Source organism: Adiantum capillus-veneris, chromosome 24 (genome assembly GCF_014529385.1).
Source record: "Adiantum capillus-veneris isolate H3 chromosome 24, ASM1452938v2, whole genome shotgun sequence".
NCBI lineage: Eukaryota > Viridiplantae > Streptophyta > Polypodiopsida > Polypodiales > Pteridaceae > Adiantum > Adiantum capillus-veneris.
Genome location: NC_140954.1, coordinates 45,048,665 through 45,115,724, shown reverse-complemented (window position 1 = coordinate 45,115,724; position 67,060 = coordinate 45,048,665). Strand labels below are relative to the sequence as shown.

Below are 67,060 nucleotides of genomic sequence, written 5' to 3'. Positions count from 1 at the left end.
TTTCTTTGAGCACTCAGGTACACAATGCTTTTTTCAAAATTTTGGAAAAACTACCTATTGGAATTTTTAGAGGCAAATTTATTGTATTTGATGGTTTTAACACTAAATTTTTCTAGACTTTGTAGGAGTTCTTACCTTCAAATCTATTATTTAGAGGTAAATCTCAAAATTTGTAGGTTAGATTAGACTGAATGTAGGTTTTTTTAGCATTGAGATACACAATACTTTCTCCCAAAAACTTGGAAAACCTATATATGAGAATTTTTAGAGGCAAATTTATTATATTTGTAGGTTAGATTACACTGAATGTAGGCTTTTTTTCAACAGTGAGATACACAATACTTTCTCCCAAAAACTTGGAAAACCTACGTATAAGAAATTTTAGAGTCAAATTTACTATATTTGAAGGTTTTATTTTGCAGGTTGGATCACATTAAACGTAGGTTTCTTTTTAGCACTTAAATACACAATATTTTTCCCAAAAAACTTGGAAAACCTACATATGATTACAGTAAGCGTACACTCACATACATTTCTAGGTGGGATTGCACTAAACCTAGCCCTTTTTAGATTTTTAGTAGGGAGAGGAAGGTGTTTCAATGTCTTATGCATTATTTGTTGAAGGTGTCATTGATCCAACATCTAATGATGATGGTGAAGAGGGAGAGGGAGATTATCCCTCATCTATACCTTGCAAGATGTCTAACACATTAATGCTTTCTTGAAGTGTTGGTTTGCGTGAATGTGGGATGTGTATGGAGATGATCCATTGAAGGCTAGCGGCCCAGCAACATGCTTTGATGTCCATAAACCATTCTTCATCTCTTTCTACATCAAGTTAGGGGCCAATCCCATGGACTCGAGAATGTCGAGTCTAATGTATAAGTCATCCAATGAGCAAACATGAGCTATGCTTCTTTTCACCTCTTCTAAAGGCTTGGAACCATCCATCTTTAGCATACCAGCTCGATGTGAGTGCAACCAAGTGGTGATGGTGCTCCTCACAAGATGGGCTCATTGGGTGGCAATGACACTACACATCTTCTTCACTTCCATGGCCAGCTGCATCTCTCAGACGTGGTACACATAGGTATGATCATCTTCCATCTTGACCAAAAATGTGCAGCAGCTCCTTTGAGCTAATTAAGGTTAAATTCTCCGTCATCATGGAGATAGCAGGCCTTCTCTAGCTCTCTTTTTTCTTAGACAACTATACTCTCTCTCTCTCTCTCTCTCTCTCTCTCTCTCTCTCTCTCTCTCTCTCTCTCTCTCTCTCTGTGTGTGTGTGTGTGTGTGTGTGTGTGTGTGTAGCATGCTGCTTAACAAGAAGCGACTTCTATTGTATGACGAACACAAAAAGTTGGAGACTTCATGAATTGGGAGAAAAGCTCAAGCAAAAAGTGTAATGGCACCTACAAATTTTGAAACGTTACCTCTAAAATTTAAATTAGAAAGTAAGAAAACCTTCAAAATATGAACGAATTTAGTATTTAAAGTTTTTTTGGGCACTGGGGAGGGAGAGAAAATTAAACAACTACCACCAACCCAAAGAACTATCCAATTAAACAAAGAGAAGGGAGTTGGAGGAGGAGGAGAATAGAAATATTAATCTTTGTGTGTGTGTGTGTGTGTGTGTGTGTGTGTGTGTGTGTGTTCTCTTCAATAGCAACAAAGAACTTAAATCCATTGAATAAGGGCTAGAAAATCCTATGTAATGTGTGAGAACCTACCAAGCTTGGTATTAAAGGAATATTTGTTGCCTCTTGCATGTATACTTTTATTTGAGAATCCATAGAGAGATGTTGTGAATCATTTTTTTTAAAATTAAAGAGAGTGTATACATGTATATATATATATAATTTTTCACCTTTGTAGTTGTAAGAATAGAAGATATGCATTTTCTAGCCGCGGCAACGCGCGGGTCACATACTAGTACTATTTAAACTGGAAAATAGGAAGGAAGCTTAAGAAGTAGACTTTTAGGAAGGCTTAATATAGATCACATTGAGGTCCAATACGATTGCCTTGTAAACAACCACCGATATGATTTTACCACAAACCCAAAGGCCTTAGCCACATTAGTCTTTCACATATTGAGCATACCCAGTCACTAGGGTAAGCTTAAAAAAAGGCACAAGCCCTTAAAAGGGAAAGTCCAAGATATTGTAAGTACCCAGAACCAAAATTGTGGTCTAAACCACCACCATCAGAGAAACCATTACACCTATCTCAATAAAAGAAGTGTTATATCAAAGCCCTTTTTCAAGAAAAGATATGTCAGCTTATCAAGAGAATAACCATGTATGTCAAGAAACCAATCCAAACCCAGATGGTTCGCTTTTCCTAGCTACCTTACCAATTATGTGCCTTGTGACTAATACACAAGGACCGATCCTATTACTTGTGAGCTCAAAACCAAATAAGCTCTCAATACACACTTAAAAGAAAATGTAACGAGGAAAGTAGTGAGGATATCTTAAGTAGCTTCTTTCAATAGCAATGCCTAAGGCATGGTTTAGAGCATGATGGGGGGGCTGGGGTTGTTGGGGGGGGGGGGGGGGGGCTCCCTCTGGAGTCTAGGTCACACTACAAAAAGGAGTGAATATAGAGCATGATGCTTTATGCACTATGATTAAAAAGAGGGGGTCTCTACTAATAATATATCTCTACTCAAGTATTTGGAATTTTATCCAATCAAGCACCCGCTCCTTTTTTTTTTTTTTGAAGGAAGTTTTTTTTGTTAGAGTTCTTCTTGTTAAGAATATTGCATAATATCCAAAGCAAACGAGCTTTCTCGCCAAGGTCTTTTCCCATTGACAAAGGGCTTGGTCCCTATAGTGATTTTCCTATTTGTACAGATATACATGCATTATTCATTCATATTTATATAAAATAGCAACGCCTCCTCATGAGCATAAGGATTCACTGGCCATTTTTCACCATGCTCAACATAAATTAAATCTCATTCACATGTGTAAGAACCATAGTTGTTGCATCATCTACATCAAGTTCATAGTTCCAACCATACCATAACATCTTCCTTTTTCTTTGGTTATTTAGACCCATCTCCCTAGCGTGACTCACATACATATACGACAAATATACATCAGGACATTTTACATCACATTATTTTCTCTTTCTCGAGAAAATCCACAATACCATTTTACATTGGGGAGCTCCATGCATTAATCTTTTCATTTCTTTCTTTGTTTTGCAATCTAAATTAGCTAGTCTATAGGATTGCACCCACACATGCATGCTGCATGGGGTTGAACCATAACAGGCATGCTTAAACCCCCTTGACACTCCACATCTTGAAAACATTGTAATGGATAAGAACCTTTTTGCTTCCATGTCTACACTAGCATGCTGAAGCACTTTAATTTTTTGCTTCAAGTTGCAAAACCTCCAATAGTGCGCATGACCAAATCGTTGAAGTTGAGAAGTTGTAGCTTTTTCATGTCATCATTCAACATAATAATTGTATAATATCATTGATCTAAACCATGATTCCATGGACATTTAACTATCAAATAGAAGGTAATGATATGTTTAAGCAAAAGCCTCCTCAATGATGTCATCAAAAACTAACAAGGGGAGCAAGGAGTGGGTCATCGTCATCTCTATATCCAAGCCGATGTATTGCTTGAGGACTCCATGCTATACAGACAAATCCTTGGCCAAGCACATAAGGTAGTTCCCTTTCTTCCAAGTCAAGCCTTGCCTTTTGGGATTTACAAGCACACACCAACAAAGCCAAACAAAGGCACCTAAACAACACCATTTACCAAGCAAAGAAAACCAAATCTTACATCCTCCCAAAACTCATCTCCTTCTGTTTCTCCTCCCTAGGCCACCAAACGATAAAAGATAGCTCCACTTTGCCTTGCAATAATCTCTTCGACTAAAAAACTCCACAAATGAATTCATCATGACACCTTTAGCTCTATAAATTGATAAAAGAAACGCTAAATTCAACCCTCAATACACCCTAAAACAAGAAGAGAGAAGGGAAAGTATGCACATTATCACCTTCATGAGGAAAATGTTTAGTATGCGCAATCTCACCTACGAGCAAATCTATACATAGCCAAGTGTATAGTCATTGAAAAGGCAGTAAAGTAAATCTTTCGATACTTGATTGGCACTGTATATTTTGGGTTGTTTTATTCGAGGGAATGAGTCATTGCTTCTAGATTTACAAGTTTTTTTGGTCTAGATTTGGGTTGATTGCTACAACATTAGTGGTCTTCGTTTCATGCTAAGCATCTCATGCATATCTTGGTTGAGATGTAGTCTTCAATTGCCATTTATAGTACATGATATCTCAACAATTAAATGTGTTTGGCTCGCATGCCTTATGACTAACGGGTGACTACTTACTTGAATATTGGATAGCAATCTATCAATCATTATCTTCATTGACATCCATAATTTTTGGAAAGTGTGAGAGAACCCAGTGTTCCATGGTTGCAAAAAGCACATTAAGTGCATTACCATTATTTCAAGGAGAGACTCTTTGCTAAAGAGGTTAGCTTGGCTTATGTACCTACGAAAAACAACCCTATTGATCTTTTCACAAAAACTTTACCATGTAGGAAGTCTGGAATGTTTTGTAAAGCATTGGGCTTGGCACTTTTCTATACATGAGTGTGAGCTCGTGCTCACCATATCACTTCCAGGGCATATTATGGTAGCAATGTGTATGAACACGCCTAGGGCCATAGGGAGACTTTTTTCTTTGCTTTTATATACACCCATCATTCGAGGAAAAGCCTCATCTTTGTATTAGCACACTCAAATATACTACTTGTGAGGATACTCATTTGAAAATGGCAATGTGTAACCCCACTTAAATTGCAATTGTCTTCTTAAGTGCAAGTAGGCCAACACACCTCATTATAATAATACTAGCAAAACTATCTTATGAATATCAGAGTGGTAGGCAATGAGTCAATTTATAGGGCTTGAAACACAAAAAGAGAGTACCCAGGCTAACTAATAAAAGTCCTCCCTTCAAGCTAGTACATATGAGAAACATCGAAGATGTCCAAGACCATGTACAAAAAGCATTGACCTTGCAATTGCCTCAACCACAATGAATGTAGTGTATGTCTTGTCTCTTACAATCTCAAGTGGAATTATGCTCCTCATGATCCTAGAGATAATGGTCTTCATGGGTTTCTCAAAATCGCATATCTCCATAACTTTGGCCAAAATTACTAAAGTGATCAAGGTTAGCTCTCTAATAGTTGAAGCCTCTAATAGTGGACCAATGTGAATGGACATCCTAGGTACGTCGTGGTTCCCGTCCAAAGTTTTTCCATCATTGTGGCCTATTTAAAAGTACATCCATAGTCCGTGTGTGTGTGTGTGTGTGTGTGTGTGTGTGTGTGTGTGTGTGTGTGTGTGAGAGAGAGAGAGAGAGAGAGAGAGAGAGAGAGAGAGAGAGAGAGATTAATGTCTACACTTTTAATGTGTCAAGAAGCAAGTCTTTCACATTTCCTAACAATAGCTTCAATTTGCTTGTAATGTATGCCTTGCTCGCATGGTCCTCAAGGTCAAGGTCTTCATGCTCGCTGGATTACAATGCCTCTGTCCAGGGCATGGTCTCTGTATGGATGATGGAGTAGCTCTACTCTTGTTGGCATTGCCTGCTTGCACGGAGTGATATAGATATGGTGCCTATCAAATGTTGTACACATTTTTAAGGCGCTATCTTCAGATGCTGCTTTTCAGCATTCCTAATTTCAAAGATGCTTGTAATAAAAATAGTGTTGGCGTAAATAAAGATTTGTGATAGCAGTTGTGCAAGGAGACTTAAGCAAGAAGGAGCTATAGAAGGCTCTCTCTCTCTCTCTCTCTCTCTCTCTCTCTCTCTCTCTCTCTCCTGAGCTTCAAGGCTCGGTCTGCTCTTTGCCATGTAAATCAATCAAGGGTCTCTCTCTCTCTCTCTCTCTCTCTCTCTCTCTCTCTCTCTCTCTCTCTCTCTCTCTCCAAGCAGTGCCGCTGTTAGCGTGGTAGTGACGGCCCTTGTTAAAATATGATTGTCTATTGAGCCTAATCCAAAAAAAAAAAGTGTCATTTCTTTATGTATCGAATCTTCGAAGAGGACCGTTCTCTTATCTTCATACTCCATGAATATATATATATATATATATATAGAGAGAGAGAGAGAGAGAGAGAGAGAGTGTTAGGTGCAACGGGATGAATTCTGTGCTCAAGATGAGTGCTCCAAACTGTGCTCAAGGTTCCTTTTGTTCTTATGGAAGGTAGAGCCTTCCGTTTTTAATGAGAGAGTGCAATGATCATAAACAAAGTGAATGGACATTGTGCGTACAAACGTATGAGACTGAGAGATAGAGAGAGAAGAGAATACGACACCAGAGACATTGTAAAACCCTCCTCCAAAGGCCCCACTCTCATCGGCGAGAGTGGTCTACTATTGATTGCACAAACTGGTGCAAACTGAATGCATGTGACTAATGCAAGTCTAGGGTAGAATGATGACGACGACGGGGATGGCGAGACCGATATAAGGGCTGAAAACTGTTGTCCTTCTACTGCTGTCCAAAAACGCTAATGGTTGAATTCTGCTGCAGTTGAAAACGCAAGAGAAAACGCTGCCTTTGCTGGTCTTTATGGCTGAAAATCTGCGGGTCCTTGGGGCTGAAATCTGATGGTCTTTAGGGCTGAAAACTACAGGTCTTTGTTTGCTAAAAACGCTAGGGTTGAGGACGATCCTGTCATGCTGAAAACGCTAAGGCTGAGGGCGATCCTGTCATGCTGAAAACGCTAAGGCTGGGAGCTGTTGGCGATCTTTGCTTGAAGGAAAACGCTAGCAGAAGGGGTATCTTGGCGATGAACTTCTTGTTGAAAACGCCAATGATTGGGGGGTCTATGGCGAGGCTTACTTGATGATGATGATGGGGGTCTTTGCTTGGAGGGAAAACCACCAAGGGGATTCTTCCTGACAAGTTGCCTGTTGAGCGCTGGTGCTCCTGCTGCCTCTTCTGCCAATTAGTGCTAGTCTAGGTTTGCTTATATACAAACTTACTCAATTTGCCCTACCTACTTTCCAACAAAAGTCACTTAAAAATAATAATTGAAAAATGTCAAAAATAGGTAAAATGGGCTAAATGCATTGAAAAATTCCCCTGAAGGATTCTGACGGATTCTGATGGGAATGCTTAATGATCATGCTGTGTGCAACCAAAGGATATGCATTTACACGAAGTGCCTGGGCATGCACGGTCTGCGAATAGACTCACAAAAGTGCCAGAACACTTCTAAATCTAGACTGACTGAACCCTTGTCGTGCCGTAGCTTGTCCACGGACACATGGGGTTGGATGTGTCGAGAGAGAGAGAGAGAGAGAGAGAGAGAGAGAGAGAGAGAGAGAGAGAGAGAGAGTACATGCACCGTTCGTCGTTCACTAGTGAACGGCTCCTTGTCGACTACAAGCTTGCGCACATGCAAAGTGTTCGTTGAAGGAGGACCTCGCTATTTTCCTACTGATGTTGACATTGCAGGTGTTACGAGATTGGGCACCCTCATGTTGTATGTGGTTAACTACAATTGGGAATTGCATCGATCATTGGAGAGCTTCGTCAATGTCTGCCTCTATAAATAGTCGTATTGGGCGTCTCCCATGTCGTGCTAAAATAGTCATGATCCTCTGATGGAGCCTCCGTCAATGTCGTGGTCGCCCTTGTAGACGTGGGCATCTAGCTCGTCCGAGCTCAATGGCTCTGTCAACTAATACACCTCTAGTATGGGTGGGCTCTGAAGTTTTTTGTGAAGGATGCTCGTTTGGCAGCTGAGTCTCTGCTCTAAAGAAGTCAGTGATCTCCCTCTGTCAATGTCTCCCACTGCCTGATCTCCTCAAGAGACTCTCCCTGTGTCTGCACAGCTCACAAAAACAACCCGAGGCATCCCTGATCCTTATATCTCATGACTCTAGGCAACGGTCCAAAGCCCTCTCTGAGTAGACCATGAAAGCGGCCTCGTATCTCATAGTATACCGGACAATGACAAATGTGGTGTAACTTTGTCTCTGGCTCTATATGACACAACTGGCATATCCTGGCCTCTGTTGGTACTCTCCTAAATCTGACAGTTTTTATCTCTAGCTGATGCGATGATGTCCGCATCTGACCAATAGCACATCGTATCCCATACGATAAATGAGTGTCCATATAGGCCGGTCTGATCACATATCCATCCTCTGTTAGTTGGAGGAGACGCTCTCTATAGAAAGCCATCTTCGTGCCCAACTCTCGTACCAACTGTATCCATGTGCTTCTGGTATCTAGTTGAATCAAATCATGACGTATAAGTCTAGTGGTCTCCATCCATGGGAGAGAAAGGGGAAGGTGCATCCAAGGAGTACTGGAATGGAGGCAGTCTATCCATGCTAAAACCATGTGACTGAAACCATGATGTCATCTTCCCATACCCCTGTAGCGCTAGCTGTCGGGATGACTCAAGGGCTAGTCGAGCATATCTGTCTCAGGGGAGGTTCCATAAACTATACATGAAGGATATTGATCTAGTAAGTGCCTCGACCACAAGAGGGGGGGGCAGCTAGCTCGGCTCCAATAATCTCATGTGGCACCAAGGCCTTAGCCTAAATCATCCAAGAGATCATAGAGACTAAAGGCCTCTCCATACATCTCCATCCATCGATGCTACCGGATCTGCCATGGTGGTCCACCGAGGGTCCTCAAACCTGAACTCTGTAAAGCATAGCTGGAGCCACTAGAGTGTCAAAATGCCAGAGCTTTGTTCGAGGTTTTTGAAACTGAACCTACTAACACATCTTCTCCAATCCTCCCAAGGCTGCATAAGCTCTCATCAATCTAGTCTCTGTTGCTCTCCTTAGTGAAAACACCGATCCACTGAAGACTATTCCAAGATAGGTGTATGCATCTGTATACTCCACCGTCTCTTGGCCATATGTAAATGTGGGTGTGAGGCTCAAAAACAACTGGTATAAATCCTGCTCTAAACGAGCTAAAAACACCCTCTTCTTCCACCGCACCAAATGCCGAGAAGCAATCCGTGACTCCTTGTGAGTGATGACTCCTAGAAGTACCTCCCTCTGAAGTCGGGCTCTGGACTCTCTACACTCATCATTATACCAGCTAATCTGGGGTATGCTCCTCGAATGTTGTCGCTGCCCATGCTCTGTGTGCGGGTATACCTCTGCTACATCCTGCAATGTGTCTGTCAATATATAAGTGAGCTCCTCTAGAGGTCTCCCTAGATCCTCTGTGCATAAGCGTCTGTAGATACCCATCTATGTAGACAGAATCAGTCTCCGAAGTAAAAGTGTATCGAGTATGCGTAGATGTCTCTGCCAGTCGGGTTGAGAGAGAGAGAGAGAGAGATGAAATGATATATTAACGTCTACAAAAGGCCAAAATAACCTATGAGACCAAACTGATTACAATGGTGAGTCTAGTACCAAGTCTGGGTACAAACAAAGAAAACTACAAACTAGAAACTGAGATAGAAGTGCTACCGACTCCTATGGGTGGCTGGTAAGCTGATCAATGGTATAATGCCACAAAGGTACAAAATGGGGATAAGTGTCACCATGATACAATATAGCAGTAGCATGAGGTCTATCCTGATCGACACTTCGGGTGTCTTGCTAGAATCCTGTGGATCCTCTGCCGCAATCTCCGTCGGTGCTACGTAGCTCCCCTCCTCAGTCGTGGTCGTCTCGATCGCCCCAACTCTATAGCTCGGTCAATGAGAGTACCATTGGTGTGTGTATGGGTGGGAACCGAGCCCTGTGGTGGTGGTGGCACCTTTGCCTCTGTGGTACTCGGACTGAAGAAATCTGAGATACGTCTCTGGGTCTGTCTCTGTCTATGCCCTCTCAATAGAGAGTCTCTATGTCTCTGTATCTCAAGTAGAAATAATCCGAGACATCTCCGATCGTGATATCTCATGATTCTATCTAACGAGTCAAAACCATCTCTGAATAAACAGTGAAAGCGTCCCTGTATCTCATAGTAGACTGTGCAGTGACATATGTAGTGAAACTCTGTCTCTGGCTCTGCATGGCATAACTGACATATCCTACTGTCTGTTGGTATGCCTCTGAATCTACCTGTCTCAATCCCAAGCTGGTGGAAAGATGTGCGTATCTGGCCTATGGCACATCGTAACCCATGAGATAGATGTGTGTCCATGTAGCTGGGCCGTGTGACAAATTCGTCTATCGTGAGTTGGAGAAGATGCTCTCTATAGAAAGCACTCTTCGTACCCAACTCCCGTGATGGCTCTATCCATGTCCTCCTAGTATCAAGCTGGATAAGATCCTGCCGAATGAGTCTAGTAATCTCCATCCGTGTAAGAGCCAAAGATGGTGCATCAAGAGAATACTGGAAAGGGAGCAGCCTGTCCATGCTGAAACCATGCCTCTGAAACCATGAGCTCATCTGTGCATACCAACATGATGTATCTCCCTGTAATGCCAGCTGTCTGGATGACTCAAGAGCAAGCCTAGCAAATCTGTCCCTGGTGGAGTACCATAAGCTGTGTACAAATGATACTGATCTGGTAAATGCCTCAATCTCCATAGGTGGGGCAGCCAGCTCCACTCGTATGATGTCATGTGGAACTGAGGCCTTGGTCTAATCAGCCTAGAAATTATAGATACCAAGGGCCTCTCCATATTACTCCATCCAGCACTCTCAACAAATGGTCCCCAAGCCTAAACCCCGTAGTGCATAACTGAAGCGATCAAAGTGTCAAAGAGCCAGAGCTTTGTTCGAGGTTCCTGGAACTGAACCTGCGAACAAATCCTCTCTAAACCACCTAGGGCTGCATAGGCACGAGTCAATCTCGTGTCTACTGCCACTTTCAGTGTGAACCTCGGTCCACTAAAGACCACCCCAAGATATGTATATGCATCAGTGTACTCCATACTGTCCTGATCATATGTGAATGTGGGTGTTGATCTCCTGACCCACTGTGGCGTGGTATTAAATACCATGACCTTGGTTTTACCAAGGTTGATAGACAATCCACTATCCCCTGCAAAACTATGCATTGCGTCCAAATGTCTCTGCATACCCTCTTGTGAGTCTGATATCAACACGATATCGTCAACATACAATAAAAGAGGGATCCATGTCCCTGCAAGCTGAGCACCTCTATCTCCTCCTCTGTCAATATAATCAGACCTCATCAACATACATACCAAAGAAAGTAGAGGACAATGGGCATCCCTGTTTCACTCCGATAGTGGAGTGAACTATGTCAAATATCCCCTCTGGAGTGCGTACATGCCCATCACTGAACTGTACAATGCCATAATCCCCCATATCAGCTCTGTGGGTACCCCCAATTCCATAAGTCGGCACATCAATCTGGCCCTCGGTACTGTGTCAAAAGATTTGCAGAAGTTCACAAAGCTGCAATATATCCGTCTACCATGTGCCCGACTCTCCTCAATGATAGCTCTGAGTGTAAAGACATGATCCAGTGTGGAGAAACCCCTCCTGGAACCAGCCCGTATGCCCATAGTCTCTGCCCAACTGCTCAGCCTATGCTCACAGAGAGAGAGAGAGAGAGAGAGAGAGAGAGAGAGAGAGAGAGAGAGAGAGAGAGAAATGAAATGTTATATTAACATCTTCAAAAGGCCAGAGTGACCTATGAGACCAAACTGATACAAAAGTGGTGAATCTGTTACAATGTCTGAAAAGTGTGAAAGTGTGAAAATAAATGCGAAAAGCTAAATACAAAGTATTAGATAAACTTCTTAGGAGCATTCTGGGTGTCTGGCTAGAATCCTTCTAATCCTTTGTTGTAGTCTCCTCCGGTGAAGTGTGCTTCTGCATCTCGATCGTGGTCGTCTCGATTTCCTAAGCTCAATCGCCCTGTCAATGAGGGTGCCTTTGGTATGAATGTGGGTACTCCTTTGTGCTCGTTGCTGGCCTCTTGCTTCTCCTTCCATTCTTGCTTCTCTCAATCCGAAGAAATCTGTGATCTGCCTCTCAGGCTGTAGTGCTCTTTGTCTTCTCATTAGATTATCCATGTGCCGATGTAGTTCTAGTAGGTAAAGGCCTAAGCACCTTTGATCTTGGTATTGCATGACTCTATCTAGAGGTCCAAAGCCTTCTTTAAATAGGCAATGGAAACGCCCACGTATCTCATAGTATACGGTGCAATGGCATATGTAGTGTAATTCTGTCTCCGGCTCCATTCCGCATAACTTGCAAATTCTGCTCTCAGGTGGGATTCCCCTAAATCTGCCAAATTCAATTTCCAGCTGGTGTGAGGATGTACGAATCTGACCAATAGCACATCTCAAACCATGAGACAGGTGGGTATCCATGTAGCTCGGGCGAATCACAAAACCATCTTCAAATAGCTGTAGGAAGTTTTCTTTGTAGTCGGCCATCTTCGTGCCCAATTCTTGTGTAGGGTCTACCCATGTCCTCTTAGTATCCAACTGTATAAGATCCTGGCGGATGATTTTATTAATCTCCGTTCGTGTGATTGCCAGTGATGGAGCCTCAAGAGAGTATTGGAAGGGGGGTAATCTTTCCATATTGAACCCGTGTCTCTAGAACCACGAGGACAGTTGCGCATACCAGCATGATGTATCTCCTTTCATTGCTAACTGTCGAGAGGATTCGAGGGCCAATCTAGTCTATCGGCAATTATTTGTATCCCACAAACCATGTATAAAGGACACTGATCTGGTAAGAGCTTCAATTTCTATCGGAGGGGCAGCTAGTTCCTCTCGGGTAATCGCGTGTGGTACGGAGGCCTTGGCTCTAATCATTCGGGAAATCATAGATACCAACGGTCTCTCCATTGACTTCCAATTATCCTGATCCACAGATGGTCCCCAAATCTGGACCCCATAAAGCATAGCCGAAGCCACCACAATATCAAAGAGCCAAAGTTTTGTTCATGGTTCCTGAAACTGCACTTGTGAACACATCCTCTCCAACCCTCCCAAGGCCGCAAAGGCTCTGGACAATCTAGCATCCGCTGCTTTCTTAAGAGTAAACTTTGGTCCTGTAAATACCACACCAAAATGATATATTGACATCTTCAAAAGGCCAAAATGACCTATGAGACCAAGCTATTACAACATAGTGAATCTGATACCATGTCCGGAATAAAAAAGAACTGAAAAAAAAAAATATAACTACTACAAGCTTGGATTGTATGGATGTGACGCTAATACAAAAGTGCCCAGTACAATGTGTAGTACAATGAGAGAAGGGGAGGGGGGGGGGGGGGGGAGGTATGGTAGAGATCAATCCTCATCTGCACTCTGGACATCGAGAAAGTATGGCTCGAATCCTCTACTGTAGTCTTCGTCGATACTATGTAGCTCCTCTCCTCAATCGCGGTCGTCTAGATCTCCCTAGCTCCAATGCTCGGTCTGTGAGAATGCCAGTAGTGGTAGTATGAGTGCAGGCAGAGCTTTGCAATGGTGGCTGCTTCTCTGGGTGTCCAATATCTAGTGTAAAGAAATCTGTAATCTGTCTTTGGGATTCTCTCTCTCCAACTCTCCTCAGTAAAGTGTCTCTATGCCTGTGTAACTCAAGTAGATACAGTCCAAGACATCTCTGATCCTCATAACTCATGACCCTAGATAGAGGCCCAAAACCCTCTCTGAATAGACAATGAAAACGGCCTCGTATCTCATAGTACACTGTGCAATGAGATATGTAATGTAACTCTGTCTCTGGCTCTAGATGACATAAGCAGCATATCTTGCTATCTGCTGGTATCCCTCTGAATCTGTCAATCTCAATCTCGAGCTGATGTGAGGATGTGCGTATCTAGCCAATGGCACAACGCAAACCATGAGAAAGATGAGTGTCCATATAGCTAGGTAGAATCACAAACCCATTCCTTGTGAGGTGGAGAAGATGCTCTCTATAGAAAGCCATCTTCGTGCCCAACTCCTGTACCAGCTCTATCCATGTCCTCCTCGTGTCCAGCTGAATCAGATCCTGACGGATGAGTCTAGTAATCTCCACCCGTGTCAGAAACATCAAGGGTGCCTGTAGGGAGTACTAAAAAGGAGGCAGCCTATCCATGGTGAAGCCATGTGTCTGAAACCATGATCTCATATGTGCATACCAGCATGATGTATCCCCCTGTAGAGCTAACTGTCCGGAGGACTCTAGGGCCAACCTGGCATATCTATCTTTGGTAGTATCCCATAGGCTGTGTACAAAAGAGACTAATCTGGTAAGCGCCTCAATCTCCATAAGGAGGGCAACTAACTCCGCTCGAATGATATCAGGCGGTACGGAGGCCTTGGCTCTAATCAGCAGAGAGATCATAGATACCAAGGGCCTCTCCATACATCTCCAACCATCCTGGCCTACAGAAGGTCCCCAAACCTGCACCCCATATAGCATAGTAGAGGCAACCAAAGTATCAAAGAGCCATAACTTTGTCCTAGGTTCCTGGAACTGAACCTGCGAACACATCCTCTCCAATCCTCCCAAAGTCGCATAAGCTCTTGTCAGTCTAGTCTCTGCTGCTCTTCTGAAAGAAAATATCGGCCCAGTAAAGACTACCCCCAGGTAAGTGTAGGCATCTGTATACTCCACAATCTCCTGACCATATGTGAAAGTAGGTGCTGATCTCCTGATCCACTGTGGTGTGGTGTTAAACACCATAGCCTTGGTTTTACCAAGGTTTACAATCCACTATCCTTTGCAAAACTGTGTAGTGCATCCAAAGTCGTTGCATACCCTCTGGTGAGTCAAATATCAACACGATATCATCAGCATATAACAACAATGGGATCCACGCCCCTGCCAGCTGGGCACCTCTGTCACCCTCTCTGTCAATGTAACCAGACACCTCATCAACATACATACCAAATAGAGTAGGGGCAGCCCTGTTTCACCCCAGAGAGAAGAAGAAGAAGAAGGAGATTTTATTTAAGTCCTTTAAAAGCCAAAACTGGTCTACATAACCAATCAGATACATCCATAATCACAATCCACTTTCAAGTATCTTTGAAAAATAAGAATAAACATAAACGCAAAAATAACTTCGAAGGCTCTTGTGACTCAGAAGAGCTCACAGAGAGTAAAAATTCCAGAAACAGTTAAAACTTCTCGCACTAGTTAAAGGCTTTTGAACATGATTGATACTGGACAAATGAAATATAAGTTTAAAACACAAAGAAGGAAGAACACACCAGAAATGAAACAAGGAAGAAGTCTTGATCCAGCAAAGAGATGTGGTAATACCTAAAATGAATATACCTCATTCACTAAAATATGAACTTTACAAAGAAGTGATTTCTATTTAATCGATTGGGGATTTTTGGGTGTCACCTGCTGGAGGGAGGTCCACCCACTAAGGACTGCAGAGGAAACCCTACCTGCAGTCTCAGGGCAATGTAAGCTAGGATAGGCTGTAAAAGAAGAGTGTGTGTCAAGGACGATAACCTCATTGCGAACCCCTTTGACACCTATAGAGTTGCCTGCTTTGTATCCAAAGTTGGCATGTAGTCTATTCTTCTAAAACCGATCGGAATCTGTCCGTCGTAGTCACTTTATATACAGGAAAGAGACTTGAACTCAGCTGTCAGCAACAAAGCACCCACCCTTGCTCGTGCTGCTCCAGAACTTCCTCAGCCACATCCAGAAGCAATCTCAATGTATAAAGAGATCTTGTTCATGTATTGAACCATGTTATGTACTAGGAAACATCACCCTCTTTGTACCACATTCTGAACAGTACTTCGAACTCTCGCGCAAATAGCGAGCACCACATTCATCGCAGAATTTTCCTGGCTGAAAACATCGAAATAGTTAGTCTGGGCACTCATGGGCCGTCTTTGAAGCATAGTTTTTTCAAACACCAAACAAATATCAAACACAGAAAAATTTGAAAGTATATGTAACAGGTTTGATTCAAACCCCCTAAGCCAAATCCAACGTGGCTCTATTCTTTTATCACTTTACAAGCATTTGTTTGTAATGATCCACAAGACCATTGATAAAATAAAGCATTTACATGCATTTTAATGGCAATCTGACAGTCAACATAAATTTGAATCTCAAGTCAATGACCATTAGGATAGGAAAAACCTTTTTTAAACACAATTACGGTCAATTTTGAAATGTCATTTCAAACTCCAAACATTTTAAACAAGTTTGAAACGAACTATGCTTTCAAGTTTGCATGTGATGCAGCTAAATCACCAAGTTGTGTGCAGGTAAAAAGCCACTCTAATACTAATGATACAAAGAAGAAAACTACTTTAAGAGCCCTCTCAAGTATTGTAATCATAAGAAACACTTGATCTCTCAATGAAGTGCAGTGCCTACTTCCTAATGCCTATTCTTAAATTCCTTTTAACATAAACGGCATCAATTTCACTAACAACATCAACTGCACTAACCGTGTGTTGAGCAAGTTAAACCATACCATGATGATCATTCGATCGCCTGCATGTAGAGCCGTAGGTAGATGCATCAAGTGTGGGTTGTGTTGTGGTGGCGATGAATGATGGACATGTAATGTCTCTCCTAAATGAGGAACATGAGAATGTGATGCATGGGAAAGGAGGGATATATGCTGCTGCGGGTGTGCAGATGGATGAGACTGATGATCTGGATGGCACTCCATTGGGTGGGGTTGGTGCTGGACTTGGTGTTGCGGCTGCAATAAAAACACAATGTTAGCAAGCATTCCTTACAAGAACAATTACTTTTGCATTCATACACAAGAAGAAAGGACAGAATGCAAGAGTTGCTCAAGGCCTGATCTGTCATGAAACAACATTAGTTTCAGCTTAATGCTCTATGCCCTGTACTGTTATGTGCAATTTTGTTTTGCAAATTGCCACAGACGGGTGCACATGCACAATCTTTCGAGGAAAATTAAGTAATAATGATAAAAATACAATTGCGCTCACCCTTCAACTTGCAATGGTGTGCACACATGTACACGGATGCACACACAAATTACACGGGTGGAGCCATGTAAGAAGGCTAAGAACAATTATAAAGACCTCAAACTGCTGGAGTGAAATATCAGACAATCACAAAGAGACTGAAGGAGCTGAGTTTGAATTGAGCGTTAAGGCAAAATGGACAAATTGCTGCCACCACAGAACGCTTGCTGAAGATGATTGCATGCATACATAGTTAGTCTGGAGTGCCTAGAACTGGCACCCAAGTGAGAAAATCGGGATACACTGGTAATGGTCGCTCCATCCACCGAAAATCTAGAAAAATCCTCCAAAACTGATGCAAGGTAAACAATGTTGCAGCATTTTGCTTGTTCTTCATCTCTAGATTTTGGAGCATGGTAATCAATTTTGGTGTTTACATCATTGGTGGAAATGCAAGCTGCCTCTTAAACAGAGGGTTTTCTTTTGGCATTGCATCACAAGCCCCACTTTTGCTGTTTCCACTAGCACAATGAGACTGTACCGCTCTCATGCTCAGAATTTTCTTTGTGATGATAGGGAGGAAAAATCTAGGGTGTTTATACCTCAAAATCCAGCGAGGAAGAATGAGCAAACAATTGCATTGGAAGCAGTGCAGAAGAAAAAAGCAGTCCAGACGATCAAAACACCAATCCTGCAAGGACTCCGCAGTCTCAATTGGAGGAACCAGCTGAAAAGGCCTATGAAGCTTTGTAACAGCTCTCTATATTGGCCGGTGATGCATACCCAAATGCTATGTCCTACCAGCCACCGCAAGAGAAGAAAGGACCATAACATCTGCACTAACCGCATCGTCAAAATGATGTAAACCAAGCGTAAAGAGATTATATGGGTTCTTGGGATGTTTTTTCTTTTTTCCTGAGAAAAAGATCCTTCCATTAGTTAATAAAACTGCCCGTAGGGCTACAAACCACCTCTACTAGAGAGGGCTACATTAAAAGCATGGGGAGACTCCCAGTGAGTAAACAAAATATGTACAATGAAGGCTAAATCACAAAATGGAACGAGGAAAAAGCCACACTGGTGGCCGGTAATGCCATCTAGGCGCACCCTGGACCATGGTAAAGAAAGGCCCTAGGCGCCAGAGTCGTAGAAAAGCCTCTTTGCGCTCTCGTATGCGGTCTGAGCTGCCTTGCAATCTCTCAAACTGACCCTTGAGAGTGTGAATCAGCTCCAGCCAAAAGTCGCGAACAATCTCTGCCGATGGGACAAGACGAGCCTCGAAGATGCGGAAGCAACGGGCCTACCATATGAACCAGAGTGTCAGGCCACATATGAACTCCCAACACACCTCTCTCATTGCACCACTCCTGGGGGGTAAGCTCTGTGGCAGGTTGGATTGTAGGTCAACGCCCCTAGATCACTATCATCCTACTGGTGGAAGCCAACTCAAAATGGAGCGCAGGGCCCGTGAGAGTGGACCAGGCTGCAACACCCCAAGTATAATGTCGAGTTGTGGAAAGAGCTGGCGGCAACCGAAGAACCTGAAGCCAAACCTGTTGTGCCATGGGACAGTCCCACAGACATTGACGCTAACTCTCCAAAGGATGGCCACAAGTTGCACAAATGTGTACTAGCCAGCTCCCGATTGCGGTAGCTCCGTATGCGACTAGCCACTAAAACATAGTAACTCTCCTCGGCTGTCTGCAATCCCACAACCGCCTGACAAGAACTCAGCTGTGAGACCCTCCTCCTGCCAATGAAGTGCTGCAGTAGCACGAGCCTCTCTCCGTGCTGCCAGTATATGGCACCCCAATCGAACTGTGCATTGGAAAAAGGGGGTCCCAGGTGATCGGCTGAAGAGAAGGAATCTCTCCAAAACCACTCTCCAGGGTCCCACTGTACTCGTGCTAGAGGACAGCTCTCCCAAGCCTAAAGCCGCCAGTGGCCTGTCTCAAGATCTACTGGGTCAATATCTATGACACAAGTCCTCCCATAAATGCCCACAACTCGTATCCTTAGAAAACAACACTCTGCAACTTGTGGAGCCTCTACAGAGACTCTATGAAGGCGACCCTCTCCTTGAACCTCAAAGAACATATGGGAGGGTACGGACTCCGAGCAAGCACGAACTGCAATGTGGACCTCCAGTCGCGCGAAGGCCCCTATCCATCTGGGAGCTACTGCCTCTAGGGGGGTGAGCCAATCAGCTGGTAAAGCCTCTATAATATCCTGACACATGCTCTGCACCCCCCTCATGCCTCGTAAACCTGAAAACTGAAGCCAGCCGCCAAGAGTGCGGGCAAGACCCTCTGCGATGGGACCCCAAGAAACATGAGGCTTGAGGTGGCCTCTCTGAGTGCTAACCATGGGGTTCCAAACAAGGGGCTGCCTCAAGCGCTCCTCCGTGCAAGTGGGTTGATGCTGCTCCACGCCACTCAACTGCTCCCAAGACCTAAGCAGGCTCGCAACGAACCAATCCTCCAATCTCCTGCTCAGACCAACTTTGTGCATCTCTGTAAAAATTCACTTGATGGAAGGGCTCCAAGGGCCTCCTGCATGAGGGACTCGAGCTCAAAGCCGGTGAAGCAACAACTCCTTCCACGGCTCCTAAGGAGGTATCTGCTCTACCGTGCTGGGTCAATGATCGCCAGCCCCCCTGAGAACATGGTAAGGTGATGACCTCCCAGGTCACTTTGACCGGGGCGAACAGAGTGTCGCGCTTTGACCACAGAAAATTCCTGATCAGCCTCTCTAGCTGGCTGATATTAGAGCTCGAAAAGATCCAGCAAGATGTGATGTACCACATAGTAGCCAATAGCACTTGGTTGGCCACTACAACCCTACCTACCAAGGAGAGCCGTGCCGAACTCCGATGAAACAGTTTCCTCCTAATGGACAGGAGGAGGGGAGCAGTTTGCTGCTCTAGGGACAAGTCCAAGCCAACCTGACAACCCAAATAGCGTACTGGAGTCCCTGGGGAAATCCACTTGAAGCCCTCACCTGGCGACCAATCAAGCGTAGGAGCACTGCCAACCCAGAAAGCCATTGTCTTCCTCCAGTTGATCATTGCTCCTGATGCACAATAAAACACCTCAAGAGCCTACTCACACCTATGTAGATTGGCCTCCTGGCCCTCCAAGTACAAGGCTGAGTCGTCGGAAAACTCAGCGTCAAGTAGCTTGTCTCCCCTAATAGGGAGCTCTAAACCACGCAAGCCAACCTGCTGTGAAGTCAAAAATCTACTCATCGCCTCAGCATAGAACAGAAAGAGGAAGGGGGGCGAGAGGGCAACCTTGTCTGACCGAACGTGTGAGAATGAAGTGTTCCCCTCTTCCCCCCTGCCAAGAGCACCTGACTGTGCGCACACCTGTAGAGAGCTGACACACCCCTAATCCAAGCATCTGAGAAACCCATCCTGCGTAAAGTGCCCTCCAAAAAGTCCCAATCAACTCTGTCCTAAGCCTTCTCAAAATCCAAGAGTATCACAAGATCCTCTCCTTGGAGACGTGCGAGGGCAGACGCCTCCCAAAAGGTGAAAATGGGTTCTTGGGATGTTGTCGGGCCAAGATCAGAAAGTGGAATATGGGCAACCACGTACGCGACCAGAAGCACACCCACAAACGAGCATGTGTACACAAAAGGCTGCTAACATCCTAACCCCAAGGCTGTAGTTGATGAAGAAGAGCAGGTAGCAAAGAGGCCTTCCGAGCAAGCATATGATAATGAATATGAAGAAGGTTAAGGGCTGAGGCCTCCATACAATTCTTTTAAGCAAACACAAACCTTTGCGATCAAATTGAGGGTGCCACAAATATTATGGCCTTCGACATGAACCGACCAAAATATTTTGCATTTCAAGGCATCAACGGAGAATGAAATTGTTGTAGGCTATACTATAGAACAATGAAAATGTGGTGGCCAAATGGAAAGCTTCTAAAAATTGACGACTAGTCAAGACCCAGCAGACCTTTGGTACCCAAGATGCCTAACCAACTGGACCATGAGAAGCAAATTGACCTGGCCATAGATGTGAATGCTAGACATATGGACACACATACACACAAATCAATGCAGCGACAAACCCATGCCTAGATCTACAACACCTTACTCTTGGATCTCACTACAATTCTAAAGGAAAAAAGAACTTACAAAAACCTGAGTACTCTGGGGTGAAGCTAGTGTAGATGGAACTCCAGGATAATTCTGCAGAACATCTGACTAGTGAGCTTTCATGAAAGAAAGAAATGGGTAAACTAAGGTAAGGGGGCCAAACTACCGAAAAGGATGGAACACTTGACACAGATTGCTGAGGCCCTCTTCGAAATTTATGCCGAGGTGAAAAGAACTTATAATCTCGCTCAGAAATAGCTGCCTCTTGCCTTCCTGTCAACCTTTTAAACCTACACTGAGCACAGTAGAGAATGAAATTACTAACACCATAAATCACAAGCCTCTGATTCATATAAAAGAGACGTTATGTCAAACTTGTGAAGTTAGGAGTTCCCTCACTCCAAACAACAAGTGCCCAGTTTCTGATGCATGGGCATGTATGGCCTTTGACAAAGAAATATGCAATCCATATGATTTACAGTGGATACTTTTAATACTTTTAACATTCCTAGAAGAAAAATGGGCTCTTCATATCTATATGCACAAAAGAACATACCACTCTGCATCCTCATAACACAGATTGGGGCGTTCAACAAGCTCTAATCCATGAACAACCACAAATCGCACCCGCTTCTCGTCACCTGAAATCAAGTGCGGGAAGCGATTTCTTGCCTCCACAGCAGATGCCATTTCTCTTCTTTTATATGTATGTGTCGACCCTATGAATGCAGAAATAATATACATTCTAATCAGATAAACTTTGTTTTCAACCAGCTACAAAACACAGTTATCTGAAAGAGCTCTTACCAGACTTCGGATATTGCTTTACTAGCTTTCTGTAAAGCCCACCCGCAGCTTCTAATGCCACACCCATGGTTTTTTCATGCACATTATCCAGAGTTGCAAGGCGAATATTTATCTCACTGATGAGGGTCTCATAAAGATTAGCAATATATGCTAAAGGTAACACATACTTAGGGTCTCCTTCAAACTGTACATCTCGAATTTTCCTTTTCTTCTGCTTTTCGTTACCATTTGGACTATTGTAAGCAGGATCTGGTGTCTCCGTGGATGAAATCACGTGGGCGGTTATGAAGTGTATAAGCAACAGATCCAAAAAGCGCGATCGAGCAGCTTCTATGGGAAGAACATCTGCCAGGAATATCGTCATTTTAGGCAAACCTCAAAGCCTCGTTCAAACCCTGTGCAGCCTCTAAAAACACAGCAACTGAGTAGGGAAGCCTCACCAGCATCCGTCAGCGTGCCATATGGCGACCTTGGAGGCTCTTCACCATCAAGTGCCAGCCCATCTTCTACAACGTGATGTGAAGAGTGACTGTAAGGTTGGCTAACACAATCCTGGGAGCACAGAAAACGTTGATTATGCAAGAGAAGAAAGGAAGATCAGAATTAGTATTAATTCCTCAAAGCATGCACACAAGCATGTGTCTAACCTAAAAATATCAACACACAAAGCATACAAACACTACCACAACTAGCAAATCCAAGCTTTTACAAAACTAAACACTAATTTGGTACCAGAATAAGACACTTTAGTGTCCTTTTTGCTACATCTTGAAAAGTAAAACCAAAAATCCTTTTGTAAATATTTTATGCATCAACAAATATTTTTGAAGAGACTGTCTTCTTAGACTTTTGAGCTTGCCTTGAAAAAGTAGTGGACCCTAGGAAAGCCCTCACAAAATAGCACGCGGTGTTTTCCAAAAACAGGTGAAATAAGCTTAGGGAAAAAAAGGACACCTGGAAAAAAAAACATATTGCTATATATTTGTATAAGATTTAGTTCACAAAAAAATGTGATGTAAATTTTTTCTCGTAAAAATTGTTCATCAGAAAATTCAGCTTCCACAGCTTCCGAATCTTAAAAGGATCTATAGAAACGTGCTATTGATAAACTACTCCATGTTTCCAGAAGACAAGTAGCAAAAGGAAATGCAAACAAGGAATTTTAAAATAATATTGAGATGTCAAGAATGACAAAAAGAGAAAACAAATAAACTCCGTATGTTCTAAAAAGTCAGGAGCTTGAAGTGGACAAAAGGCCCTTACCGCAGAATCTGTGTCATCCTCTTGCTCCAAGCTATCAGTTGGATGACCATCTTGGTCAGCATCAACACCGATACCATCAATGTCACCACTTCGGGAATCCACTGTATTCAGATCATGAAGAGGCCCAACAATGATGGTCCCCGCATTGAGGTTGTAAGGGGTTACTGGGGTCAGCCGCCCCCTCATTCTGTCTATCTCTCTCGGACAAAGGAGAGACGTAAAAGAAAAAGGGGCATTGGAAGCCAGAATGCTTGCTCCAAGCAGCCACAATAAGGTGAATTTTTAAACTTTCCTCAAATTCTTGAAAGTAGGCTAGGTGAAGAGATGGAAGCCCCTCAATGTACCTTCAATGCAAGAAACCAATCAATTCTATTGAGAAAGAGAATACCTTCAACATCCAATTGAAAATTTAACTCGCTTTTGTACTAAGTAGGGTTCATAGATCAAGCGGGGTTCATACTTGAGCATGTGCACAAAGTATATGTTGAACCAAACAAAAAAGCCAACACAACAAAGAAAGGGTGTCATCTTCAGACCCCCCTTTTCTACTGCACATGCTCCCATACCAGCTGACAGGCTACCACAACATCACCTATAAGCTACGATGCTACCGCATTCACAATGCCAGGTAGAGATCAATATATTTACAGACTTAAATACTCAAGTAAAACAAGGCTGCATTAGAATCAAAATCATTACCATTGTCCTATTAAGAGCACTAAAAGAGAAAAGTTCGCATGCACACTGCATTACAGAATCTTCTTTGTGTTCATGGGAGATAGTATTTAAGAACTCCTAGCTTCAAAATCTGGTATCTTTCAGCAACTTAACAGAAGTTCACCAGTTTATTGTTATTAGATAAGAACATTCGCTTAAACTCTGAAGCTATCAAATTTAGCCTGATTTGCTTCATTCCAAGGTCAATGCATTCCGTAACACAGCAGGTTTGGATATGATCACTGAGCTCTAGGTCCAAAGCATCAGTCACAAGGCTCAAGAACTAAGCCTCCTTTGACCCTGAACCTAACAGGGTCCCAATGAGGTATACCAGAACCTGTAACTTCGATATGAATCATGATCAGCATTTTCAAGCACAAAGGCATGAGAAGCCATTTCTTAGTCGACACTTGCCTAGCCTTGCTGGCTCTTTACTGGCTCTAAAACTAAAACTCATGATTCTTTGTCAATGGGTACAAAAATGTGCAGACATAGATTGTAGCTTAAGTATAGCATTACATTCATATTGAGAGTCACTTTTCCGGGAAAAAACTGCATAATACTCAAAGAATTATTTGTATGAGAACTATCATTGGCATATTCAACACTTGCAGCCCCCAAGAAAAGAACAAGTCAAAGCTACATTTCATGGCAACCCTTGTTGGAGATTGTGTCTGATGTCATCACCAGAGGTGATGCATAGGTTGCATATCATGGTTATATGGCTCTTTAAACTCTATGTATGCATGTTACCTATTTTTAGCTTTATCGAGGTTTTTGGCTTATTTGGCCATTTTAGCAGTTTGTGAGCACCTTATGTCCAAATATACTTTTTTAAATGTCCAGCCACCCTAATACGTGGTCATCATTTATTTTTGTGTCCAGGCACTCAAGGTTACATCTAGCACCCAATCTAGATCTATCTAGATTTTGCACATGAAAGTCATATATAAGTGCCCCCTAGGCCTTTCATTTTGTATCAGATCTTGCGATTTTGATTGGTGGCTCCCAGAGCTAAAGCTCAACGTAAATATACAAAAGATACAAAAAAAGGCCGATTGCAGAGGTGTAGTCCTTAATCCTCAAAACAAAATCATAGAGAGCAAGACAATTGTCACAAAGTGATGATGTGACTACACCTGAGAGAGACAAACTGATAACATGGCACCCGCCGTACGGGCTGCTTTTTCGGTCCACTTATGAAAACAAGTTGATTTGAGAGCTTTTAAGTATAAATTAGAAGATAAAACCAAAGGCATTTGACAGAGAAGCCGAAGAAGAGGAAGTCAATCATGATGAAGATGATTAAGTTGCAGAAAAGCAGGTCGAGGAAGTTGAATATGACATTCAACCAATTGACACAATCAGAGAAGGTCATCCAATGGTGGACCCGACTTCGGAACTACACCTGGCTAATGCAGATTTTAAGCACCAAGTGGAGGTGCGAGTATTCATGGATCGACTTCTCGGCTTCACCAAGGATCCTGTATATGCCAAACATATACGAAATCGGCCAATGACAAAAGTATACGAGAAGTCGCAAAGTGTAGCCAACCCTAAACTCAAATCGGGGATGTAGTGAAGGCAAATGCCAAAAATGACATCTTCCTTAAGCAAGCGAATTAAAATTCTCGTGTAACAATGGAGGACATCCAGAGGGAGATAGAGCAACAAGTGAGCAGACATATGAAGAGCTTGGGGTGTTCTCCTACTTGAAAGGGACATAAGTCCAGGTCTTTTCCCAGCTACTTGGGCACGAAGCCTACTTTTTCTGACCTTGCGAAAAAAGGGTTTAGAGGTGAAGCTTTTAGAAACACCGTGTTGTTCTCTTTGAGGACGTCTTTCTAAAAGAGGTGAAGCACGTGTTGTTCACTTTGAGGACGAGGATATGGACTCTACAGATGAAGATAAACAGAAACAATTGCAGAAAAGAAAGCATCAAAGATCTGAATCCTGCAGGCACAAAAAGTATTGAGATGAGGAAGACGAGGAGGATGACAGACCTCCTACCTTTGGGTCTACTTTTGGACGCAAATGAAGCCACGTTCTTCAAAAAACTATGTATGAGCCGAGAAAGGCCAAGAAAGAATTCATAGATGGTTGTCAAAGTGTCAATTTTGATACTCTTTCTAGGTTCACAGATACGAACAAGGCGTTGTCTTCCATCTATCAGTTTGATACCCCTTTCTTAGGAGGCAACTTTACAAAAGCTTCCAAAGTGGGGAAAGCTGCTTCTCATCTTTAGGGGAATGCACACACTCGTTAGTCAACTCTCTTGTTGCACGACATAGCACCTCACAATCGGGTGGGGTTTGAGAGACTCTTCTCGTCTCTATGGTTGCACCAAAGAATGAAGCCAAAATTCTGATGGCATGGACATTGGAACTATCTTAGAATGATCAAGGATGATACACTTTCCACTTACACTCAAAGATTTTGAGACACTTTTCATCCCGTAGCTTCTTTCGGAAAGGTCTCTTTGCTAGCAGTGTGCAACAACTTATCAACCATGCTCACGACAGCTACTCACTTTTGTCAGGCTCCTTGACACTTTAGACGGGTACTCTGGTATCCAAATTTTCATACAAAGGGACTTCCCAAGGAAAGAAGAAAAGCAAGAAACTTGTGCAACAAAAGAAATCTACTGTCCCTCAGAACTTTGTTGAGCACAAGGCATAATACTTCAAGCAAGGGAAGTGTTACGGGCATGGAGAAGTGGGACACATTTTGGCCAAGTGTCCTTAGGAGGAGGAAAACTCTGAGGATAAATGAAAACTTTGAAATCCGCCAAATAGCGTTTGGCTAAGAAGGGAAAGACTAAAGCACGTTTTATGTCAGATTTCATGGGGATGCCCATGGATCACGAAGATGAGAGTACCCGAGCTCTGCAGAGCGCAAGGCAAACTACAAGATCAAGAGGCCGACATGGGAGCCATAGACAAATTTATCTCTATAAAGATTGCAACCATCTTGGAGCCAAGCCTCCGGATATGGGATCACAAATGGTTGCAGAGCTTGCGGCACAAGGGCATAAAGTCATCGTAACGCCTCTCTTGGGCAAGTTCCACTTGCATTGTCAGGGTTACATAGGGCATGAAGACTTCCACATCATTCCATCATGCCACTTGAGAGGTGTGATGTACTTTTGGGGATGCCTTGGCATCAAAAGAATAATATAGTGGTTCAATCTAAGGCTAGGAAACTTCCATTGAAAACTAGTAAAGGCAAAGAAGTGGTCATTGATGTCAAATTGAAGGGCAAGTCAGTCCTATTGTATCGGCTTCGGCCATTTCCAAATTGAAGGGCGAGTCAATCCCTATTGTTCAATCTAAGGCTAGGAAACTTCAATCGAAAACTACAAGGGCAAATAAGTGGTCATTAATATCAAATTGAAGGGCGAATTGGTCCCCATTGTTTCGGCTTCGGCAATTTCCAAATTAATGAGATCAAGTCTTTTTACTTATTCAATCTTTTGTAGAACCTATGAGTGAATCTGAGGATTTAAGTTTTTCAGGGTTAGAGTCAGAGCATCAGATTTTCCTTCAAGCTCATGATTGTTTCTCAGAGGGTTTACCTGGAGAGTTACCTCAAGATCACACCATTGAAATGGTTCCACTAAATACCCCTCCAAATTGACCACCTTACAGAGTGAGTAGAGCTCAATATGGAGAGACCATGAGCCAAGTCAATGACCTTTTGGAGAAAGGCTTGATCCAACATAGTCCTTCCCTTTTTATTCACCAATGCTACTTGTGCAAAAGAATGATAGATCTTGGACGATGTGTATAGACTACCGAGCTCTTAATAAGTTTACCATCGAGAACAGGTGTCCAATACTCAAGATCGATGATATACTTGATCGATTACATAGTTCTACTTATTTCAACCCGATCATTCTTAAAAGTGGCTATCATCACACAGTAATCACTCATGGAGATGTATACAAGACTGCATTCACAACATCCTTTGGATAGTACAAGTTGTTGGTCGCCTTTTGGTCTGACAAATGCTCCTGAAACATTCAACAAGATGGTGGATAGGATCTTTCAAGAGAACAGACAGTACATGGATACCTCCTTTGATGATATCATTGTGGATCTTTCAAAAGCACAAGCAATATGTGGGTACCTGCAGCACAAGCAATATGTGGGTACCTGCGTTGATGATATCATTGATGGCACTACTGGTCAAAGCGTTGCGGGAAAAGCTTGTAAATTTGCGGTCTCTATCCAAAACAATAGAGTTAGGCATCCCAAGTAGCCAAAAAATGTGCGAAACAATTAGCTTTGCCATATGATCAGTCTTCAATGTCTTCTTTGATGGTACGAAGTGAGCCTGCTTACTAAGTCTATCCAGACTAGTCCACATACCATCATGCCCCGAGTCCTAGGAAGATCGAAGATGAAATCCATAGCTATATTGTCCCATGGTTGGTGGTCTAGAATAGGTAAAGGTTGTAGGAGTCCTTTTGCTTTGTGCCTGTCATACTTCAATTTTTGACACACTAAGCAAGTGTGCACAAACTCATCCTCATCCTTCTTGAGGTGAGGCAGTAGAAGTAATGCTCAACACCCTTGAGTGTTGCCTCTATTCCCCTATATTCAACAAAAGGACACTTCGTCAACACGTTTTGCCTCAAACCACGTGTCACACACAACATGGTCTTTTGTATCAAATACCATTCCTTGCGATATTTTGAACTGTCTCCCCACTCTGTATTCTATCGAAGATCTCACCAAAATCCGGGTTTGTATCATATTGCTCTCGTACCGTATGAAAATCCTGATGATGCATTGTTGTGACAACGGATATCTGCCGCTTGCGAGACAAGGCATCTGCAACCACGTTCTTCTTTCCCCTCAAGTACACTACCTAGAAATGGAATTGAGAAAGGCATCTCATTTGTGTTTCTAGCAACTTGGTCTAGGATAAGAAATACCTCAAACTCTGTTAAACCGTTATGTAAGATTTGCATCGAGCAAGTAATGCTTCCGCCAACTCAAACTCTTCTTTCTAGTGTTCACCAATCTGTGGTTTTGAAGAGGTACTTTACTCAAATTCTGTCGTTCATCCGCATACCAATGGGCAATCAAAGATAGCCAACTCAGTGGAACTAGACTTATTGAAGTGCTATATCTTTGAAAATAAGTCTAAGTGGGAGAAATATTTTCCATTTGGTGGAGTTCGCTTACAACAACATTGTTCACACATTGGCGGAGGGCCCCATTTGAGATTGTGGAGGGTGGCAAGAACGTTCCGACTATCTTGTGCACAAAAGACAAGATTTTCCAAGCAGATCACTTTACACAAGACCCGGAGATCTTTTGCCAAGGTTAAGGTGGCTAAGCAAAAGTCTGAAGAACGGCATAAGAAAGCAAAAGACAAGCATCAACACGAGTTGCGGTTAAAGGAAGATGATTGGGTGCTTCTTAGATTTGAGAAGGCATGCCTTAGAAAGAAGAAGGGTAAGGAAAGCTTAGTATGCAATATTGTGGGCCCTTCCAAATTTCAAAAAAGATCAATGATGTATTCTTCAAACTGAAGTTGCAAGATACTTGGGAGATTCACAATGCTTTTCATGTAAGTCTAATACGATCTTTCAAGGGCCAAATGCCAGAGGACAAGGAGCAAGTAGAGGTAGAAAAACCGAGGAGAATCTTATACTTGAGCAAGTCCTAGCACAAAAGGAAAGGAAAATGAAGGGTAAGCTGGTCCAAACATACTTGATAAAGTTCAATAATCACACTGCTCTTGATGCCAAGTGGATAGAGGAGGAGGACTTGGCAGATACTCCTCAAATTTATGAGCTTTACCTTGAGGCTTTTGGTGGTGGAGCTGCTAAGTGACATCTGAAGAAATAGCTCCTCCATCCCGCATCCAAGAAGACAATAGGGCAAGGCACGCCTCCATCTGTTCTCCATCAGAAACTCTTTTGTGTAACGATAACCGACGTCTGCGGGTGTCGACACTGGCTCGCACATTTTGGTAGCAACACTCCCCTCAAGTATCTCCACCATCCACGACGAATCAGCTTGAGCACACTATTACTCCCCGCGAATGTAACCACTCTCGTCTGGCACACCATGTGACATCTGGTCCAAAGTAACTTGCCTAATGTCACAAACGGGAAGCGCACATGTATGATCAATAAGCTGAAAATAAATAAACTTTCAATCAAAAGAGACGAGGGAGAAAATCGACGCAATATTGGGGACCACAAGATGGGCTGGTCCCCCCTCTTAAAGAGACGTTTTATTAAAAAGAACCTTTTTACAAGCATAAGAACCGAAGAAACTCCTTTGTTCTAAATCTTGAGACTCGATGGTCGATTCCTTCCTATGCATGAAATTCTAAGAGGCAAGCTCTCAATTCCGTTTGCATCTAGAGTGTGAAACTCCGTAGACTATTCCGGATTCCATTTCCAAAATCCCCGAGCGTAGGCCGAGGCCTCCTTGCTGCTTCTCCGTGATGGAGTACCTGCATAACGCACAAACACAAAAGAAACAACTCAAAGAGCATATTCATAAGCTTTACCTGCCGCTCCAAGTATGGAAAAGCGACCTTCACTCGATGGCTTCACCCAATCACTTGCAGATTCTCCGCGGCAAGGTCCTCTGTTGCTAGCGCTTGCAAAACTAGATTGAGAGAGGGAGTGCTGGCTGCTTATATAGGCTCCGGTGGGCAGCAAGAATAGTTAACAAGACTCCCCCAGCAATAGCAGGACCATGGGAAGAGAGAGATGATGATGATGATGATGATGATGATGTATTTACGTCCTTTGGGGGCCAGAACGACCCATGGAACCCAAAATCTCATATATGAGACTCCCCCCTTCCCATGTGAAGGAGGGGGCGTGTCATGATTGTGTGGTGATCTTGTTTGTGAGTGTGGTGTGATGTTCTAGCACTTTGGCAAGATAGATGCCTAGTGCTACTAGAGAGGGATGTGTTCTTGAGAGAAGCTCCTCAAATGTAGTACATCCTTGAATAAGTTGAGGAAAATCGACCCGAATGTGCGCATATGCTGGACATTCAAGGGTTACATGTGCCTCATTTTCCAATGAATTCAAGTTGCATTGAGTGCATCTCCTCATGTTTGCATCAATATTCAGCCATCCTCCCGTTTCACTTTTGAGCATGTGTGATCTTGTCCGCATCAAGGTGATGGCCCATCCCGCACGGTAGGGCATGGGTGTCCTGATATGTATTTGGGTTTCCCCGGTTTTGTATTCTTCTCAGTGTCGTTTGTTTATGTGCTTGCAATAGTATTCAAACTTGGACCTCTGCATTGTATTCTTCCATTTGCTATGAAGGGCCTCAAGTAATTGTAGTTCAAAATTCAGCTCATGCTCATGCTCGGTACCTTCCTCTACATGCATGTCCACATATGCTCCCACATTCCAGTTAGAGAACCATTTCCTGATGTCCTGAACAAGGCTAGAGGTGAGAAACTTGCTTTTGTGGTTCTTTTGCGGCTTACATCCTACCTCCCATGCTATGTGAGGCTGTCACAAAAATACGGAAGCGTAAACTGACGTTTAATTGCACTTCAAATACTCAAGAGAATTAGAGGGAGCGAGAAAACTTGACACTTCATTGGGGACCAAAAGATGGGCTGGTCCCCCCCCATAAAGAGAATATCTTTATTACTAAGGGAGAATCTTTACAAGCACAGGAACGGGGCATACGCCCGTCCTCTATTCTTTCTTCTGTTCTGTTCTGACTACTGACTGAGAAAGTGTTTCCACTTTCTTACTGCTTAGGGGATTTCCCCTCTTCTGCGAGACTGGTTGGAAGCTCTCGAAAAGAGAGTCTATCTTCCGAAACAGCTCATCGGAAGCTCTCACAGAGGAGAGTCCATCTTCCGTTATGTGTTGCCTTCATGCTCATTCATTCATGCATCGAACACAAAAGAGAAACAAGCAAAATGCACACGCACATGCTTGCTGTAATTTTCTGCACATAACCTGAAATTCTTACCTGTGCACACCCCTACGCCAAAACAGAGGTCTTCTTCGCGATGGAATCGCGCCAAACTTGATGTAGACTTAGGATAAGGAGAGAGAAGAGAATTTCTATGGCTGATCTGCTGAAAACAGCCCTAATCTAGGTGATTAGGGGCTGAAAACACAGAATTACAGCAGCCGCACTCTGCTAAGAGAGCGTCTACGGCAGCTTCTCGCGATGAAACTTTACCAGAAGGTGTCTATGACTGTGAGATCCCTTGTTCTTGACAATGGGAGCACAAGGCTACCACATATGTCGCAAGGGGCTGCTCTCAAGCTTCAATGGAGGGCTCCACCGCGTAGAGCACGCTCACATTAGGGGGGATAGGTGCACTGCTAGCCCTGAAAATAGGGGAGGGGGGCTCCTAAATAGCCATCAGGGAGAGGGGGCGCTAGGCAGAGAGAGAGGGTGAGAGTGAGAGTGAGAGAGAGTTAGTTTGCATTGGTAAGTGTGCCACTTGGCACACTTACTTTAAAAACTTAAAAACCATTCAATTTTTGACTTTAAAAACTTCTAGCTCATTAATTAAAAAAAATGTGCAACTAACTAACAACTGCTACCAATGATTCTTTTATGAGAACACCAAAGGTCTGCCGGCACAATGCCGCACGGGCACTGCACCGCCTTTACCTGTTCACACTTGTCCGGCCGCCCGCCCGGGCACGGACCGTTAAATTTAATTTCACGAAATTTATCCTAAGGCTTTATTAGCTTTATTAGCCTTAGGATCACTGTTCTAAGGACCCCATCTCATTCATGTGCTTGTACTGACGCGCGTATTTTTCCTAAGCCTAAAATCTGAGGCTACTGCTTACCCCTTTCTAAAGACCCGATTTCCCAATCACTAGGGCTTCAGGGTAATTTCTGCTAAGGTCCCTCTGAAGTGTTCTAGCCCGCATTTAGGCTCACCTGAGGCCTTAGAACTGCTAGGTCTATTCTGGTGTGCACACAACTAATTAGATAATTCTTTTCTCGTAAATAAATTAATTATTTACAAAGTCTGACTTAGTTACATCCCTCTTGGTTCTAAACAGTTGACCTCAACTGTAGAGCGTCAACATAACTGTGCAAGATGTCAGGGTAGTCCTTGAGATCGGACTCAGTCATCCACTTTGCATCTGAAGGAGTGTAATTCTTGAACTTGACTAAATACTTTCAATGTAGACTCCCCGACTTGAGTTGTCTCTCCGAGTGGTGTATTATCTGTTCAGGTTGAAGGATTTCCTCAGTCTCTTCGACTTCTGGAGGATCTTCTTGTACGGGCGCCACTGGAGGAGGTCCAACATATGGTCGGAGGAGACTGACATGAAAAGCATTGTGGATGCGCCAGTTAGAAGGCAAATCCAATCTGAAAGTCACATCATTGACTTTATCTGTAATTTTGAAAGGGCCGTAAAATCTATGGGAAAGTTTGACAACTTTTCCTTTGCCGACCCGCTTTTTCAATCTAGCTTTCTCAAACCGAAGCAAGACATATTGTCCTTTTTCAAGATTGAGATTCCTTCTGTGCTTGTCTGCTTTTCTCTTCTGTTGCTCTTGAGTACGAAGAATCGCTTGCTTTACTTGTTGATGGGCAATATCAAAATTGCGCACAAATTCATCTGCGGCGAAGATGTTTTCTTTGGTCACCATAATAGGAAGTAAGAGTGGCTTCCCATAAATAATTTCGAAAGGGGCTTTACCAATTGAGGAATGTATGGTATTATTATACGCAAACTCAACTATTGGTAAGTACTGTTCCCATTCGGATTGTCGTTCCGAAACATAGCACTTGAGGAGATCTAAAACAGTGGCATTAGCGATTTCGCTTTGACCATCTGTTTGAGGATGATAAGCTAATGAAAAATCAAGCTTAGTTCCCAAGTTTTCAAACAATGCCTGCCAAAATAGACTAGTCATGCGGGGATCTCTATCGCTGACAATAGTCTTTGGCAATCCATGGTGTTTAAAAATCTGAGCTAGAAATATTCTAGCCATGTGATCAGCTTTGATCGTCCTTTTTACTGGAAGAAAATGTGCTTGCTTACTGAACCTGTCTACTATAGTCCAGATTGCATCATTTCCATTCTTGGATCTAGGAAGACCCGTAATAAAATCCATGGCAATACTTTCCCATGGCGTGTTAGGCACAGGGAGCGGCTGAAGCTTGCCATAAACTTTATGTCTGTCATATTTCACCTTTTGGCATACTAAACACTCACGTACATGTTTTTCAATGTCCGCACGGAGTGTTGGCCAAAAGAAATACCTTTCGAGGGCACTAGTGGTGGAAGCAATTCCCCGATGCCCGGCATAAGGAGAATTATGTGCTTCATCCATCACCTTTTGTCGTAAGGGCTGAGCTATGCATATTGCTTGTTGACGATAGAGTGTATTATCCCTGATACAATAAGGTGGCTTTGAATGACCAGCTTGAAGATCTGCCCAAATTGTGGCGAAGTTTGGATCTTGAGGATACATCTCGCTGAGAGATTCTAGTTCCTCATGATAAATTGTTGTTAGTGCATTGATCTTTGGACGCCTGGAGAGAGCATCTGCAACTGCATTCTTCGTTCCAGAAGTGTGTAAAATCTGAAAATGAAACATTGAAAGAAAGTTGGCCCATCTCATCTGCTTTTCTGATAACTTTCTCTGTGTGAGAAAGTAGCGAAGACTTTGATGATCTGTCTTGATAATAAAAGCAGCTCCTAATAGATAGTGTTTCCAAATGGAAAGAGCATGAATTACTGCCATTAGCTCTTTTTCGTATATGGAGGCATGCAACTCTGCATCTTTAAGGCACCGACTTTCATAGGCTATCGCGTGACCCTCTTGGTTCAAAACTGCTCCTACACAATCTCCAGATGCATCGCAGTATACCTCGAAAGGTTTGCGAAGATCAGGGAGGGTGAGAACAGGTTCGTGACTGAGTAGATACTTAAGCTTTTCGAAAGCTTGTTTTTGTCCAGACCCCCAATGGAATGGAATCCGCTTCTTTGTCAGGTCATGGAGGGGACCTGCTATCGCGGCAAAAGCTCGAATGAAACGCCGATAATAAGAACAGAGGCCAAGGAAACTTCGTACATCATGTACCATAGTTGGCGTAGGCCATTCTACAACTGCTTGAATCTTATCAGGGTCCATTCTCACCTGGTTGTGAGATACTATATGGCCCAAATAGTGGATTTCTTTTAGAAAGAACTCACTCTTCTTAGCGTTCACAAATAATTTGTGTTTGCGTAATTCTTCAAACACTAAGGCGAGATGCTTATAGTGTTTGTCTTCCGTCTCTGAGAAGATTAAGACGTCATCAAAGAAAACGCCTGTAAAGCTTCTGTATGAGTGGAAGATTCTATCCATCATTCTGTCGAATGCAGCTGGTGCATTAGTGAGTCCAAAAGGCATCACTAAGAATTTATACAACCCGAAGGTTGTTCTAAATGAAGTCTTATGCACATCTTGAGGAGCTATGCGGATTTGATGATAACCGCTCTTCAAGTCTATACGACTAAAGACACTTGCTCCTTGTAACTTGTCAAGAATGTCGTCAATCCGAGGGATTGGAAATCGATTCTTGATTGTGATCTTGTTTAGAGATCTATAGTCTATGCACATGCGGAATGTGCCATCCTTTTTCTGTACTAGTAAGACAGGTGAACAATATGGAGAAGTACTAGGCCTTATTAAGCCCTTCTCCAAAAGTTCGTTAACCTGCTTGAGAATTTCCTCTTGCTGCATTAGACTAACTCGATAAGATTTGGAGGAGAACTTCCTGGGATCAAATCAATGGTATGATCCTCAGGTCGCGAAGGTGGGAGTTCATTTGGAAGTTCATCTGCAAAACAATCTTTATATCTTTCTATTAACTTATCTTTTTTGCTCTAAAGAGGAAGAAAGTTGTGAAATAGACACATCTCTCTCTCTTGCAAAAATCAAGTACGCTGAAACACACTTTTTCATTTCTTTCTTGATGGCAATGTGGTTGGCGATAGGAATACGCCAATCACCTGCATCTGCAAGTACAAGATACTCCTTTCCTTTATGAGCAAAAGATAAGGTTTTCTGAACATAGTCAAGAATGGGATGCATCTTGTCGTGCCAAGGCATTCCCAAGATAACATCGCATCCTTCAAGTGAAGCTAGTAAGAAAGACTCTTGATCCTTGTAGTCGTCGACCTTTAGATTCAACTTCTCTATGATTGGAGTAGAGTTTGAGTTCTGCCCTTTGAAAGCAGATTGCGCTTGAATAGAGACTCCAAAACGATTGGGCTGCAAGTTCAGGTCGTCAGCTAGCTTGGTAGAGATGAAGTTGTCTGTGCTACCAGGGTCAAACAAAATAAGAGCCCGCTGGTTGTTGATACTACCCCATGCTTTGAGAAGAGCTCTTTCTTTTCCATCCTTGGTTGTATTTCCCTGTACATCTGGGACTGCATTGGAAGAGGGTGGTTGTGGAGGTTTGGTAGGGCAATCACCCTTCATATGACCAACTTGTCCGCACTTGAAGCATCTTCCTTCACTAATGTATGTTCGCAACTCAGCAGGAGAGAGATATCTCCCTTTCTTGGGCTGATTTGGCTTTGCTTCTGCTTCGGAGGCGGTTCTTTTCTTCTTTTGAGAAGAAGTAGAAGAGGTAGGCTGCTCATGGAGAGCCTTCTGCTTAGCATGGTAAGTGCTTTGCTCCATCTTCCTGGGAGTACCCTTGTCATGTATTCCATCAGCTATGCGGGCTGATTCCATAAGTATCTACAAGTTACCTCGAGGGTAAAGCTTCATAGCCTTTTGCAAGGCTTCATGCAAACCTGCTTCAAACTTGCGCATCTTCTCCGAATCGTCAATCTTCTTGAACGGAGTGACTTTCAAGAGAACGTCCCAAAACCTATCCACATAGCGTGGAACAGTTTCGTTCTCTGACTGTGAAAGTCGATCCCATTCTTTCTTTACCTCTTCCTCATAGTCTGGAGGAAGGAACTGTGCGTAGAACTCCTTCTTGAAAGCGGTCCAATCTTGGGGTTTGCGATCTTCCAGGATAAGGGTTAACCACCAATTGCCGGCGGTGCCTTTCAGGTACAAACTAACATGGCGAAGCTTGGATCTTTCTTTAAAATTGCCTTCAGCAAATGCAACTTCAAATTGGCGGATGAAAGCCAAAGCTTTGTCATTATCACGCCGTCCATTGTAGGTGTCGAATTTCACATCTTTATCTCCCGACTTGAATGTTTTCTGCCTATGGTGCTTTCTTCTTATGGTGCTCCTTCTTTCGATGCTTAGACTCCTTGGGGACAGGAGTCCTTTCCCTTGAATGTACTTCTTGCTGCGACGGATCGTCGAGAAACATGTCTTCCGGAGAAACTATGTCTTCTAGATCCTTCATGAAAGAGAACTGAGGGGAATCAGGGGGATCCTGCTCTTGAACTTTTTGGATTAAACCGCACATGACGTTCTGGAGATTTCTTCTGCCTCTCGTGCATGTGGGAAGTTCCAATCAAAGGATCTTTTCTTGGTTGTGGCGCCTTTGGGTTCTGCGGGATTTCTCCCGACCCCATCGGCATTTTCTCCTTCCCTTTTTCAAGAGTATGGAGAATCTTTTGGACTTCTGGATGGGAGAGAGCTTTCTACAACTCTTCCACCTGCTGTTGAAGGAGAGAGAACTCTATCTCGCGTCCTCCCATTTCTGCAGTCTGCCAAGAGTCGTCAATCCCTTCAGGAAGAGAGAGAGGACCTTGCTCTGATACCACTGTCACAAAAATACGGAAGCGTAAACTGACGTTTAATTGCACTTCAAATACTCAAGAGAATTAGAGGGAGCGAGAAAACTTGACACTTCATTGGGGACCAAAAGATGGGCTGGTCCCCCCCCATAAAGAGAATATCTTTATTACTAAGGGAGAATCTTTACAAGCACAGGAACGGGGCATACGCCCGTCCTCTATTCTTTCTTCTGTTCTGTTTTGACTACTGACTGAGAAAGTGTTTCCACTTTCTTACTGCTTAGGGGATTTCCCCTCTTCTGCGAGACTGGTTGGAAGCTCTCGAAAAGAGAATCTATCTTCCGAAACAGCTCATCGGAAGCTCTCACAGAGGAGAGTCCATCTTCCGTTATGTGTTGCCTTCATGCTCATTCATTCATGCATCGAACACAAAAGAGAAACAAGCAAAATGCACACGCACATGCTTGCTGTAATTTTCTGCACATAACCTGAAATTCTTACCTGTGCACACCCCTACGCCAAAACAGAGGTCTTCTTCGCGATGGAATCGCGCCAAACTTGATGTAGACTTAGGATAAGGAGAGAGAAGAGAATTTCTATGGCTGATCTGCTGAAAACAGCCCTAATCTAGGTGATTACGGGCTGAAAACAGAGAATTACAGCAGCCGCACTCTGCTAAGAGAGCGTCTACGGCAGCTTCTCGCGATGAAACTTCACCAGAAGGTGTCTATGACTGTGAGATCCCTTGTTCTTGACAATGGGAGCACAAGGCTACCACATATGTCGCAAGGGGCTGCTCTCAAGCTTCAATGGATGGCTCCACCGCGTAGAGCACGCTCACATTAGGGGGGGTAGGTGCACTGCTAGCCCTTAAAATGGGGGAGGGGGGCTCCTAAATAGCCATCAGGGAGAGGGGGCGCTAGGAAGAGAGAGAGGGTGAGAGTGAGAGTGAGAGAGAGTTAGTTTGCATTGGTAAGTATGCCACTTGGCACACTTACTTTAAAAACTTAAAAACCATTCAACTTTTGACTTTAAAAACTTCTAGCTCATTAATTAAAAAAAATGTGCAACTAACTAACAACTGCTACCAATGATTCTTTTATGAGAACACCAAAGGTCTGCCGGCACAATGCCGCACGGGCACTGCACCGCCTTTACCTGTTCACACTTGTCCGGCCGCCCGCCCGGACACGGACCGTTAAATTTAATTTCACGAAATTTACCCTAAGGCTTTATTAGCTTTATTAGCCTTAGGGTCACTGTTCTAAGGACCCCATCTCATTCATGTGCTTGTACTGACGCGCGTATTTTTCCTGAGCCTAAAATCTGAGGCTACTGCTTACCCCTTTCTAAAGACCCGATTTCCCAATCACTAGGGCTTCAGGGTAATTTCTGCTAAGGTCCCTCTGAGGTGTTCTAGCCCGCATTTAGGCTCACCTGAGGCCTTAGAACTGCTAGGTCTATTCTGGTGTGCACACAACTAATTAGATAATTCTTTTCTCGTAAATAAATTAATTATTTACAAAGTCTAACTTAGTTACAGAGGCAAACGGTTATTAGGCATCAACTTCACCTTCAAGAGATATCTATGCATTCTTTGCAAAGCAGCATTTCCAATGGTCTTTTTGTAGTCTCCAATAGCATCACTGAGTATGGTGTTGTGGTTTTTATCCCCATATGTCTACATAAGAACTTTTTCTGAATTTTCTCAATGTCATTCCATGTGCTGGTTGGAATACTTGGTCCCCATACCTCTACCCCATACAATAGCGTTTGGACCACACACACATTGAAAGCCATGGACTTTAGTTCCCACCTTCTAGTGACGCTTTGAGAGAGAGAGAGAGAGAGAGAGAGAGAGAGAGAGAGAGAGAGAGAGAAATGAAATGAAATGTTATATTAAACGTCTTCAAAAGGCCAAAATGACCTATGAGACCAAACTAATACAATCCTTGTGGATCTAGTCCAATGTCTGGGTACAAATATAAAGGAAGTAGAGTGAAAGACTAAACTAGAAAAACTAAAAGACTAAAATCATCGGATTGGAATCATCATCATCATCATCAATGCCCAAAGATGCCCGGCATTGGGCGTTGTCCTAGAAAGTATTGCATCGATCACTGAAGAGCTTCTTCAATGTCCGCCTCAGTAAATAGTCGTACTGGGTGTCTCCCATATCATGCTAGAATAGTCATGATCCTCTAATGGAGCCTCTCTCAATGTGGTGGTCGCCCTCGTAGATGTGGTCGTCTAGCTCTCCCGAGCTCAGTGGCCCTGTCCACTAATATACCTTTGGTATAACTGGGCTCTGAAGTTTGTTGTGGAGCATGCTCATCTGGCTGTTGAGTCCTCGCTCTAAAGAAGTCAGTGATCTCCCTCTGTGAATGTCTCCCAGTGTCTGGTCTCCTCAAGAGACTGTCCCTGTGTCTGCCTGAGGCATCTCTGATCCTAATATCTCATGACTCTAGCCAACGGTCCAAAACCCTCTCTGAATAGACAATGAAAGCGGCCTCGTATCTCTTAGTATACCGGACAATGACAAATGTGATGTAACTCTGTCTCTGGCTCTATATGACACAACTGGCATATCCTGGTTTTTGCTGGTACTCTCCTAAATCTGTCAGTCTCAATCTCTAGCTGATGTGATAAAGTGCGCATCTGATCAATGTCACATTGTATCCCATAGGATAAATGAGTGTCCATATAGACGATCCATCCTTTGTTAGTTAAAGAAGATGCTCTCTACAAAAGCCATCTTCGTGCCCAGCTCTTGTACTGACTATATGCATGTGCTTCTGGTATCTAGTTGAATCAAATCCTGACGTATAAGTATAGTGATCTATGTTTGTGTGAGAGAAAGGGAGGGTGCATCCAAGGAGTACTGGAATGGGGGCAATCTATCCATGTTGAAGCCATGTGACTGAAACCATGATGTCATCTGCCCATACCAACATGCTGTGTCCCCTGTAATGCTAGCTATCGGGATGACTACAGGGCTGGCCGAGCATATCTGTCTCTGGGGAGGTCCCATAAATTATGCATGAAGGAAACTGATCTAGTAAGGGCCTCAACTACAAGAGGTGGGGCAGCTAGCTTGGCTCGAATAATCTCATGTCGCACTAAGGCCTTAGCTCGAATGAGCCGAGAGATCATAGAGACCAGATCTTCATTTATCACTGCTACCAGATCTTCCATGGTGGTCCACTGAGGGTCCCCAAATATGAACCCCATAAAGCATAGTTGAAGCCACTCGAGTGTCAAAAAGCCTCAGCTTTGTTCGAGGTTCCTGAAATTGAACCTGCGAACACATCTTCTCCAATCCTGCCAAGGCTGCATAAGCTCTCATCAATCTAGTCTCTGTTGCTCTCCTCAATGAAAACACCGGTCCACTGAAGACTACTCAAAGATAGGTGTATGCATCTCTATACTCCACCGTCTCCTAGCCATATGTAAAAGTGGTGCTAACCTCCTGACCCATTTGGTGTGGTGTTAAACACTGTCCACTGAAGGAGACTCCATGAGTGTAGCAGCAATATGGGGTGTCCCACCTCCGAAAAATCTCCATGGTGTGATGCTATCACAAGCAGTGTAGCAAACTACTGTACTCCGCTAATGCAGTGAGATACTGCGTGAAGGTCCCGAACTGATGTGAAAACAACTCCTTGTCATAAAAGAAGTGTCAATAGACCTGCAAGTGTCCTGCCCAATAGGATCTATGGTGTCTGTAGTCAAACCGTCTGGAGAAAATGGGGAAGCCCATGAACCGTCATGAGAATGACCAGAAGCCTGTCAATGCATGAACTTGTAACCCAGTGTGGCCAGGTGGCTAAGCTGTGTAAAACTCCAAGAAGGCCAAATATAGCAATCTGCGTCGTAAACGTTGTTAGCGTGCAAACGAGCACGAAAATGAATGCCTCTATAGCCTTGCACGATCCACACCGTTGGAAGGAAGAACTATTGCACGGCCGAAAACACCTAAGGTAAACACCTGTAGAGATTTATGAAAAACCCTTCAAGCATGGAACACACTCGAAATTAGGAGAAACAAGGGACATCATGACGAAGCTCGTCTCGTGGAGATGTCCGTAGAGTATCCATAGCCAAAAAACAGATGAAGGATGAAAGAGTTATGGCCGCTCGAAGTCGGGGGTGCACTCTTTCTTGCTAAAAAGTGAGCTCTCTCGAAGTTGTGCAGGTGTTGCAGCTATTAAAATGGGGGCTTTCTTATCTTTTATCCCCAAGATTTTTTTGTCTTCTTAGCCGACAAGGTTCTCTCCTCGGGCATCTTTTAATTGGATCCTTTTAGGCCTTTTTTGGGCAAAAAATGAGGTGTCTGTGACCCTTTGACCAAGGAATGGGGTGGGGACAAGTGGCCGGGGACCAAAATAAGTGGCCAGGTGCCTGTCCAAGCAGTGTGAACTCCCAAAATGCGCCATCTCCCTCCCCATGAGCCCACGAGTCCCCCATAGCCAAGCCTTGAGAGAGCTCCTTTCCCTTTGATACACCTATAGTGGGCACCCAATGTGCCCTATATACCCCCCACTTTCCCTTTTCCTCTTCTCATGTGGGATAATCTCCCCGCCACATGGCAACCTCCTCCTCATTCCTTCCAAGCCCAAAACATTCCAGCTTTCTCCCAAAGCAAAAGAGGACTTTTCGAACAATTTTCCCCGAGACATAACTTGCTGCTCCGGTCACTGAATGACGCACCGTAACCCACGGTTCGAAGCCCATCACCTCGGCTATCTCCAAAAATGTAAAACTTCAACATTTCTAATCTTAGACCCCCAAGTTGGCCCAGTTGCCCTTGTCGCATGCACCCTCTCTCTCTCTCTCTCTCTCTCTCTCTCTCTCTCTCTCTCTCTCTCTCTCTCTCTCTCTCTCTCTCTCTCTCTCTGCGCTTACCTGCCGCGCTGCTGTGCCCCGCCCCCCCTCGCCCTGCTGTGCTCCCGCGCTGTTGTGCCCTGCCCCCCCTCGCCCTGCTGTGCTACTCGCGCCTGCTCCTGCTCGCTGCCCGACTCCCCCGCCCCTGCTCGCTGCCCTGCCCTCCCGCTCCCGCTCTCTCTCTACCCCTGCGCTGCCCCGCCTCCCCTCACGCTGCCTCTGCAACCCCGCCCCCCCCCCCCCCCTCGTGCTCCGCCTGCAGCCCCGCCCCTGCTCACGCGCCACTCCCCGCTTCTACGCGTAAGATGTCCCCCCCCCCCCCCCCCCCCCTCTTCTACGCGTAGGATGTCCCCCCCCTTCTCCTACGCGTAGGAAGTCAAATTTTTTTATTTTTTATAATTTTTTTTCTTCTTCTTCGGACATGGTATCAAATCCACTATGTTGTATCAGCTTGGTCTCATAGGTCATTTTGGCCTTTTGAAGACGTTAATATATCATTTTATTTCTTTTTGATACTCCCCCCCCCTCCCCTCTCTCCCCTTTCCCCTCCCCCCCCTCCCCCTCTCTCTCTCTCTCTCTCTCTCGTCTGCACTCTATCGCTCCACCCCCCTCCCTTGCCATACCGCCTCACGCTCCGCACCCGCTGCTAGGGTGGGTGCACACATACGTTTAGTGACTCCTTGGCGGACGGCGATCAAGCATGAAGAAGTTGAACGATAAAGCCGACCCCCTCGAGGATGCCATTCAAAAGTGCAAAGAGGAAATGACGGAGATCATTACCAAGATGAACCGCAATCTCTTGGGCACAATAAACATGCTCGAAGGACGCGTGCTGATCCAAGAGAGCAAGATAAGTAGGCTGGAAGACCGAGTGACAACTCAAGAGGAAGAGATTGCGTCGCTCAAGAAAGATCTCGCCAAAGCACGATCAAGAAACACACTGGAAGAGGGCGAACTGCAACCCTCAATAATCGAAGAAATCAACACAATCAAGGAGCAAGTACGGGCCATCAAAGAGGGAGAAGAGCAAAACAAAGAAATGACGACTTCTTGGGTGGATGTTCTTACCAAAACTCAACAGAAGGCGGATGAAGCCGAGAAATGGATCAAGGTGGCCAAGAAAGGAAAAGGCAAGGAGATAACGCCCACGTCCACACCCACTATCATTAATCAGACACTAGAGGAGGAGCAAAGGAGACGGGTGCACGCTTTACATGTGAGAATTTGCGGTCTTAAAGACAAAGGCAATGTGGACGAAGAAGTAAAAGAACTCACAGCCTTGATGGGGGGTCATGAGCCGACGCACACAAGGGCATGGAGAGTGGGCAACATAAAGAAAAATGGAAGCAGTGGAGAAACCTCAAAAGAAAGAGCACTCATCCTCCGTTTTCCCTCCATGGAAGCGAAGAAGTCCGTCTTGAAGAAAAGACCAACTCTTAAAGAGAATGGCATCTTTCTCGGGGATGATCTCACCCTCTCGCAGATCGCTATATGCAAGAAGTAATGCCAGAGATTAGAGCGGCAAGGGGAAAAGGCAAGATTGCCTTTTACTGAGATGGAAAAGTGGTAATACTAGAGCGACGCTCCACATGACGGTGCGAGACTTATGGGACCACACTCAAAGTGGCTGCCTGGAACTGTAATGGATCTATGCGTCTTGATGTAGGTGCTTTTGAGGATAGCTTTACTGGAAGAGACATCATCTTTTACTCTGAGACACACCAGGCCCATGGGCAATCCATGCCTCACATCAATGGATACAAGTGGGAGACAGCTTACAGACAGGAGACACGCTCAGAGCATAGAGGGCGGGGCTCGGGGGGAGTGGCAGTGTTATTTAGAGAGGATCTGCAACCATTGATACATATAGCCCGCACGGATGAGCAGGCTAGGTACATGTGGGTGAGATTGAAAGCAGAGACAGACAGATATCTCTACCTAGCTATTTGCTACTTTCCCCCAAGTACATCAGTTTATGCATCACCCAGAGGACAGTCCCCTTTCTCTATTTTGGATGATGACATATGCGAGTTCTCTACGGATGGTGACATTATCATCCTAGGGGACTTCAATGCTAGGACTGCCCATCACCAGGCAGTGTTTTATGATACTTCAGAGGAGATGCTAAGAGAGCTAGATGTTGTGGAGACGGGCTTGTCCAGACTATCACATGATGTGGAATATACTAAGTATGGGCGACACCTGATAGACATGGGCACTGCACATGGATTGGCCATCTTGAACGGCCTACAGAGATTTCCTGCTGCGGGAGGTTTTACATGCTTCCCACACAGGCATGGAGCCAGCACAGTGGACTATGTCATGGCACAGCCGAATCTCATCTCTAGTATCCAGGATCTCACAGTTGGGCCCAGACCGGTCGGGGTAGCAGTAGATCATGCTCTGGTGTCAATGACCATCTCTTTCCAGTTCAGTGTAGCACACAGGCCACGGGTAGCAGCCCCTACTCGCTACACATTCACACGGGAGACGGATTCTGTATACATGGACGGGATCTACAGACGCCTATGCACTGAGGACCCGGGGCAACCTCTGGAGGAGCTAACTACTATACTGACACAGACATTACATGAGGCAGCAGCAGAAGCATACCCACACACCCAGCCGGAGTAGAGCCGCCGCTCAGGGAGCATGCCTCAAAACAGCTGGTACGATGAGGAGTGCCGCCAGACTAGAGCCAAGACTTCAGAGGGAGGTGCTTTTGGGGGACGTCACTCACAAACAGTCACACATTGACTTTCGACGCCTGGTACGGTAGAAGAAGAGGGCTTTTTTGGCTCGACTCGAGCAGGATCTATATCAGCTATTCTTGAGTCAGGACTCGCGTGAGGCGTGGCGGCTCTTTCATGAGCAGTCCCCCCCCCCCCTGCTATTTCCTCCACAGAGACCTGGGGTCAGTACACATCATCTTTGTACACAGTACCTGGACAACCGCCCCTCCCCAACCCCCCCGACCCATGCCCACACACATGTGCTTTTTTCACCGCTAAGATGGTGAAGAAAGCTATTGATAGGATGAGGACTGGGAGAGCATATGATCATGATGGCTTAGTCACTGAGCATTTCATGCATGCCAAAGACCTACTAGCAGAGCTTCTAGCAGTTATGTTTAACCGTGCCATGTGGGAGGGCCTACCGGACACTTGGAGCCTATCTACGATCATACCTATCTTCAAGTCAGGAGACCCCATGGAGCCTGGGAATTATCGCACTATTATGATTGGGCACACACTGGCACGGTTGTATGCATCCATTCTTGAGCAACAGCTGAGTAGATGGGCAAAGAGGGAAGGAATGCGTGCAACTGGGCAGGCAGGGTTCAGGAGAGGCTTCTCTACTCTTGACCATATCCTGACACTCAGGGCCATCATCGAGGAAGGCAGATCTCATGGGAGACGGATCTATTGTAGCTTTGTGGACTTCCGCAAAGCTTTTGACACAATACCCAGAGCTAGATTGATGCGCAGATTACAGGAAATGGGAGTACCCACAGAGCTCATTTGGGGGATCATGGCATTGTACAGATCAGTAGTAGGGCATGTACGCACCCCGGAGGGACTTTCTACACCAGTTCACTCCACTATTGGGGTGAAGCAGGGCTGCCCGCTCTCTCCTACTCTTTTCGGTATGTATGTGGATGAGGTTTCTGACTACATTGATAGCGATGGGGATAAAGGTGCACAGTTGGCAGGGACATGGATTCCACTTTTGTTATATGCTGATGATATTGTGTTGATCTCCGAATCCCCAGAGGGAATGCAACGTCAATTGGATGCTTTGCATACGTTTGCCCACGAAAGTGATTTGTCTGTCAACCTTGGTAAAACCAAGGTTATGGTGTTTAATACCACCCCACAGTGGATCAAGAGGTCAGCACCTACATTCACATACGGCCAGGAGACTATGGAGTACACAAACGCTTACACTTACCTTGGAGTGGTTTTTAGCGGACCTACATTCTCACTCAAAAGAGCAGCAGAGACCAGACTGACTAGAGCCCACGCAGCATTGGGTAGATTGGAGAGGATGTGTTCGCAGGTTCAGTTTCAGGAGCCCCGGACGAAGCTCTGGCTCTTTGACACCTTGGTGGCTTCAGCATTGCTCTATGGGGCTGAGATATGGGGACCTTCATTGGATCACCACGGGAGGCCGGGTCACACAGACGGATGGGGGAACATGGAGAAACCTCTCGTCTCTATGATCTCGCGGCTCATTAGAGCCAAGGCATCAGTACCACGGGCCATTATCCGAGCAGAGCTAGTGGCCCCCCCACTAGTGGTGGAGGCGCTCACCAGATCAATCTCCTTCATAAACCGCACATGGGAACTTCCTAGAGACAGATATGCTCGCATAGCACTTGAGTCCTCTCAACAGTTAGCCATACAAGGAGATACAACATGTTGGTATGGGGAGATGACATCATGGTTTCAGGCGCATGGGTTCAGCATAGACAAGCTGCCACCATTCCAATACTCATTGGATGCACCATCTCTCATTCTTACACAGTCGGAGATCACCAAGCTCATCCGCCAAGACCTGACCCAGCTAGACACCAGGAGGACATGGATACAACCAGCACAAGAATTGGGCACGAAGATGGCTTTCTACAGAGACCACCTTCTCCAGCTTACGGAAGATGGTTTTGTGACGAGACCCAGATACATGGATACCCACTTGTCTCATGGGATACGATGTGCTATTGGCCAGTTACGCACATCGTCTCACCAGCTGCGGATTGAGACTGGGAGATACAGTGGAGTACCAGCAGAGGCCAGGACATGCCCCTTGTGTGACATGGAACCTGAGACAAAGCTACATTATACATGCCACTGCCCCGTCTACTACGAGATACGAGGCCGCTTCCATTGCTTGTTCAGAGAGGGTTTTGGACCACTCTCAAGAGTAAAGGGATACGAAGATCAGAGATGCCTGGGTTTGTTCTTGCTCGAGTTGTGCAGACACAGAGAGAGCCTGATGAATGGCGAGGCTAGCCAGTCTCAAAGACGGATCACAGACTTCTTCAGAGCAGACACGGGACAGCCGCAAGAGCCACTCCCACAGCAGAGCTCCCCCTCGTCTCACACCAGAGGCACACTGATCGACCGAGCGATTGAACTAGGGAAATCCAGGCGCCCACGACTGTGAAGGACTACACAGCATCGACGGAGGCTACGTCAGAAGATTCGGAGCACGCTGGCCAGGCATGCACGACGCCCGGTCAGACTACTAACCATGGAGGAAATTGATGAGATTCGCCAACGATCGATGCTAGATCTTTTGTGATTCAGCTATCCCAACAAGCCGCCCATTTTTGCCGAGTTTTTTTTTTTTTTTTGCTTAGCTCACATCGACCAATCTAGGATCCCATAGTATATATCTTTGTTTTGTACTGTTGTTAGGCTATTTTGTTACTCTGACTTTGTATCAGATCCACCACCTTGTAACTTTCTAGTCTCATAGGTCACTATGGCCTTTTGAAGACATTAATATAACATTTCATTTCATTTCATTTCTCTCTTCATCTCGCGAGAAGACCACCTCACAATTGGTATCAGAGCGGAATTTCATCGTGAAAGTGTCACAAAGTGATGACGTGGCGGACAGCAAAAATTCCTGCAAACCCTAATTTTTGCCAGAAACCCTAATTTGCGAAAATCGCAGAGGCTTTATCATAAAAATAAAAAAATTTATTTTTTATTTTTTGGAAATGATGAGCGACGCGAATTTTGCTTTTTTTATTAAAAAAAAAAAGGAGAAAAGACTCTCTAAGAGAGAGAGAGAGAACTGACGCTTTTTATTTTAAAAGCTTTTGGGGCTCTGCTTTTGGGCATGCCTTGTAATCTTTAAATTAGTGGTGAGGGCCTCACTTCTCAGAGCATCTGGACGTAGAGTCTGAGAGTGAAACCCTAGCCACTCTCTTGTACTTTGAACTGATTAATATAAAAAGAAATACCGAAAGGGGCGTCAGTCTTTGGGGCCAATATCTCTAGGCACGGAACTCCGCCGGGCCAGTGCAAATCTATTGTGATCTGTGAATTGTTTTGAAGTGGTTTTTTGGTGCTGTCGCGATTGATTTTTGACTTGGAGTGTCCAAGTCTGTTACGGTGGTATCAGAGCACAGCTGATCTCTCTTCTATGGGAAATCTGATCCCCGAAATTTTTTTCCGCGGCACCTATGGCTTCAGGCAATGATCAGTCGACTCCCTCTGCATCTGGAGATGCGGGCAAGGATCACAACGAAGATTCCGGCAGAGAGTATGGCCCGCCTCGGCCTACTCAGGCGGAGCAAAGAGAGATGGAGCGTCGTCGATTGATTGGCGATGCAACAAAGATGATGCTCAATTTTGCCAAGGACCCGAAGATGGCAAAATATATGAACCAGACCTCTTTGGAAGAGGTACAGATGGAGTGGCAGAGAACCATAACACCACTCCCGAAACCCACTCTCAAGAAACCTTCTACCTCCAAGAAATATACGGAGAAGGAACTGGAGAACGTGGTTGATGCACGGATTGCTCAACTTTTCGACGTGCAAAAGAAAGACAAAAAAAAGCATGGCAAAAAGCAGAAGAAAGGCACTGACTTCCCAGGATATTTGGGTCGTCAGTCGACTTTTGACAAGGCAAAGAAACAGAAGAAGCGTGTTCGATTTGAAGGAGTACCCAGTTCTTCTTCTTCTTCTTCTTCTTCTTCTGATAGTTCTTCTAGCTCCTCGGATTCAAGCGAAGAAGACAGAAAAGGTAAAAAGCGAATCAAGAAACAAAGCTTCGGAAAGGGCAAGAAAAAGGCAAAGAAGGCTACATCTCGCCCAGAGACTGACAGTTCTACTGAGGACTCGTCTACAGACAGCTCAGATTCCGATGACGGAAAGTTTTATGCGAACAAGAAGAATTTTTACAAAGCCAACCAGTATGATTTTCTCGAAGATAAAAGCAAGAAAGTCCGAGAGTTTAAGGAAGGTGGCCACTCGATCAAGTTTCATACTTTTCAAGATACTCAAATGCTTCGAAGGCTTTGTCTTTTATACAGCAGTTTGACATCGCTTTCGCGGGAGGACGCTATTCAGAGCACTCCAAGATTCGGAGAGCTACCTCTTACCTTAAGGGGAATGCTCGTACTTGGTGGTCCACGCTTCTTTTAACAAGAGTGCGCCAGTTAAATGGCTGAAATTTAAGAAGCTTTTTATTTCTTCTTGGTTGACGCAAGAATATGAATGAGATGTACGAGCTGCTTGGAACCATCTTTGGATGACCAAGAAAGATACGATCAATGCTTATTGTGAAAGATTCTGGAGCTCTTTTCTACCCGCCTCTTCATTCAAGAAGATCTCGTTCAGAGAACAGATAGAGCGGTTTACCTTGGGTCTACCTACAGAGATTCGAGATCACTGCTTGGAACAGAAGTCAGCTTCTATTCAGGAGTTGATGAGTCATGCGAAGTGGGGCTTTGCCATTCACTCTAGCAGTCTGACCTACCCCATAGATGAGGCCATGACACAACGAGCCGAACAGACTTCTGGGAATGAAAGTAGAAAGAAAAAGAGCAACCCAGAGAAAAAGGATGCACGACCCAAGCTACTCCTGAGGAGAGAGCTCGCTTCATCAGAGAGGGGAAGTGCTTTGGATGCGGGGAACATGGACATATCTCCGCGAAGTGCGCTAAAAAGGCACAGAAAGAACAGAATGATAAAGACGACGACAAGCCTGAGAGTTCGAGAGCAGCTGAGGAACGTGGCAGAAAAGGCAGATAGAAAAACAGAACTGGTACCACATGGCGTGGGACCTGCACCAAATCTAATGAATGAAAGTACAAACTTTGCCGCTTTTGGGGCAAAGTGAAGGATCAGGAAGCTCTTTTGAAGGAGCCAAGGCCAACTTCTTTTCACTTGGAATTGGCCACTCGATTTGGAAATTACGCCCAACAGACTGACGCCACAGGCGGAGGTAGTTCGACTGGCACCCGGATGGGATGTTGCCATTACACCGAGCATTGTCAAACTTCGTTTGCAATGACAGGGGTGTTCAAGGCACACGAGTGACGTTCTACTCTGGATCCCTTGGTACCACAAGAACTACGCCGAGGTTGACTACCGGGCCGAGAAAGCGACTTTGATAAATGAAGGGCTTAGAGATTGTACTTGATGAACTTCAGTTTCTTACTCATTCTTTTGGGAGAGAACTGAACGCTGGATAAAGGTTGAATATGTTTTGACCTGATCAAAAGAAGGCCAAGGTTCCACACTCATGCCGATTGCTTTTCAGAGAGCCTGAAGATCAGACCATTGATCTGATACCCGGAAGCACGCCACCGAATCGGCCACCTTACCGTGTGAGCCGAGTACAGAATGAAAAGATTATGAACCCAGTGAAAGACCTCTTGGAAAAGGGTCTTGTCCAGCCTAGTACTTCACCGTATTGCTCTCCGGTGTTGTTGGTTTTGAAGAAAAACGGATCTTGGAGAATGTGCATCGATTATAGCGCTCTCAACAAAATCACCATTAAGAACAGATTTCCGATTCCTAGGATCGATGATATACTTGACAGGTTACAGGGATCCTCGTGCTTTAGCAGGATTGACTTGAAGAGTGGATATCATTAGATCGAGATAGCGCCAGGAGATGTCTACAAGACAGCTTTTCGGACGACTTTTGGGTTCTTTGAGTTTTTGGTGATGCCTTTTGGCTTAACCAATGCTCCTGCGACATTTAACCGGATGATGGCTTAACCAATGCTCTTGCAACATTTAACCGGATGATGGACAGGATTTTTCCAGAGTACAGGCTATTTGTTGGCACTTTCTTTGACGACATCATTGTTTTCTCCAAGAATAAGGAAGAACACAGAGATCATCTGCTTCAAGTCCTTCAGGCATTATGAGATCACACGTTAGTGATTAATGCAAAGAAAAGTGAATTTTTCCTACCAGAGATACACTTTTCGGGACACATTGTGTCAGCAACAGGAGTGCAAAAGGACCCGGCCAAGATAGAGACTATCCGTGATTGGCCCGATTTGAGGAATGTCCATGAAGTTAGAAGCTTCTTGGGACTGTGTTCGTACTACAGGCGGTTCATACGAAAGTTTGCAGAGGTTGCTTCCCCTTTGCATACCTTGACACAGAAAGGAGTACCTTTTTCGTGGAGACCCACAGAGGTGACTGCCTTTCGGACATTGAAAGAGAAATTGACTACGGGACCTATTTTGACTTTGCCGGACTTGCAGAAGTCATTTGAAGTATATTGTGATGCTTGTGGTCGTAGTCTGGGTGCGGTCTTGATGCAAGCAGGCCACGTCATAGCTTACGAGAGCCGTTTGTTCTCTAGGCCGGACATGACAGCACAGATCTATGAGAAAGAGCTTTTGGCGGTTATCCATGCTCTTACTCAGTGGCGGCATTACCTACTCGGAGCGGATTTTACTGTCTTTACAGACCATCAGAGTTTGCGCTACTTCTTGTCACAGAAGCAGCTTTCGGAAAAGCAGATGCGATTCACTTCCAGATTGTCCATGTGCAGGGACAGAAGAATGTGGTGACAGATGCTTTGTCTCGAAAGCCGTTGGTTCTGGCTATTTCCGCGATACATCATAGGAGCTTCGAAAATATGGTCGATCAGTATGCCACAGATACAGATTTTGTAGATATTTTCACACGGAAACGGGATGGGGAGACAGTAGCTGGATACTCCCTTCGGGAAGGCTACTTGATGAAAAAAGACTATGTTGTGCGTTACACAACCGTTGAGGGCAAAGGTTATGACTGAATGCCACTGTCCACCTTTTACGGGTCACCGCGGCATTGCTACCACCATGAACGGGGTAGAGAGATACTTCTTTTGGCCAAGACTCAAAAAGGATGTGGAAGAGTTTGTGCGCAGTATGCCAGAAGGTCAAGTTTGATAGGCGTAAGGCACATGGATTGTTACAGCCTTTACCATACCCACCCACCCTTGGGAAAGTATTGCAATGGATTTCATTTTTGATCTCCCGAGAACACAGAAAGATCACGATGATTTTCCGATTACATGGCACGTCTGAGACGATTGTCTCAGGCAGAGACCCCAGATTTATGAGTTTGTTTTGAAAGGCAATTTGGGAGGCACGCAGTTGCAGTTCTCGTCATCGTTCCACTTGCAGACTGACAGGCAATTTGAGATTGCCAATTCAGTGATTTTAGATTTATTGAAGTCTTGTATCTCGGATCAGAAGACTCAATGGGAAAAGAACTTACCTTTGGTGGAATTTGCCTACAATAACACGATACACTTTTCGACGGGGAAGACGCCATGTGAGATTGTTGAAAGTGCTGCGAAGGTTCCATCCTTCGTGAGCACGAAAGATTAGATATTTGAAGCGGATGAATATTCGCGAGATTTGGATACGGCTTTTGCCAAGGTTCGCGAGACTTTGCAGGAGTCTCAAGAACGACAGAAAAAGGCAGCGGATCGCCATCGTCGCGAGTTGAAATTGAAGGAGGATGATTGGGTGCTCTTACTTTTGAGAAGGCACGCCTACGAAAGAAAAAGGGAAAGGAGAGGCTTTTTCCAAAGCTTAGTATGCGATACTACGGACCTTTCCAGATCACTGACAAGATAAATGATGTCTCCTTCCAATTGAAACTGCCAGATACTTGGAGGATTCATAATGCATTGCATGTGAGTCTCTTGAACCCTGTTAAGGGTGATGTGCCTGATGATGGGGAGCCTAATGAGCAACCCGAAGTGGAAGAAAACGAGGAGATCCTTGTTCCTAAACAGATTTTGGCACATAACGATACGAAGAAAGGTGAAGTCCGAAGGCGGTTCTTGGTTTAGTTCAAGAACTTTCCTGCATTTGATGCGAAGTGGATGGAGGAGGAGAACCTAGCAGATACTCCTCGGATTGTGAAACTTTACCTCGATGTTTTGGTTTAGCATAGTCTACTCCAAACGGAACCCAGAAACTCAGATTGGCCAAAGATCTGGTGCAGTGGGATGCACAAGAGGGGAGTTACTCCGCTCCTTTGTCAACAGATGCCTCGATTTTGATACTAAAGTCACTGATGTCTCTTTGAGCTTTAGGGATACTGATAGCTGACAGTATTCTACTGGATGACTTTATGAAATGGAATTCCTGATAATGATACTAATTTGTTCTTGACTTCTTGTGAGTGCAGGAACTGATAGCCGAAATGACTGCAGCATTTTGGTCTGACTGATCTCGAATAGACATGGTTGCAATAGGGGTTAGTCAATCGGACATCGATGAGGTCCCGATTGGACCTAGATGTGATTGCTAGCTACATTGCCGATAAATGATGGTCTAAGATCCGAATGAATGTTGGATGTCATGTGATGTCGTGTGATGTGACTGTCGATTTTGTACATGTGCTAGATGTGTGTTCCTAGTACGTAGGTACTAACAGTCAGTGTCTGCTAAGACGGTTTATGGCTTTTGTCGGTTTTGCAGGCGTAATCGCGGTCGATTACAATGATTTCAAGAGGGGGGTATGTCACAAAGTGATGACGTGGCGGACAGCAGAAATTCCTGCAAACCCTAATTTCTCCCAGAAACCCTGATTTGCGGAAATCGTGGAGGCTTTATTGGCATTTTTTTAAAAAATTAGAAATGATGAGCGACGCGAATTTTGCTTTTTTTATTAAAAAAAAAAAGAGAAAAGACTCTCTAAGAGAGAGAGAGAGAACTCATGCTTTTTATTTTAAAAGCTTTTGGGGCTCTGCTTTTGGGCATCCCTTATAATCTTTAAATAGTGGTGAGAGCCTCACTTCTCAGAGCATCTGGACGCAGAGTCTGAGAGTGAAACCCTAGCCACTCTCTTGTACTTTGAACTGATTAATATAAAAAGAAATACCGAAAGGGGCGCCAGTCTTTGGGGCCAATATCTCTAGGCACGGAACTCCGTCGGGCCAGTGCAAATCTGTTGTGATCTGTGAATTGTTTTGAAGTGGTTTTTTGGTGCTGTCGCGATTGATTTTTGACTTGGAGTGTCCAAGTCTGTTACAGAAAAAGGCACTTCTACGCGTGCAGAGTGATCATAAAAGTGTACACGCAAAGAGAGGACCATTTCGAGAGCTTCATAGCTGAAAATAGAAAATTCAGCACAAAAATCAAGTGTACAGCAGTATGTTATGGGTCTACGATAGTGGAAAATCAGCAAATTCAAGTTTCTACATAAGTTCACATTCAATTCGGGTCGTTTCAATGCCAATTTCAAGCTCAGAAATTGGGGTATTTTGCTGAAATTTCAAAAATTTTGAAATTAATTTCAGAAAATTAAGCGAGTTGAATCTCGTATGCATTTGGGGGTTTTGCTGAATTTTGATAATTCACCCAAAATTGTCCCTAGCAATGCGTTAAAAGGCTATTTTTTATGCAATTTGTGGCACATTGAACTCAAAAATATGGGGGTTTTGCGTTTCGAAGTGAAATTGTTGCAATTTCTTATCTTCAAATAAAAATTGGTGCTGAATTTTCAGGGCTGTTTCTGAAATTGATGTTTTGACACTGTGAAATTTGCCAAATTGATGACATTTTGGGTCTTTTGGCATATATATAATCAGTTGAGGTGCTAAATTTGTGTCATTACAAGTTAATTTCAGCACTTGCTGCTTGTACTTGGGTGTTTTATTGGTCTCTCGTGGTAACACATGGCCTCCAACAGCGATAGTAGCAATCTCTTGCACATTAAAAAGTTGAAAGGCGCCCATAACTTTGCTATATGGAAGAAGCAATGTTACAATGTTCTCTTGCAGAAGAGACACACGAGGCCAATTAAGGAAAAGGGGATAATGTCACAAGACGAGAATAGAAAAGAACAGACCGAACAAACTTTTAGCACTTCAATAACAACTGAACTGAAAGAGAGAGACAACATGCAACACGGAGTGGCGGAATTCCACCCCAGAGAGTATTGACCCCAAACCTTGGTGCCCCTTTCGGTATTCCTTTATATCGCATCAACCCAGTACAAGCCGATACTCTAGACTCTACACCTTCTCCAAGAAGCATACCAGAGAATGAGCCCTGACCTCATATTTAAAGGCCCTTGGCTTGAAAAGCAGTTACAGTGAAAAGCTTCAAACTCAAAAGCAATTGGTCCAAAAAGTACTAGCACCAAAATCTGTCAACGCGTTTTGCGAAAATTCGTACAACTGCCACGTCGGCACTGTCAACTCGTTTTGCAAAAATCTGCCATGTCAAGAATTTCAGGGTTGTCTGTACAACTGCCGCGTCATCAGTCCACGTGTGTGTGTGTGTGTGTGTGTGTGTGTGTGTGTGTGTGTGTGTGTGTGTGTGTGTGTGTGTGTGTGTGTGTGTCCTGCTTTATTTTAATGTCTTTATGTCACTTGGGTCTCATCAAACGAGGTCCCCATAAGTTGATAGGACTTCTTCTTCTACTGTTGCTTGTTTTTCTTAGGGTTTAGGCCCTTTGGAAGGGACCTGCAAGTCGGCTCCGTTCTTCAGTGGCTTGACACGTCATCAGTTTGTGACAGATAAAACCAAAGGGTATGGATAATGACGAGTGGGAAGAGATGAATGAGCTTGCACACTCTACGATTATGCTTTCTATGTCTGATTCTCTTTTGTTCAATATCAGCAAAGAAGAGATGCATGGAATATGTGGAAAAGGCTTGATGATTTGTATGCTCCCGAATTGACAATTTACCTTGTTTTATTATGTCCAACTCACATAAGAGGTCTTTGTCTCCTCTGTTATCAGAAAGGCTCATGGATCTTCGTATGAAGGAAGGCACTTTGATGTCAGTGCATTTGAATGAGTTTGATTCAATTTTCAACCAACTAACAAATTTTGAGTTCAACATTGATTATGAATTTAAAGCTACGTTTTTGTTATGCACATTGCTTGAAAGTTGGGACACTTTTAGGACAACTTTGAGCAACTCAAATGCCACACTTACATATGCCGATGTGGAGAATTTCCTTCTTACAGAAGAGATGAATAGGAAGAATATTGTTGCAAATAGTTCTTCCAATGCTTTGAATGCAAGAGGCAAGTCCCAACAAAGGAAAAAACCTGAAAACAGAAAAGCCTGCAGTAAATCTCGTTCCAAAAAGGATCTACAATGCTACCATTATGGTAAGAAGGGACACTAAAAGCAGGAATGCTATGAATGGAATAAAGAGAAGAGCAAGAAGAGTGATGACAGCAACAAGGATAAAGATAAAGGCAAAAGTAGCATGAAGATAGAGGAATGCAATGTAGTCAATTGTGACAGTGATAAAAGTGAAATTCTTTACGCTTCTTCTTTTGATACACATTTCTTGGTTGTTGATTCAGATGTTGACATGCACACTTGCATACTTGATTCTGATGCTTCGTTTCATGTAACACCTCACAAAGAGTGGTTCTTTGAGTATAGAGGTAGAAAACTTGGCATTATTTACCTTGGTGACAACTATGCATGTTACATTGATGGAATTGGCATTGTGCAATTGTCCTTTGTTGATGGTTCGATGTTCAAGCCAAAGCTGATGACTTCTATCGACAAGAAAGAACCCAACTCTTTCATCACTCTGAAGAATCTACAAAAAGAGATCAAGTGCCAATTGTACCGGCAATTGGCTAGTGTGGGACATGTTCCAATCCCCAAACAACGAAAGTCAAAAGTCTTTTCCAAGTTACTTGGATAGAAAGCATGCTTTTTCCAATTTGGTGGCCAAGGATGCTCATCTCGATGCATTTGGTGGTCAGGGTACCCGCTAGATTGCTTTCAGAAATGCCATAGAGAGTCAATTGAGCACGATGACGAAGACTTGGACGACACAAAGCAGAAAGAAGACGAGATTCAAAGACGACAAAAGATGAGAGCAGTATCTAGCAAATATAGAGGGCGTTATAATAGCTCATAGGAGGATGATGATGAGAACAAGGAAATCAATGGGTTTCCTACAACTTTTGGGACTACTTTAGAACGAACAGGTAGTTGTCTTTTATGGGCAACAAAGTATGATTACTTGGGGCCACACGAGCAAAGAAAGACTTCAAAACGGAGGACGGAGCATCACATTTAATACATTCTCAAGATTCCAAGATACGAATAAGGCATTGGCCTTTATTCGGCGGTTTGATATAGCTTTCTCAAGAGGCAACTTCATGAAAGATTTCAAAGTGCCGAAGGTCGCCTCTCATTTGAAAGGCAATGCACTTGGTAGTCAACACTTTTGTAGCACGGACAAGCACCTCACAATTGGGTGGGATCAAGCGACTCTTTTTATCATTCTGGTTGACACCAAAGTACAAGCCAAAGTTTTGGCAGCTTGGACTCAGCTCCACATGACAGAGTGACATAGTTCAAAGATTTTGAGACAATTTTCTACTTGTAGCTTCTTTCATGATGGTATCTTTGAAAAAACACATGGAGAGAGTTTGCCATGGCTTACCAGACAAGCTACAGAGCTACTACTTGAAGCAGAAGTCCTACAGCATCCTGCGACTTATGGACCATGCTTTGGACAGCTATTCCTTACTTACACGCTCCTTAATATCTCAAACAGGTGCTCCAACATCCACATCAACAGAGATAAACTTCCAACGGAAAGAAGAATGGAAAAAAGTTAGTGCAGCAAAAGTGTTATGGTTGCAAGAAGGTCAAGCACATTTTGGCAAAGTGTCCAAAGAAAGAGAAAAAGCATGCAGACAAGCCGGAGACATCGAATGCGACTAAAGAGCGAGCTACAAAGAAGGACAAGAAGAAGGTAGGACTTGCAAAAGATTCCATGGGGAGGCCCAAGGATAACAAGGAGGAGTACCGAGCTCTGCAAAGTGTGGAGAAAGGTCAAAGGGCCTTGACCTTCTTCGACAACAGAGCCAAGGACAAGGACCTCTCGTGCTAGGGGCTCATAATGCAAGACAATGTACAAGCATGATGTGCAATCTAGTTATTTCCATGCTATACTATATTGGGGGCGTAGTATTGTGTAAATGGCCTCAAGACTTTGTTTCTCTTGCTATATGAGAAGCGGATGCTTCTTGTCATACAAGAACGGTGAGAGGCAGGTACATCTCTAGTCCTTGCTATGACAACCATTGTGTGACCTAGGGATACTCTGATCCTCCATCTCTCGCCTCAGCCAGCTTTCTAGAAACCTCAAGGGGTCTATATAATAATATATCAGATGACATCTCTCTGCATCTGTCTAGAAGACGGAATGCTAAAATAGGGTCCCCCACTGTCATGGGTGGTGCAACAAACTCAGCTTGAACAATATCATGAGATACTGGTGTGACTTGAATGTCAAAAAGCCACCCGATCGTCTGGGGCTCATAGAAGTGCTCCTGGAATTGCTGGCAAATGGTAGGACAAATACAAAAAAGGCATATACACTGAGAAAACATTTGGTGATCTGAAGGAGACAAAGATCGACCAGCACAAAAACAAGACAAAGCAGGGTTCGCAGATTCCAAAAATGGAGCTGCAGTCAAGATATACATGAAATTGCCCCCTTCTTTAGGAAGCAGAAGAGCTTAGATCCGAAGCTACATGCAAGAAATACATTTCCTTCTTTAAGTGACAAGTAGCTGAGGGTATCGCAAAACGCTGCGCGCATACAGGGGCAGGCAAGCTCAAGCAGGTAGAGAAGCTGTTTCGTGTGTGTGTGTGTGTGTGTGTGTGTGTGAGAGAGAGAGAGAGAGAGAGAGAGAGAGAGAGAATGATGGGCACCTGGTTCTCAAAATTTGAATTGAACCGAGTTCGCGGGTTCCGGGGCTGGCACCTTAGGTACTCGCCATCGCCAAGCCTGCCTGCTGTTGCCGAGCCTACTTTTTGTCACTGAGGAGAGATTTCTTTTTTTAACGTCATCGTGCTATAGTGTCTAAACCACATAAGGTGTTTAATGAAAATCTAGTCTTCAATAAAGATATGGGCATTGGGCAATGGCTAGCTAGTAGTTACGCCTAACACCATTGTGAGATCCACAGTCCTCATCATTAATTGACACTTCCCTAGGGAGGTGGGATCAATGGCCTACATTAGGCGTCACGAGGTGGGTGCAATTCGGGCCATCCGATCACTTTTTGAACTAGGTGTGAACTACGTGTGAACTCGGGAGGTATGTGCACCAAACCAAATTTGGTGTGAACTCGATGTGAACCAAGTGTGAGCTTGGGAGGGTATGTATACGTCACCAAATTTGGTGTGAACTCAATGTGAACTAAGTGTAGACTTATCCCAACGATGTATTCTATAAACTTAACACACACACCTTTCAATGAGTATGTGACAGCTTAGTGGTTAGAATCAATCTCTAAACTTCACACACACACACACACACACTCTCTCTTTTCGACGAGTGCGCGATAGCTTAGTGGTTAGAGTCAATCTCAAGGGGGAGAGAGGGAACAAGTTCAAGCCCCGGACCTGAAAACGTGGAATCTTTTGCATCCCCTAGGCAATCCAGCGGTTCGCGATCAATCGACGATCGTGAGCCATTGATCCCACCTCCCAAAAGGAGGTGTCAATTATTGACATGGATCCGCAATACGAGACTTCACTGGGAATGTCGAAGAGACTCAAAGGCCCAAATTTCCTACATTCTTTTCGAAATCGCGAGGACATCCATGCGCTCAAAGGCCGATGCTCTAACATTGATGTCCGCACATGATTTGTGATCGTGCTTGGGAAATATACATGTAGAGATATGAGTTTTTAAACCGTCGATCAAATAGTCTGTGATGCCTAAAGACTTGCATGGCTAATTGTCCAACATTGATCCCATGATATGGTCTTTAGAATGGTCCCTCGTGACTATTTGGCGTGCGGGGTTCCATAAAGGGGATTTATGATTCTAATCAGTGGTTGCGGACCATGGAGAATCTTGCATGGATCTGTATGTTGGCTCGAAAAAATAAAGGCGATGCTTAAAAAGGAAAAATCAAAGCTCCTTTTCTCGTTTTTGGTATTGAAGCCACTTATCAACTAAACTTTGCCAAAAAATGGCCAAATTACTTTTCAAAGGCATACTTTTGTGGATGAACACAAAAAAAGAATTGAGTTCACCGCTAGTGTGCCATCCACAACCACCGCATGGATTCCCTCTTTGTCGATAGATTGCTAGGGTAAGCTAGGCCGCCACCCCTAGTTCACCTTTACTTAACCATCGGTTTACAGCTAGTTCACCACACTAACACAACAACCCCTTGTCCCACAATCATGACCCCTAACCTCAACCATTGATCCCTTCTCGACCATCTCATGCCATTGAGAGATCAGGGGAGTCATGTATTGATATGTGTAGGACACATAGAGAGAGAGAGAGAAAGAGAGAGAGAGAGAGAGAGAGCTCAACACCAAATATATCCATGGCCTTTATGATTAGGTTTTGTTATGTGTGTGTTGGAATATCAATCTATATACTGTATTCACAATTTGAACAATACATTTAAAAAGAGAAATGACAAAGACAATTAAAAGTGATCATGTACATATATTTTTTATTATGTACATTTGAAATGGAATTTTGATGTTTTATTTACATCTAAAAGATAAAATTAAAGTCTCAATAGTAGAAGTAGCCAAAATTTGGTCAAACAGCACTTGAATTCAAAGATAAAAGAAGTCAGAATCCTTACCTCCAACCATCTTGAAAACAAAAAAATCATCAGCAATTTTGTTTAGTCATGGAATTCAAGTATCGGACGGACCATCCAACAATTGTCATCCATATCCATCTTATCACTACATTCAAATCCCATGTATGTCTTTGGTAGCAAAGATTAATTACTTGGAAAAGCCACAATTGTCAAAGCCTATTTCTAGCTAGGCATGAGGAGGAATATATAAATTTTTTTCCATTAGTCAAGGTAGATAACACAATTTTTTTCAAGGCTATGATAGCTACCTCCCAAGCAAGGTTTTTTAGCATTGTGTTTAAGAACACTACTACTCCTGGTGGAGAAATTAAGTTATACTTGAGAACCCACTAATAAACAGGTTTATATGTTGTTATATTTTCGGTGTCATATGCCTTCTCCATACACCATTATCTTATACTTTTCAAAAAATCCCTTTTAACGGCATAGGTAAACAATTATGTACTATGTGAACAATATATGATTAGTCACATGGAAAATTGTATTAGAGACATTTCTTAACCGCTACTATGATGAATGTCTGAAGACTGAAACGACAACATTCTTTCTTCTGTCTAAAAAAGTAAATAAGCCCCAATTTTGTGATAAACAATTTGTTAGGAAGACAAACAAAACCCAAATTATGTAGTGTAAGGAGGAGGAGGATGAGTCAACGGTTCCAGTATATGCTTGTATTCCCGCCATAAGAGTGGCCGTTGTGAAGAATTTGTCGATAGATAACTTTGAGATTGTGTATTCCTTACCAAATTTGCAAGGTATCACCACCTTTTTCTCCTTTTTATGGATGGTGGCACAACAGATGTACAATGGTCGTGTGCTTGCTTAAGCCTTCGTGTGCAATTTTGTTGTAGCAAAAACTTAAGTATAGAAGGATAAGCACCTCCCCCTGTGGGCCCTCTGGTGTGTCGAAAAAAAAAAAAAGGACGAGCTTATATTGAAGAAAAGTGTTCTTCAGTATAAATGGATGAGCCATAATGCCGAAGAGAGTTCTTCAGAGTTGCAAGTACATGGTATGGAGAAGATTGAGAAGGTGAGCATTGTTGTGTGTAGAAATATGCAGATTAAGTTCTCGCAAGAAGCTCTTCAAAATACCATGGGGCATGTGTAAATGTGTGTTAAGAGGAGCAATACTACTATTGTGTGTATCCAGCTAGACGCCGAAATCAATTTTTTCTAGGCAACACGGTCGTCACAATAGTCAGCTACTGTATGGAAGGTGTGTGTGTAGGTGTTTTTAACTTATATAACAAGACATAAAGGAACTTTTACATTCAAAAGACAGTTGGCTTTAGAGAAAAGGTAAAAATTAGTACAAAAGCAACTCAATCTTAGAATTATCTTTGTACATGGCATATGAGAATGAAGCCACATTCCAGTATACAATGATGTTGATCCAATAAAGAATTACTTCCCAAGGGGTAGGAGCAAGTGTACTATCTAACAGGCAATAGCTTTGAGCAAAAAAAATTCCAAGAAAGTATAGAGTTCTCACCTGCATTCATCCAAACAAAACAACAAATTAGCGCCCTCACCTTTTTATAGGCCTTTGAGTTGCTCAACGACAGTAGACGCCCCACGATCTGATTCTTTAGTGGCTACAAGTTCCCAAGCGGCTTCATGGCCAGTCCTGCTCTCGTACTGAGGTTTGAGAGGGAGAGAGTAGGTGTACGCAGTAGGCCGCGGTGTGTGATAATACAGTCAAGCTAGACAAATAGAGCAAGGGCGTGAAAAAGTCAAGTCTTGCTCGTGTTTGAGAGAGAGAGAGAGAGAGAGAGAGAGAGAGAGATTGCATGTAGGTGTACGCAGTACGCTGCGGTGTATGGTACTAGAGTCAAGCAAGACAAATAGAGCAAGGGCGTGAAAAGTTAGGGTATTCATGAAGGCAACATTCTATGCATAATAGGCCTAAGGGTGGGTACCCATATAAGGGTAGATGCAAGACGTATATCCCCCCAAAATATATTTATTTTTTTGTAAATTAGACTAAGGTATATAGTATCCTTTGCGAGGAACCAAAAAATATTAATTATATATATTTTAAGCTGATGTATAAGTATACATGTGTGTGTGTGTGTGTGTGTGTGTGTGTGTGTGTGTGTGTGTGTGTGTGTGTGTGTGTGTGTGTACCCGCCCTATCCTAAGCACCATACACAATGGGTCGATAGTAGGCCCATTGTGAATGGGCCTACTACCTAATTATAGAAATGAGTTTATTATGGTCAAAATGTAAGCCAGGCCAGTCGTTTTGAGAAAGGGATTGTGTGATCCTATTAATTATGTCCTTTCTTTTGAAACCATTAAGGCAAAACTTATTAACAAGTATCTTGATATCTTCCCAAGCCAAGAAGCAGGTTGAAGATGAGTATACTATAAGGTATAGGAGGCTGATATGAGTACTAAGAGCTGCTTTATGTGGTCGGTTGATGTTCTTTTCTAGGAATTCAATAGGCGGAATATCTAAAAGGTCTCTTTTTTTTATCATAGTTACCTACACACGGGTTATGTAGGCTAATTGTAAAGTTAAGGAACTGAATAGAAGCGGCAAACAAGCCTGTTGCGGAAGTAAACCCACGCTTGAAGGTTGGTTCAATTTTCAAGCAGTTAGGATAGATTTGATTAATCTCATCCGAGAATAATCGATTATTGAGGTTTAATAAGTCATCCATATATCTATAGGTATGAATAAAAAATGAGAGTTTATGATGATTACTTTTGTCACTCGAGGTTTTAAGAAACCATTTGTATTCAAAGAAGGCTAAGTATAGATTACACATTACAGGAGAGCAGGAAAATCCCATGGGAATGCCCTGGCTTTGATTAAGGCATCGTCCTCCAAAGAGAATTGTACAGTTATCAAGTACCCAAGATATGTTATTGAATAGTTTTACTTCATCAAAGTGAAGTGGATGAGAAGATTGTGATTTTTTAATCCACCTGGGCTTTCTGGAAAGCGTTAAAATACCCATTAATCCTAGCATTCTTGAAGGCTAGCTTAATCATTTGATACAGAACATCTTTCAGTCCTAATTCTCCTTCCAAAGGTATATTCTCATAGCAATGAGTAATATCTGTTGTGAAGAGATGAAAGATTTTTTTGGGTAGGTTTAGAGAAACCACAATGGCATTTTTTACCATCCAAAATGGGTTATAGTGAATTTGAAGAAAGTTAGAGCAGATTCTTTGTTTAGAGGCACATACATTTTCAAATTCTAAAAGAATAAGATCAAGGCAAAGGGTAATATCTTTAGTAATGTTAGAAAAAATACTATTCGAGATATCAGATATCCATCTAAATTTATGTCTATTTAACTTATAGGTAGGAAATAGACAAGAAGTTTGGTATCTTGAATAGAATATCCTATACTTTTTAGATGTTTTGAAATACTATAGGTGACTACATATGGGGAAGTATTAATTGGCGTGAATTCCTTTCCAGAAACCTAGATTGAGCTGCATTTCAAGCCAAGTTTTTGCATATAAGAGTGGGACAATTGGAGCTTTTATCAAGTCCAACAATAAACCACTTATGTGAAAGTTTTTGAAAATCGTCAGCTAGTTGTGGTGTGATCCAAGAGCTATTAGTAGACATCCATTGAAATGGTATATTTGAGATTTTTTCAAAGAAGCATTTTTCAACCAATTCAATGAAGTCTAATAGGATTGTCTTCTCCAATTGGAGAGTACTGACAAGGTCAGTTAAACAGCTAAGCAAAGCTAGTAAAGCAAGATATGGGTTTTTAGGAAAAGTAGGTATGTGATTCAGTCCTTTTGCAAGGATTTTTTGGATTGTGGTATTTTCAATGAGATCTAGATTACAAGTACATACATGTAAGCCATAAGTATCAAAATCTTTGCAGTATTGGACAAAGTTATCACAATCACACTCTGGCATAGTGCTATGTCGTAAGAAATCATTATTGTAGAGCATATTTTTAATAGGTTGTTGATATTTCCAACCAATAAGAACATTATCAAATATATCATGGTCTCCAAATAATAAGTCAAAACATTCACAAAAAAGTATTTTAGGGTGTACCAAATCCAGAAGTACATTTTCAAACAAACAGTGTTCGTAAATATTCTTTTTGCCAGATGTCTTTTTGGTGAGAGACAATCTTCCGCAAGGGCCAATAGCAACCTACACAATCATAAGTGATCATAAGTCAAGAAGGTGTCTGATAGGGGTGTTCCTACCTCTTCCCAGGTGAATCTACGAGATTTTCCTCTAGAAAAATTAGAGGAGGAGCTGGGTGTCAGGAATGAAGTGAAAGAATTAGGGGTGGCAAGAGAGTTGAGTCTTTTCAGTGAGGGGGAATCATCATCATCAATACAAGGCTTAAGAAGACTGGTGATAATCTTAACACCCTTGTAGTTTGCCTAGGTAGTTAAATACTTCCCAAGTTCATCCGCTTTCAGTTCTTTGAGGATATCTAGCATCAGCCCACGAAAAATGTTGAAAGCCATTTGAGCAATAACTAATTGTTTGGCCTGGCCACCAAGCCAAGAGTAGATGAGAGATAGATGATTGCCAGATGTCTTTTTGGTGAGAGACAATCTTCCGCAAGGGCCAATAGCAACCTGCACAATCATAAGTGATCATAAGTCAAGAAGGTGTCTTATAGGGGCGTTCCTACCTCTTCCCCGGTGAAGCTACGAGATTTTCGTCTAGAAAAATTAGAGGAGGAGCTGGGTGTCAGGAATGAAGTGAAAGAATTAGGGGTGGCAAGAGAGTTGAGTCTTTTCAGTGAGGGGGAATCATCATCATCAATACAAGGCTTAAGAGGACTGGTGATAATCTTAACACCCTTGTAGTTTGCCTAGGTAGTTAAATACTTCCCAAGTTCATCCGCTTTCAGTTCTTTGAGGATATCTAGCATCAGCCCACGAAAAATGTTGAAAGCCATTTGAGCAATAACTAATTGTTTGGCCTGGACACCAAGCCAAGAGTAGATGAGAGATAGATGAAAGTCCATCAGTTTTTCAGGAAAGAGCTGGTCCAAATGATTGAGGATAAACCAGATGGCATGGTCAAACCACATAATGCTAGATTCGCATGAAGCTTTCGGGGTCAACAAATTTACAAGCACATTTAACATAAGGTCAAAAAACATTCCAGATGGATTCTACGTAGAAATCATGATTACTTTTAGCAAATTCCATATTCCCTTTTGTCCTTATGTATAGACCTGTATTAGAGGAGCACTTAGAGTGGTCTATCACGTTTGAGGTTGAAGGGAGCTTTGATGAGTTCTCCTTTATCTAAGAATTGGCCTCCTTTCATATTTTTGAGTCTACAATCCTCAATAGTGGCACTCGGGAGGTTAGCCAAATAAACCCAAGTTTTGCTAAGAATAGGTGCCAAGAAAGCTTTGTTAGGTAGAACCCAGAGTTGATGGTCCACACCAAAGGATTCAATTTCAATCTGTCTAATAGGAAGGAAAGGAAAAACCTTGGGTACCATCTCTAAATGGTTTGAGTCACTTAGGGAGCAAAGATTGCTTTGAAATTCCTTGACAGCCTCAAGAGCTACACTATCTCTGCAAAATATTCCACCTATTTGAGGAATAGATGGGGCAGCAGGGGCGCTGATAAAGGATGGGTTGAGCCCACACAAATTTTTCAAAAAGTTAGATAATTTTTCTCTAGAAGAAGAAAATAAGGCAAGCTCTTGCTGATATTGTATAGAATGTATAGGCAATTGGACTATATACTGGGAAATCATATTCACTCCATCTTTGGAGTCCTTGTCCAAGGTAGCTAGAATCTTGACCCAATCATTAAAGGACAACATGTGTAAGATAGACAGATTTTTGTCAGAAGATAGAGCCGACTCATATATTAATTAAGAAGCATCCAAACTGCCTATACATCTGAGGACAAGAGAGGTAACCACCACAGAGAGGGGCTCAGAAGATAGTTACAGGCCTTGCGAGAGAGCAAGGGTTTGCAATAGACAAAATTAGTTAGTAAGTCATGGATTATTTGTGGTAATAGGTAACACAAAGTTTGGCCCGTCTAGCCAAAAAAGGTCTAGTTCTAATAGCTAG

General features: G+C 43.5%; 2 protein-coding genes across 4 annotated transcripts; one reads left to right on the top strand and one right to left on the bottom strand.

The window, feature by feature from the left end:
* Positions 1–15,136: 15,136 nt before the first annotated feature.
* Positions 15,137–59,241, bottom strand: LOC147426298 (PPR containing protein). Of its 3 annotated transcripts, XM_086498525.1 has the most exons (11): positions 59,086–59,241; positions 23,093–23,436; positions 22,270–22,381; positions 21,830–22,174; positions 21,579–21,741; positions 21,189–21,312; positions 21,062–21,115; positions 16,444–16,677; positions 15,726–15,806; positions 15,345–15,424; positions 15,137–15,257 (listed from the first exon to the last, which is right to left on the bottom strand). In XM_086498525.1, exons 2-11 carry the CDS (start codon positions 23,276–23,278, stop codon positions 15,179–15,181), a joined length of 1,458 nt encoding a protein of 485 aa, XP_086354651.1. In that variant the 5' UTR covers positions 23,279–23,436; positions 59,086–59,241; the 3' UTR covers positions 15,137–15,178. The 3 variants fall into 3 exon arrangements, with proteins under 3 accessions (XP_086354651.1, XP_086354649.1, XP_086354650.1); XM_086498523.1 differs by adding an exon at positions 56,323–56,438 and having other exon boundaries at positions 15,252–15,806; positions 59,086–59,231; XM_086498524.1 differs by adding an exon at positions 57,806–57,950 and having other exon boundaries at positions 15,252–15,806; positions 59,086–59,224.
* LOC147426299 (uncharacterized) lies at positions 44,283–45,020 on the top strand. Its single transcript, XM_086498197.1, has one exon. The coding sequence runs from the start codon at positions 44,283–44,285 to the stop codon at positions 45,018–45,020; it is 738 nt and encodes a 245-aa protein (XP_086354323.1).
* Positions 59,242–67,060: the final 7,819 nt, after the last annotated feature.

What these genes read in the sequence shown, in the direction of transcription:
- LOC147426298 (XM_086498525.1), bottom strand. Translation starts at nt 23,278, where the DNA reads ATGAGGGGGCGGCTGACCCCAGTAACCCCTTACAACCTCAATGCGGGG. An exon ending in CAAGTGTTCCATCCTTTTCG is followed by an intron (nt 21,116 to 21,188) that starts GTAGTTTGGCCC and finishes GATGTTCTGCAG; the next exon opens with AATTATCCTGGAGTTCCATC. An exon ending in CCCAGAGTACTCAGGTTTTT is followed by an intron (nt 16,678 to 21,061) that starts GTAAGTTCTTTT and finishes TTTTTATTGCAG; the next exon opens with CCGCAACACCAAGTCCAGCA.
- LOC147426299 (XM_086498197.1), top strand. Translation starts at nt 44,283, where the DNA reads ATGTGGGTGAGATTGAAAGCAGAGACAGACAGATATCTCTACCTAGCT.